Consider the following 70,048-nt stretch of genomic DNA (forward strand, 5'->3'; position numbering starts at 1 on the left):
TTGTATGTTGATTATCCACCATGGGTGCACGGATTCCCCGCAGTTTCTGCCTAAGTATGTGCTCACATGCATTCTAAGATTATAAGGTTCGACAAATCTCCAATGCAACGCGTACACCATACCCGGACCCCATAGCTTCGTATGAATGTATGGAGTATGTTATGGAGTGAATGTATTGTGTTGATGTAGGTTTATTTTGGAAGAACGAGTCAATCAGGTGGGCTAGTTTACTTACAGGTATTCCGGCATCCGTGTATACACCTGGACAGCTGGCAACTGACTGAACATTCTTATTATATAGTCAATCATATGAGAAACACATCTTACCTGTCGGCAACTTATGGGATTCGAACCCAAAAGTTTTCTTGCCGATACCGGGAATCGAACCCAGTACACCTGGCATACCAAAGCCAGACTCGCGCTAGCCTATCCGCTAGACCATATCGGCGCTAAATTCATCATTTTACAATGTTTTCTGCAAAAAAAAAAACTTTTCCTACAACAAACGGAGAGTAAGGGCCAAAAATGCTTCGTGTGACACTTTTGCGTAGAATAAGATCACATACCGATGCTAGTTCTAGTTTTCTATCATTTTAAAAGCTTGTATAGCTTTTATTTTTCCCAAAAAAATTGCGAAAATGCGTTCCTCCTTGTTTATGAAAATGCATAGTTCAGTATCGATCCTGTAAGTAGTGCCAACCGAAAAGTGTTAGTGAAAATTTCTCCGAATAAATCACTCAAAGCTCCTCCTCAACCCTCTATTTTTGTATTCTTTTCGGTGAATAACATTATATTCAACAGTTTAAACCAATTTTAAGAGAATTTTTTTATATAATTGGCATTTTTCATAGAATTTTCAGTAATGAGACATTCTTGCGTAGAAATATCAACATAGAGACAACCACCTTGACGAAAATTTCGTATAAGTTCAGAACGAAGTAACAAAAGAGATCGTTTCCAGCAAAAAAGCGAAAATGACCTAGAAGTCACATGGGACAGTTTTGCTTGGAACGGCAATATTAAACTTTAAAAATCCTAAGCTTCAAAGCCTGGAATTACTGTTTAGAAATAACATAGATACCTACTGAAGTTTGATCCAGATTGGATAGGTACTGAATAAAGGAGCTACATAAAAGCAGTCTGCTCGGTTCGAAGCGCATGCCATTTTTCGGGAATTCCTCAATGCGAAGGCATCATTTCTATGCTTAATACATTGCTTTTAATAATAATATTAATATTTATCTTAACCGATTTCGATTTTAATAAAAATCTGCACTTTCATTCAAATTATTTGCTGTTTGATATTATTCTAAACTTTCCAGATTTTTGTCCTGAACATACCAGGGCCCGCAAAATCCGGGCATTTTTACCAAAAATCCTGGCAAAATCCGGGCACAAATTTTGAAATAAAAAATCAGACAATTTTTTTCTAAAAATTCAAGAGAAAAGGTGAACCACAAACACATGAAATTTATATTTTTATCTATGCTCATCAGTGGTGTTTAAATTTAATTCTTCAATTCCAAAAAAATGCTTGCAAGTTTATTTCGATGAAACTACCTAGAAAAATATTGTTATCTTAATGTGTATCTTTTTTACGTCATACATAATTGGAGGTCAGGTCAAGTTTCGAATAGTGGCTAAGCAATGAGTATTCTTTCAGGCTTGATTTTTTGTTCACTCTCTGGAGCCACGCTTTTCACGAGCTTGCTTCCATCTATTCCATCCAACAAATATACACAATATTGAACATCGTGAACTTTAGCTGAATCTTACGAACAACTAATTTCATACCACGGACATTCTGGACGAATAAAACAAACGACCTTTAAATGATAAATTGAGTGTATATATTTTCGTGCTTTCCTCACATTACTATTCGACTAGTACAGAACTGAATTAGTTTATCCTACTAATGACCTTCTCTAACAATATCTAATAAATGTCTATAAAAATTCAATCAACATTTCTGTACACACTTAATAACAACATGATGGCTGTTCAGTTAATTGACGTGTAAGTCGGTGCTTGGTACATTCCTTGGAATACTCGTACCAATCTAAAAGAAAAAAAAAGTTATTGAAATATATTAATTTATGTTATCGTAAAACATTTTGTTTTCTCTCACATCATAAGACACAAACAGGTGAAGTACAGTGTTGCACTGATGAGATTGAATGCTCCCGGGTACCACGAAATGGTCCGTTTGTAGACGAACGTATAAACCGGAGCCGAAACCAGCGGCGTCAGCGATTCTATCGAAGTGGTTAGCGAGAATATTTTTCCGATTTCGTTCGGTGGTGCTGTGTTCGATATGACGGCCCTTCCCATTGGCCCAGCAATTCCTTTCAGCATCGACACGACAATTGCTGTTTGGGATGGAAGTTTTGTTAAGCTCATGCCGTAATCATTATTATGGAATACGGAAGGGAAGAATGCCACGACGTGGTAAATTCCTGGCAAAAAAAAAAAAAAAAAATTATTATGGAATTCTTACCCATGTAAAGATGCCACGGAGCATAGGCCACAGCTCTAATTCCACTGTCGATGGCATAGCTGGCGAATCCGATGGCAGTCAGAATACTTTCCGTCGTTCCAAACACCTTCTTGATGCCGTACATTCCGATAAAGTTTCCGGCCACCATGAACACGATCAAGGTGGAATCGTAAAAAGAATATTCCTTTACCGTCCAATCAAATCGCTCCCGAAGAAACAGAAAATACACTGTTCCGGTACCCTCTGAAATAAAAATAAATGTTAGTATTTTTAATTCAACAATAAAATATGCTGAAAACAGCCATACCCAATGCAAAAATACTGGCTCCCAGGGCCGTTATCACGAGCCAAATGATAACCCTATCGAAGTTCGGCCGGGGTTTGAAGCAAGTGTGAAACAGATCGCTAACCAGCTCGAAACGGAAAATCTCCCTGATTTTGGAGGTCGAATTGTCCAGTTCGTTCGGACGAATGCTCTCTTCGATGTAGAACGCGATGTAGAGTATACCCAGAAGCACGCAAACGGCTGCAGTCACAAAGACGATCGTAGCATTGAACCATCGCAGGATGTAGCTACTGCTCAGCACACCCAGCAGCAAGCCGATAAAGATCGATGCTTCCAGGACACCCATTCTGAAAAAGATGAGGAGAAAATCGATTACGATTGAATTTTAAAATAATCAGCACCGATATTTGAGGCGGATCCTTAAAACGATAATCAGGGCCAAAGAAATAACTGTTTCATAAAGAAAAATGGGAACCAACATGCATCATATTTTATGAACTGTGTCAAAGTTCCAAGTATTCCATAAAGCTTTCTATTGACCATATCGGCCCATATTTCTTTTAATAAACCACATTAAGGGGTAAGACTTGTTTTCAACATGTTCAAACATTTTCAATATCGTATAATAAAAAAATATAAAATAAACTTTGTAGGATAAGATTGTTTGAAAAAAAAAATCTAGTGTATAACACAAAAAGTAAGAAAGATCAACCCCCCAACTTATCAAAAAACTTCCAGTATGACAAAGAGAAGTGAAAAACTTTTGAAAATTTTACAAAATGTACAAAATTGGAAAAAAGACAATTTACAAAACAAACGATTGACTTTTGAAACAATTGCAAACTTTATTAACAGATTTGTTAATGTTTATTCACCAGTGATGCGAATGTCATCCAAAAGACAGTCGGGATCGTAACAGTCACATAACATTTTCGTATGACATTCGAAAAGATCTCATTGACATTGACGGTCACCCAAAAAAATGTTACACGACTGGAGAAAATATTATTCAGCTTTGCAATGACAATCGCTCAGAAAAATGTCATCGAATTATTCATCTCGATAACATTTTTGACTTGTAACAGTCGAAAATTCTGTTGGTCCTCTGACTGTCGGAATGACATTTTTGAATTTTAGATTGCGTGACTGTCATAAATTTTTAAAAAAAAAATCATGATTTTGACGCCGAAACCGGAATCCGAAAAATCAAATTGATCAGATTTCAACTTGCAACACATGTATAGAAAGCTCTTGATTTGTAGATGATAGGAATTGATAGGTGAAGTGGTTTGGGGCCATCTGGCCCTGGTCACGGCCAATCTGAATGGTTCCGGAATCCGAAAAACCAAAATGATCAGATTTTAACTTGCGACACATAAAAAGTAAGCTCTTGATCTGTTCATGATGGGAAAAATACAAGCTTTACATCAGCGGCATCAAACTAGGGAACAATTGATGCCTATTTTTCAATAACTGTTTTTGGAAGATTTTGGCGTCCTGAATTCGAATCATTTGCCAGATTTTGTCTATCAGCTCTTGTTCCATTGATAATGTGTGTCGAAACTTTGAAATTGATAGAACTCCGACGGCTTGAACGAACTCTTTGAGTCCAGAGCATTGATCTCGACTTTAAATCTAGAAGAAAAAATTTCTACTCTAAGTTGCTTTGAATTTTTCTCATTTTCAATGTATTTTTTTTAAATTCATTTATTTTTTAGAGCCACAAAGATGGTAAAACGACAATAATCGAAACAAAAAAAAAAATTTTTTTTAAAATGTATCGATTTTTGGATTTTAACAAAAACATTATCCTGGTTATTTACTGTACAAATATGTCCACATTTACATGACTAAAACCCTTAACCCCTTTTCGTGAAAAAGCGTGAAAATTTGGGAACCTCCACCCCAACCTAAGTTTTCCACGTGGTGTGTGGATGGCCTCTTCTTAGAAAAAGTTGCAAGCACTTTGATTTGACTTCTCACCTGAGTCCCCGAACCACTTCTTCTATCAATAGGCGATAGAAGCGCTGACGAATTTGAGTGATGGTTTTGCATTAGTGGAAGTGGGATGCAGCTATAATTTCACCCAACTTTTGACAGTTCTAAATGGGTTTTCTTAAGGAGAGAAAGAATAACTTTTCGATTCCATCGCCCATTCTCATCAAACCAGCAAACCATGGAAACCAGCAAACATTCTCCTTCTTGCTGATTTTTTCAGCACATGATCTTTATTGATGAAAAACCAGCAGTCGATCTGTCAAACTCGAATTTGTTTTTGTTTTTGCTAGTTATTTTTCGTTGCGCGCGAAAAGTGTTTGTTCATTTTTCGTGTATGCAATGGTGGAGACATCGAATTTCATTTTCTTCTATATTCCAGCGATGAATTCAAAGGTAAATTTTAGAAGAGATAAACTATTTCATAAAGAAACTAATAATTTTATTATTATTTCAGATAATGCATGATGTCCAAAACTTGGCCAAAAATGTCAGAGATGATTTTATTTGGTTTTGAAAATTTCAATAAACGAAGCTCAAGAAAAATGAACAAACCAATTTCTAATTATAAATATGAATGCCATGAGGGTTGATTATTGATATTTAAATTTAAAATCTTATTTAGAATCCCAAAAAATCCGGTTGATTTTTTTAAAGCTGATTTCCAGCAATTCAGATAACTGGTTCCCAGCAATTGAGATTGCTACAAAGTCAGCGAGACAAAAACCAGCAAAATTTTGCTCGTTTTTGTCCCGCTGAAATTTTTTATGGAAAAAGAATTTTTTGCACATTAAATCATCCAAAAAATTCAAATAAGCTTGAAAAGATGTTGGTCTTGTTTTAACCATTCTTAACCTTCCAAAGCTGTTCGGGTCAATATGACCCGAAGAGCAAATTTTAATCATCATAATCGTCATTCCAATATACTGAAGAACTGAGATTTTTGAGAGACTAAGTATTTTCTATGAAAATGATAATCAAATTAACGAGAAATAACTTGAATTTGAGTTTTAAAAATCGGTTCATTAAAATATAAGATTCAGTAATGCAAAGAAAAAGTTGAATGTCGTTTCTAAGTATGTTTTTTTATATACCGGAAAATCCGAAATAGCGGTCAAAACTTACATTGGAACTTTACATATTTATACATCGTTGAAAAGATTTATTCTCAAAAATTCCAAAAAAAAACAAAAGAACACTTAAATATAACAAAGCTGTCAAAAGTTATAAATATTGAAAAAATAAAATTGTTTTCCTGGACTTATTTCATTCGGAACCAATTTCTGAAAACCTGAGAAACTAGAGTAAATTACCTACACAATGAATCTCAAATCGACAAAATCGGTCAACATTTGCGGCCAGGGGATCGCCAAAAATCTACAGCTAAAATTTCCTCTGAGCGGAAAATCTGCGAACGGCTTTGGAGGGTTAAGGTTAATTTTTTATTTTCTTTTAACATGAAAAAAGTTATTATTATTTAAAAATAAAAAAATCTGAATCCACTGAAAAGTATTTCAAAATGGCAGACTTTGCTTGCTAGAGCTTTCAATAATTCCATAGTATGGAATCCATACAGTGTTTTTACACAGGTTATGTAAATCAATAATTCAATCAATCCAAGCCAATCAATTGGCTGTGTGGTGGCGGCTTATAGAATACTACCACTGGGATACTGGTCCACGTCGTAAAAGGCGACTTATCCAGTACTTCCCATATGCGTCATTCTTCATATGCGACTATCACATTGGGAGGGGGGAACCTTGGCTTGGTTTCTTCAGGGAGGATTCACCAATTGTGCTTATTGCTATTAATGCGCATGCACGAGTTGTATTCTCCTAAATTTTGTAAACACCCGCTTCAAGGTGGTTCTGTGCCTGCGGGCCCCAAAGTGGGGGTAGGAGGGTGTTTAATAATCCTATCTTAAGCAGAACGTTGTTAAGGTCTGCACTATAGCCAGGCACTGGTGCAAAGGGCCGTATTTTTCCTGGTAACTCGTGGGATTCAGATTATACACACGATTTCAAAATTTTCATCCTGTATGGGATACCCCGCTTCATGCGTCGATAGGAAGGTGCAGAGGTTCTTGTGTGTGATGGAAATATGTGTGGAATTCTTTGATAGAAATGCTTTCTATTAAGGTTGCACAGATAAATCTGCAGCACAAAAGAACCGCTACACTTAACTTAGGTCGTTTAATCCTTAATGGAACTGCATCAATCGCCTTGGTCCAAGAACCCTATTTCCGAAATGGAACTTTTTACTTAGGGAATTTGCTCAAACCAAACTTTACTGTGTTCAGTGTAATTGGAATGACTAATGCCCGAATAATGCCTCGTGCATGTATATTGATAAACAATTCTTTAAATGCAACAAGTATACCCAATCTAACAACAAGAGATATTTGCGTCGTTCAGGTTTCGCTGCCTGATAGAAAATACGTCTACTGTTCAGCATACTTACCATATGAACAATCATCCCCTACGGATGATTTAAAAAATGTCATTTCATTCTGTGAATCACAAAATACACCTCTTGTAATAGGCTGTGATGCCAATGCTCATCATTTTGTATGGGGTAGCTCAGATATCAATCTGAGAGGCTCAAATTTAATGGAATATTTGCACTGATTTAGAAATTCTAAATGTAGGAAATAAACCAACTTTTGTTAAGTGTGACAGAGAAGAAGTGATTGACATCACACTTTGTTCTAGAACAATTTCTCAGGAAATTTCAAATTGGCATGTGCCTAACGAAGAATCGATTTCTGACCACAGGTTTATCTATTTTGAACACTCAGGTGAGTTTTTAGAAACAATTACATTCAGAAACCCAAGAACAACTAATTGGGACCTATATTTGGAGCATATTGCTATTAAATTTCATGGATATACACCTGAAATTACTACTCCTTCTGAGTTGGATGAAGTGGTTGCAAAAACCACCGAAATTATTATTTTTTTTTTTTTTAATTGAGCAGGGAAAAGCCCCCGGGAGTTGGTTACTTTCAAGACCATTCTCCCGAAGGCATAAAACCTCCTCACTTTTTATTCATTTTTTTTATAGTTATTTTGTTTGCATAATACAATTGTAAAGTTTAACAATATTTCTTTTCTTCACTTTTCATAATTTTAATTTTTCAGTTTTTGGGTGATGGTAAGCGGCATGTGGCGGTTGTGGAGGGTGGCGGCGGTGGTGGTTGTGGCGGAGGTGGCTGGTGGAGAGGGCGAGATAAAAATGGTTTGCGGCAATTAGTGACAGTAATCTTCCAAGTGAGGAACTTGACATTTTCTGAGCCTCCAGTGAGATTACTCTCTGTTAAGGAGGCTTTGGAGAATTGGTTGATCTGTAGCTGGTACAGCGATCGAGTTTGTTTTTAAAACTTTACACTAGAAAGTTAGGTAAATTAGTCCTCAGGTGGACTGTAACTTGTCGTTTGAAACTGGCTCTATTTTTAATGAGTTTAAGGTGTAGTGGTAGACTGTTGTATATCATTTTGCTAAAATACTCAGGAGATCTCTTCATATGCTCGGTGTTCGCCCTTATTTGTGTTAGATTTCCTCTCGAACGTGTTGGAAACCTATGATCCTGATACAAAAGTTGTTTGTTGTGGTGGAACAGCGGATTGTGCAGCAGGTTGTGGATCTGTACGACACTCTGAAGTTCTCTTAGTGCGGCTATAGGTAGAATAGACGGCGATGCATCTTGGAACAAGCTAAGCGTGCCGAAAAGTCTGGATTTTTTATAGACCGCCTTGAGGCATCTATTTTGCATAGCTTGTAGTGATCTTATATTGGTTTTTCTTGCGGCTCCCCAAATGGAAACCATGTATTGCAATTTAGATTGCACAAATGCATGATACAGGCAAATAAGATTTTTGGTAGGAACAAATCTCGATATCTTCCACATTATGCTGTGTATAGCACTAAGTTCCTTCCGTAATCCTTCTATATGGACATCCCATTTGATAAGCTCGTCAAAGATTAGCCCGAGGTACTTGAAACTTTGGACCTTTTCAATCACCGTTTGGCCAACTTGGAGGTGGCTATGACAGTCGATTGGTCGATTTGTTGATTTGAAGATGATGTATTTAGTTTTTTCAAGGTTCAGAGACAGTAGGTTGGCATCGAAGTATCCTTGTAGGGTAACGAGATCCTCTGACATCTGAGATATTATTCTGCTAACATCAGTGTGTTCATACGACAATGAAGTGTCGTCAGCAAAAAGTCTAGGTTTACCATTCAACTGAAGTTTGTTTAAATCGTTTACGTACAGGATGAACAGGAGGGGCCCCAAATTGCTGCCTTGAGGAACTCCAACAGGTAGGTTTCCTAGATCGCTTGTCGTGCGGTTGATTTGCACAAACTGTCTCCTATTCGTGAGATAGCTTGCAAAGAGAGAATTTGCTACACCCCTGATTCCATGCGCATCCAGTTTCTTGAGCAGTATCGAATGGTCAATCGTATCGAACGCCTTCTTTAAATCAAGGAACAATACTCCCATGAATTTTCGATGATCAAGGGCAGTGTGAATATCGTCGACCAGTTCGGTCGCTGCGGTTAATGTGCTTGAGCCTTCCCGGAACCCGTATTGATAGCTATACAACAAATTGTGTTGTTTCAGGTATTGCGTAACACGAGCTGCAAGAAGTTGTTCCAAGATCTTGCTAAAAACCGATAAAACCGATATTGGACGGTAGTTACTACAGCTCGTCTTTTTCCCCGCTTTGAAAATTGGAACGACACGTGCAGTTTTAAGAAAATCTGGGAATTCCCCGGTCCGAACACATTCGTTGAACAGGTCTCTCATTAACGGTGCTAGGATACTGTGATGAGCTTTGACAAATTGCGTGGTGATTCCATCTGGTCCCGGACTTTTTGAGGAATCAAGTTTGTTTATGAGGACAATAAGTTCTTGTTCGGTTGCTGGTCGTAAGTAGATACTGCTGTGGTGGTTGACTGCTGAAGTGTGATTTGTGTGAGCATTTCTTGGGATTGTAGCCGCTAGTTGAGTTCCAATATTACAGAAAAAATTATTGAACGCATTAGCTATGGGTTTAGATTCTGATTTAATAACTCCATCTAATTCTAGTTTAACTGCTTCGCCTTGTGACTCATTTCGCCCTACCAAATCGTTCAAATGTTTCCACATCGTTTTTTGATTTGATTTGTTGAACAGTTTGTGGAAATATTCTTGCTTCGCTTTTGCTTTGGAACGTTGAAGTTTTTTTGAGACGTGCAACAGAAGGTCCTTTAAGCCTTCGTTAGCAGGAAATTTTCTACATCGGGTAAGAGCACGATCTTTAATTTGCATCAGTTTCCACACATCGAACGACATCCACGGGCAGTATCCTCTAACTTTTGCTTTAATAGATACTGTTCTCGAGTACCTATTTTTCAGAACATTATATAAGTCTATCGTTTTGTTAAGTTTTTCCGAGGGATTAAGCGCTTGTAATTCATCAAATTCAACTCGAAAAGCGGCATTCAGTTGTTCGTGCTGGGTGATTACTTTTTCCAGTTTTCGGTGCATTAGAGTTTTTTTCAAATTTATCGTTGTAAGAATCAAACTATGATCACTAATTTCAAGCGGAAGTGTTTCATTCAAAGTTTGCTCTACAATAGAATCCGAGCAAACAACATGGTCTAGTATGTTGCTACTGGCTGGACGAGTTATGTGCGTGTTGGTCACACAACAACCGTAACATTTCAGAAGGTCTACATACCGCTGAACATTGGGGCAAGTTGCATGATTTATTGGGATGTTGATGTCTCCAACCATTAGGAACTTTGAGGTGGGCTTAAGGGATGCAAGCACAGAGTCAAGTTTGTCGAACAATAGCTGTGAGTTTTGAGAAGGTGGTCGGTAAACAGCGTGGATATCGATAGGTGAACCTCCAGGTTCAAGGCGCAAGTGAATAAAATGAAAACCTTCAAAATGCGTGTTTTCAACTTCCGAAACGACAAGTGTTTCTTTAACCAGAACAGCGAGACCTCCACTACTAGAATCAGGGCGGCAGGAAACGAAACTACGATATCCATTTATACAGGCGAAGTGTTTTCTATCTTCTTTCAACCAGGTTTCTCCCAACACTAAGATATCAACAGTTGCTGGGAATTTTTCAAGGAACATCCTAATGAAATCCAATTTGTTCGGATCATTGAGGCCTCTGATATTAAGTTGTAGTACTCTTAAAAAATGTTGATTATTTTTATTTCGGCTATTATTATTCAAAGAATCCATTGAGTCATGCAATATATTTCGATTTTTATTATCCATTATTGACTTAAGATCTAGGTATCAGCGTAAACGGTTTAATACAATAATCAATTGCCTCCTGCTCCAGTGTTAACCCGTTTTGGTGATGACATTTCCGGCATAGTGGCGTTGGATGCTTCCAAATCAATCGAATGATTCAAAGAACGTTTCTTGGTAGACCTAGCAAGGTTACGAATATCATTTCTGCTTCCAATCTGCTCAATTTTACCCCCTTCATGTCGTCTGAATAGAATTTTACCATCTCGACCAGGCCAAACAAATTTGATTCCAAGCTCATCCTGCAAATTCTTTGTTTCCGTCAGCAACTCTTTTCCAAGATTAGTTAAATCATCTCGGATTGAAACTTTATTGGATGATCCCGTAAAAGCTTTGTCGATTTGCGCCGCTTTCAAGACTCCATGTTCACGCTTTTTTTGAAAGAGTAGCTCCTTGGTAGTAACGCTTTCGAAAGAAAGTAGGATTGGTGTGGTTCTGTTGGTAGGATATTTGCTTACTAGTCGTCTGGCCTCGGTAATTTCACCATCTTTCAGGGGACAACCTATAGCTGCAGCCATTTTGTGAACGGTATTCAATGTGTTTTCGTTTGCACTTGTCGGAAGCCCGACCACCACTGCATTTTTCTCTAGAGAAGTTCTATTTGCCTTGTCTAACTCCATTTCTAGCTTTTCTACCTTGTTCGACAAATCGCTATGTTTTTGCTGCCAAATACTAACAGTGTTTTTCAATTCTTCATTGTCTAACTGCATTTCCCTTATAGCCTTACTAACTGATTTAAAGTTTCCTCTAAGCTCTTCAAACTTGCTGGATAAGAATTCTTGTGATTCCTCGATGTGCCTGTTTGTTTCAACCAAGTTGTCTACGACAGCACGGGTTTTCAAAAGCTCATCTCGTACCTCACTGCGAACCGATGACTGATCTTCCTTGATAGCTCGAACATATTCTGTTAATTTCCTGATGTCATCACTTACCGAATCGGTACGGTTTACCGCTTGATTCACGCGGGCAAACATTTCAATGCATTCCGGGGAGCAGAAAAACGGATTTTTTTTGGTTTTTGCTATACTGTTACCAAAAATTTTTTTGCACCGAAAATGAACCGATCTGCGACAGTGCACACACTCAATCACTTTAGTTGTATCCTGGGCTACATTCTCGCAGATAAAACAAAAAATATTTTTTTCATCATCCATATTATTAAATTTTGGCTGGTAAACGGTGGATAATGTGCAACACGAGACCCCATAGTGGTCATATCACCTCTTATTCACAACTCCTATCTCTACCTCCCCGCGGTGCCGGCTGGGGTGCGAGTAACCTAAGCGGAGATCGGGTACCCAACCCCGGTGGATGCTTTGGTCGCATGCAGACTGAGAAGGTGGCCGCACGCGTCTGTTCCCCAGGTCAGGGGCGGCGTGCAACAACAACCGAGCGTCTGTTCTCCAGGTCAGGGGCGGCTCAAACAGCGTCTGTCTTGCAGCAAGCGGCTGAATTTATGAAATGCGGCTCCCGCCAGCTAAGTCCAAGATGGCAGCCCCATCGCGGGATAGGGACTTTAGGCTAACAACCTACTGCTCCCGATTCATAACTTGTTACGGAATCCGAAAGAAATGACCGATCTGAAACTTTGGCGACGACTTTTAGCATGAAAACACGGACACGAATTGGAACTTGGAATGTTTTAACCCTTGCCCAACAAGGCAAACTGGAACAACTTGCTAGAGAGGCTAGCCGCCTCAAGCTTGAAATTCTGGGACTGAGCGAAGTCCGTTGGCCTAATACTGGAGAACACAAGACACAATCCGGGCAAGTCCTGCTTTACTCTGGCATACGAGGAGAACATGCTACTCGGGAACAAGGAGTTGGTTTCCTGTTAAGCCCGCAGGCCTACGCGGCCCTCATTAGATGGGAACCGATAAACGAAAGAATAATCGTAGCCAGATTTAGAACACGGGTTAGAAACCTTACAATGGTCCAGTGTTATGCGCCAACTGACGTTGCCGATTTGCAGGAGAAAGAGCAGTTTTACAGTCAACTGAACAGCGTGGTAGAGAGAATTCATAAGGGTGACATTCAAATCCATTTGGGCGACTTCAACGCAAAGATTGGCTCCGACAATCAAGACCTTGAGCGCATCATGGGGCGCCATGGCCTAGGACAGATGAGCGAAAACGGAGAGCTGTTTGTAGAATTTTGTGGCAATAACAACATGGTGATCGGTGGATCGCTCTTCCCCCATCGACCAGCACATAAGGTCACTTGGGTATCCCGAGATGGCCGAACAGAAAATCAAATTGACCACATCTGCATCAGCCGAAAATGGAGAAGGAGCCTTCTTGATGTCCGCAACAAGCGAAGCGCAGACATTGCATCTGACCATCACCTCGTCCTCGGCGAGATACGACTGAGAGTTGCGCGTGTCCAACGGCGCGAGGAGAAAGTCGGGTGTCGATACGACGTCCGCCGGTTGGAGAATCCAGAGATGAAAAGGGCATACGTTGAACAGCTAGAATCCCGAGCCTCGCAGCTGCCGACAGACGGAACAGTCGAAGAACAGTGGTGTGGAATCAAGAATGCCTTTATCACGACGAGCCATGGTACTCTCGGTAAAGTTTGTGGAAGAAGAAGTGAATGGATGTCGGATGAAACTTGGAGGATGGTCGATGATCGGAGAAAGGCGAAAGTCGGAATTGAGCAGGCATGTACCGGGTCAGCCAAAGCAGCCGCCCGCTTACGATATGCGGAGCTGGAAAAGGCAGTTAAACGAGCTTGTAGACGAGACAAGAGAGCCTGGACAAACTCCCTAGCCGAAGAGGGGGAAAGAGCCGCCGCCAATGGAGATATCCGATTACTTTATGACATTTCTCGCCGCCTAAGTGGTGCAAGGACTAATGCAAGAATGCCGCTGAAAGACCGAGCAGGTCAGTTATTGACCGATCGAACAGATCAGCTCAAACGATGGACTGAGCACTTCGAACAACTCTTCCGAGTCACGAATAGCGATGGCCAACAGAACCCGCAGCTTGAAGTGCCAACAGTAAGTCGCATAAATGGCGTCAACTCGGAAGCGCCCTCGCTGGCTGAAATAGAAACGGCAATCAAAAACATGAAATCCAACAAAGCACCTGGGATCGATTGCATCCCTGCTGAAATGCTGAAAGCCGACCCTGCCCTGTCAGCACAAATGTTGCACCGTCTTTTCGCTGACATCTGGGATACTGCAACATTCCCGGCCGACTGGATGCAGGGTATTCTCGTAAAGGTCCCGAAGAAAGGAGACCTGACAGAGTGCGGTAACTGGCGAGGCATAACGTTGATCTGTACAACCCTCAAAGTACTCTGCAAAGTGATCCTGAACAGGATCCAGGAGAAAATCGACGCTACACTCCGACGGCAACAAGCTGGATTCCGATCCGGACGATCATGTGTGGACCACATCACAACGCTACGAATCATACTGGAACAAATCAACGAATTCCAGGACTCTCTTCTGCTGGTGTTCGTTGATTTCGAAAAAGCATTCGACCGACTTAATCATGAAAACATCTGGGCGGCTCTAAGGCGACGAGGGGTCCCAGAGAAACTAGTCCATCTCATCGAAGCACAATACGAGGCATTTTCGTGCAAGGTCTTGCACGATGGTGTCTTGTCCGAACCAATCCCGGTAACTGCTGGAGTGAGACAAGGATGTATCTTATCACCGCTACTTTTCCTCATCGTAATGGATGAGATTCTGACTGGATCGATCGACTGTGCACCGAACCGAGGATTGCCGTGGAATCCTTTAACAATGGAGCAACTGAACGACCTTGACCTGGCTGACGATATTGTTTTGCTCGCCCAAACACAACCGGACATGCAGAGCAAACTCGACGACCTCACCGATAGTTCCAAGGCAGCAGGTCTCAAAGTCAATGTCGGAAAGACCAAGTCGATGGAGATCAACACAGGAAATCCCTCCAGTTTCATGGTAGCTGGGCAACAAGTTGAGAAAGTGGAGTGCTTCCAGTATCTTGGTAGCCAGATAACGCCTGATGGTGGTACCAGGAAAGACATCGAAACCCGGATCAGAAAGGCCCGATTTGCGTTTGCGAGTCTCCGAAACATCTGGCGGTCACGCCAGATCTCTCTACGAACAAAAATCCGAATCTTCAACTCAAACGTCAAATCCGTATTGCTGTACGGGTGCGAAACTTGGTGCACATATGCGGTAACGACGCGAAAACTGCAAGTATTTGTAAACCGCTGCCTGCGGAACATCATCCGCGCTTGGTGGCCTGGCAACTGGATCTCGAATGAGGAATTACATCGCCGATGTCATCAAAGGGCGCTAGAAATCGAGATTCGGGAACGTAAGTGGAGATGGATTGGGCACACGCTGCGAAAAGATGAAAACGAGATTTGCAGAGAGGCGCTTGACTGGAATCCAGAAGGTCATCGAAGAAGAGGCAGACCCAGAAACTCGTGGCGGCGAAGCCTAGCCGCTGAAATCCGAACTGTCGACGATAATCTTGACTGGGACCAGGTGAAGTCGCTGGCTCCGGATCGTCAGCAGTGGAGGTCTTTTACCACGGCCCTATGCACCGGAGGATCGGCGCGGGATCATTAAGTAAGTAAGTAAGTATATTATTAAATTGATTGACGTTGTGCGAAAACTTTTAGCCTGCAGTGTAGAATTTCCGAAACCAAAACAGTCGAATATATCAGCTACTGGGAACGGTCAACAGCGAAGAGTGAGCAGTGAGCGACAACGACGCGTCGCGACGGCGGGAATGGATCAGTTGTTTACAGCAATAATAACAAAAAGGAGACGGAAAAAGAAAAAATTTTCTCCGCTATACTGCACCGATATTCCAGTATTTTTGCGACGGAATGGTCCTGTGTGGGTTCTCCGGCCGGATGAAGGGTCTCTGCTTCCACCAATGGACAGGATTCGGACGACTTGCACTATTTCAGGTGAGTTTTTCTGACTTTTTTAATGCTGGTTTAGAGGAGCGATAAAAACAAACGTCGATGCGCTGAACTCGGTTTGTCATTTTAAATTCTTATGAAGAAGCGTGTCCCTTACGAACGTTGAAATTCAATAAAAACAGTACACCATGGTGGAACTCAAATCTCAGTAAATTACGAAAAAACTGCAGACGCTCTTGGAACCGAAGGCGCACGGAAGGTTTTGATGCTTTCAAGTTGGCTCGCAGAGCTTACCGGAAAGCAACAAGAGCTGCCGAACGCTCAAGTTGGCAGAGCTACTGCACAAACATTTCAAGCTTGCACGAAGCAAGTAGGTTAAATAAAGTCTTAGCCAAATCAAAAGATTATCAGGTTTCATACCTTAAAACCCCTAGTGGTGATTATACATCAAACGACGAAGAAACATTAAGTTGTCTATTCAATACTCACTTTCCAGGATGTGTTGATCAAGATTCATCGATAGAGCCTGAGTTCTTTTCTGGAAGTCTAGATTCCTTGCATTTTGCTCAGAAAATAGTTACTACAGAATCGATCAAATGGGCAATCGATGGTTTTGCTCAATACAAATCTCCTGGAAGTGACGGTTTATTTCCAGTTTTGCTTCAAAAAGGTTTCGATCATTTCAAACACATATTAAGAAAAATAATGATAAGCAGTTTTGCTCATGGATATATTCCTAAACTTTGGCGGCAGATGGCCGTGAAATTCATCCCTAAAGGGGGACGATCATCATACGACGAAGCCAAAAGCTTTCGTCCTATTAGTCTAAGTTCATTTCTATTTAAAGCACTTGAACGTTTAATTGATCATCATATCAGGCAAGAATGCCTTGTCCAACATCCGCTTAATGCGACACAACATGCATACCAAACAGGAAAATCAACATTAACTCTTCTGCACAACGTAGTACATAATATTGAAAATAGTTTTTCACAGAAAGAATCATGTCTAGGAGCATTTCTAGACATAGAAGGAGCATTTGATAATGTCTCGTTTACATCAATAATGGATGCGGCACTACTTCATGAAGTGCTTAGTGTTATAACTAACTGGATTAGCGCAATGCTAAGTAACAGGAATCTTCATTCGTCTTTAAGACAGGCTTCAATAACAAAAGTTAGCACACGTGGTTGCCCACAGGGAGGTGTACTATCACCTCTTTTGTGGAACCTAGTTGCAGACGGCTTGTTGAGAAAACTCAATGACCGTGGAATACCAACCTATGGATTCGCAGATGATTATCTTCTGCTGGTAAGAGGTTTGTGCATAAGCACATTATTTGATATAATGCAACAAGCTCTGCGCTCTGTTGAACGATGGTGTTCTCATGTAGAACTTTCAGTTAATCCTCTAAAAACTAATATTGTTTTATTTACTAAAAAACGTATCACCCGCGGGGTGCGACCTCTGCTGTTTTATGGTTCCGAAATCACCGTGTCTGATCAAGTTAAATATTTGGGTGTCATTCTTGATTCCAAATTAAACTGGTCTGATCACATGGAATTCAGAGTCAAAAAAGCATGCATGGCCTTCGGACAATGCCGACGTGCAATCGGAAAAAACTGGGGACTCAAACCCAAACATATTCACTGGATTTACTCCACAATAGTAAGACCAATTCTGGCCTATGGGTGTCTGGTGTGGTGGCAGAAAGGAGAAGTTGCAACAGTTCGGACTAAACTAAATCACCTTCAAAGAATGTGTCTTTTGGGGATGTCCGGATCGTTCACAACAACTCCTACTGCAGCACTAGAGGCTCTGTTTTCTATCAAACCTCTACACTTGTTCCTAAAACAGGAAGCCTTCTCATGTGCTTTTCGTCTACAGGCAGTTGGTCTCTGGCTGTCAGGAAATATCGAAAGATCATCGATTCATACAAATGTGTGGCCTGAATCAGTTAGATTAAACAAGTTTAATTTAGCGCCAAACGATTTAACACTCTCGAGTAGTTTTCCCTACATGGGGTTTAAAGTCAAATTTCCTTCTCCTCAAGAATGGTTATCAGGTTTCGTAGAGGACCAAATGTCCTCTCATATTGTATTCTATACTGACGGTTCATTATCAAACGACCGTGCAGGTGCAGGAATTTACTGTCACGAGTTGAACATAGAATATGCTCAACCTCTAGGAAAATATTGTACAGTCTTTCAGGCTGAGCTATATGCTATTATGTATGGAGTGCAAATTGCACTTCAAAAGAAGATTATGTTCAGAACAATTTACTTCTGTTCAGATAGCCAAGCAGCTATCAAATCACTCAGTGCTTCCAGTTCTAGATCAAAACTGGTAATCGCATGCCGGAAAGCAATCGAAGAACTTGCTGAAGGCAATGGATTAAACCTTCTATGGGTACCCGGACATAAGGGAATTGCGAATGCGCCGACGAACTCGCTAGAGCTGGGTCGGAAAAGGAATTTTACGGACCAGAGCCAGCTGTCCCAATATCACCATGTTGGTTCAGTAACCAAATTCAAACTTGGTCCTCTAACCAGCATGAACGATACTGGGAAGAGTTGGACACTTGTCGTCAAACTAAATTATTTTTAGAAAAACCATCTCCAATCATATCGAGTTACTTATTAACTTTAAATAAATCTCATTGCAGCATCTTGATCAGAGCACTCTCCGGTCATTGTAAACTCAACTATCACATGCACAACATTCAGCGTGCTGAATCTCCAGTATGTGGTAGTTGTGAATCAGATGTGGAAGATCCCTTCCATCTTATATGTAACTGTCCCTCATTTGCCAGACTACGTTTTCGTACTCTGGGATCTTACGCTTTAAGCGAATCTGAGTTTAAGAAATTAAACTTAAAAAACATTCTATCATTCTTTACCGAATGTAGAAAAGAGCTTTAATGCTAATAATCCCTAGTGGAAAGGCTTTATGCCATCTTAAATAGATTGAATTTATTTCTTCCTTTTATAGGTTTTCAGGTTTCTCAGGTAAATGATGAAATCATGGATAAAAAAAGGCTAGGCACAATTTTCCCGTATGTTTGGATAAGGTGCCGCTATTAAGCCTACCCCCATTCTGATACCTGATACTGAAATCAATAAATTCCCTAGCTATGCAAAGCAGTTTTTGAAATTTTTTTATTCTCATCCTTCTGTTACACAGCTTTTAAATAAGCAGTCAAAAATGCTCAAATAAAAAAAAATCTGAAAAAAATTGTATAACATCAAATATCTTTTCTGGGGTACGAGTTCGGTTTGTGCTTGGTTCACATGAATTGTACTGCAAGAAAAAAAGGAATATTTTTCATCCAAAGTAATATTTTTTGGAACCTTCAGTACATCTTTGGCGATTTTTGAATGAAAAATTTATTTTCCCATAAAAATTTCCATACAAATATAAATATGTACCTCTAAATGCCATATATTTTAAGCAAAAATAATTTTCAATTTTTTTGAGAAAAAGTTTTCTGAAATGTATGTTGTGGGCTCACTTGATCCCTCGAGTCGAAAATGATATATTTTTTTCTGAATGGATGTTGATCATTGCTAAGCACAAAATTATTGATATTTTTCCAATAACTTATATTTATCCAATAATTTCCTGATAAAAAGGATTGAGTCCTTGAGTGCTTTTATTTGAAAATAAGGATTGCGCCTTTAAGTATGCTATGAATATAGGGTATTAGACAAACTTTTAGAATTCTTTTGACTGACATATATAAACTGTGAATTGATAACTAATATGGCCGAAAAGGTAAATAGAACTTTAATGTTTAGATTTTGCATGATTTTTGCCAAAGCTAAGGGCACCCTGATTAAAGGATTAAATCTCTTTTAGTAAAGGATCAAGTCTCCTTTAACTTTCAAAATATCACAAATTTTTTAGTCCCACGAAAACGCATTTAGTTCATCTACGAATTCATGATCTATTGTGGTATTACCCCGCGTTCCAATTTTTACTTTGTTATGCTACTTGACACACTTAACATACACGCAAAATAATTTGGAAATTAATTTTACGGGATTTTTCACGTAAACTGCACTTTTGTGCCGTCACATCGATTCTGTGTGTGGCTTGTAGTGAATACTTTATTTCCACATGACAGACGCATGAATTTCACGTAAAGTAAGATTGAAATCCGTTTTGTACAGTTTTCTTAAGAGGGTCTTATAAGAAAATGAACAGTCGTTATGCAAACAACTGATTTTTTTCATTCTAGCCAGTGTCAAAAGGAGTGTCAGTAGATATATTTCAGTAGTTCAATTAGTTTGATCATGTTTGCAGGTTTCTGAACTATAAATATTGAAAAAAGGCAAGCATGGTTGAAATATTCAAAAAAGTAACTACACGTAAGTATAAGATAACAGGAAAGAATAAAATTATATTGATAGACCTTTTGTTTGTATTTTCAGATACAGTTTGGTTCAAATTCCGAAGACTAGTGGAAAGCATCGACCCAGGGATTAACAGCAGATGGGCGGAAGTAGTCACGGCCAAGGAAAAATGTTTTTATTATTATTCAAAGTGTAAAGTGAGTATAAGTAATTAAAAAGTGAATAATTAGTGAGAAATTTTTATAACAAACATAATAAACAATGTTAAATAAATTATGCTAAACCATTATTTTTAATTCGAATTGCCTTCCGAATAATAATAACACTAACACAAAGAAAAAGACACGAGAAAGCTTACTCAAATGGTGTTTCAATAGCTGTTAAATTCATATGACGTTATTTTAGAAATCAAATCGCGTCGAACGTACGAAAAATTCACATAAATTGTAGGTGATGTTCATAAAGCACAAATTTTTATTAGGGGAGCGTTTACTTGATTTATTTGTACAAGTTACGCGAAAATCAATTGGATAAAATTATGTAGTTTTCCACGTAGCGACTACGTGCAGATTATTTTGGGTGTAGTGCATTGGTTGAAGTTGCAGTTGTTCGCCGGCAGCACTACGAGCACACACATTTCTGGGTAGGATCTCCAAGTGCAATCTAAGCAAGGCTGCAATAATATACAATCCTTGTGGAGCACATTTCTCAGATTTAAGCTTTTTTGTCATATTTAAGCTTTTTTCTCAGATTAAAGTTTCATCTCCTATGCTCTCAAGGTAATAAAAGCTTTAATCTAAGGGAAAAAAAAGCTTAAAAACGAGATTCACTAACACTTTGCAAATAGATGTTGGTCACACGATACATGAAGAAATCCAGTATCGTTGCAGCCTCGTGAATCTAAATTCCCTTGAAAAGATCCATCCACATGCATATGCTGCATCATTGAGGCGTACAATTCCAAGGTATACCCGGCTTGCATTTCACTAATGCTAAAACTGCCAACCTCCATCAAACTATGTGTCCAAGGTTGCCAAAAGAAATGACGAAATGAAATTCTGACTTTCTGTGATTTTACCCAAAAATTCTTTGATGGATTTCTGTGATCGTTTTTCCTTTAATTTCAATCAAAAGTCATGTCAAATTGCGTCTTTTTACATTTTACTTAAGAAAAATCAATTAACATTAACAATATTATCATACTTTTCAACTCAAAGATAATTATCCAAAATTTATATCGACATAAAAAAATTTAATTTTGAAAAAAAAAACGTCCTAAATTTAAAAATGTTGTGCCAGCTGTGAATATTTCCAAAATTCTGTTTTCTGTGACACGGATTCTGTGATGAAAATTGGCTCAAAATTCTTTGAAATTATAGATTTTTCTGTGGTTTCGGCAACCTTGCTATGTGTGCCAGGTTATTCCATAACTAGAATTCGATCTCATGATCGTTGGCTTAGTCTCAGGGTGGCTAGCGAACCGGGAAAACCGGGAACACCGGGAAAAACTTTGGAATTTCAATGCGTCACCGGGAAACCGGGAAAAACCGGGAATTTCATCACCTCACCGGGAAAATGGTCATGTTTGAAAATTTTTCATGGATTTTTAAAAATATTTCTAAATTAATTTCGAAACGTTAGAGTAGTTTTTAACAGTCTCGACATTGATTTACCTTATAAATGCTTATTTTTGTTCATTAGTAAACAAACGGAGTTTAAATTGCTTTTTTAACTAATTGCGGTGCAAATATGAGATACAATTTTTTTTCGCTCTCCGCAAATGTGCTACACTCACAAGCATAACTCAAATGTTACATATTTGATAATGACACTATAATCGCCAAAACTAAATAATTTTGGTAATTCAATGATACCAATTTTGTACAATTTATTTTGGTTTCTGAAAAATATATAAAGTGTCGAATTTCTGTATTTCTCGTCACTGATTTTTTCGCGGTCTTTAATGTGTTACCTACCTACTTAATAACCTTCTATGTTATCTAATTTCCGACTACCAGTTTTAGTTTTCGACGTCATAAACATGTTTCATAAAATTATTATCACCAGAAAAATATATATTGTTTTTAATGCTGTTGTTGTGTGTTAGGTTTGAATTGGCCTGAGGAAAAAAGCCTTATATCGCAAGTGTTTTGTTTTTTATTTTCCTACGTTAAACTTTTGCTCAAAGTTTTCTACGCTGGAATATACGTCTTATGTAAAAATTGTGTCAAAAACAAGCTTCTATCAAAATTGAATGTCTTTACCCTGAAACAAAATAATATCTTAAGGATACGGTACACCTCAGGTGAAATGAAAATGAAAAATCTTAATTCGACAATTACTCAAAAAATCGACATAAGTTGGTTGTAACATGGTGGAATCGATGGGGAATAGTTAAAAGATGAATTTTGAACAGGTTTTTACTGTTCAAAACCTCTCCAAAATGTTTAAATTTCGATTCCCCCTATTTTCACCGCGGGAATTTTCTCATATTGTGGGAATCAAAATTAAAACATTTTTAATAAGTTTTAAACTCTGAGACTGGTTCAAAATTTATGTTTTAACTATTCCCCATCGATTCCATCGTGTTACAAAGCCAGTATTTGTCGCTTTTTAAAGTTGTTCATAAAATAAGATTTTTCATGACCATTTTCTCCTGAGGTGTACCGCGACCTTAACATTCGATTAAAATTTAGCTCTGTCTTATTCACGATTTTCTACATTTTCACGAATCTTTAATTCAAATACCTAGGGCACTACTCAAGTTATTTATGTTTTGTATACACTAAAACTATTTTTTCCTAAACATGTGTTTCCTAAACATTTCTACAAAAAAATATAACTGCACTTTTAAAATAACTAATTTTTTTTCCTGCAAACTGAAGATTTTAAGTTTTGTAAGATAAATCCCTATTCAAGTTGATCAGCTGATTTTATTTTATTTTATTACAACTCTAAACAAATTCTATAAAAATTGAAATTTTTACAGTGGCTCAAAAGAACCACATTATAATTTCAAGATCAAATTAACCGGACTTGATTTTCCAAAATTGTTGAAATTTGCCCAATTTACACGAAAAGACCACGAATTAAAAGACATCAATGTGAATGTTATGATTTCTTGCCGATAAACAAGTTTTGGGAAACAATTATTAAAAATTTGGGGGCCCTACATTGTTTTTTTCACTATGATTTTATATTAAAAAATGAGTATAATAAATATCAAGAAAATCATCTTTTTCAACCGGGAAAAAACTTGGGAAAAACCGGGAAAAACTTTGGAATTTCAAAACGAAAAAATGCTAGCAACCCTGGCTTAGAAGACAAGGATGCTATCCTCTTGGCCACGATCTGCTGGCGGGTTTATCACATGCTTTAACTTCTCTGTGATTTAACTTAGTTTTTCAGTAAAATAACTGTATGGTATTCATAATGAACGTAAACACTATCAGTCATTTTTCGGGGTTTCTTTTGTTGATTTTGTTCGGTGATGTTTTTTTAAAAAAAAAATCGCTAGTTTTACGTTTCGGTCTACTCTATTCGACCATCCTCAGAAACTATATTTATTACAAATAAATTTTGAAAGAAAAAAATTTTAAGTTACAATTTTACAAATCTGATTAAAATAATTATTAAAACACAAATTGGGAAACACTCACAAAAAGCAATTTTTCCGCCTGCTAGGGCCGTCTCTCTGCTCTAACTGGGCGTCTATCTATTGCTGCTGCTGCTGCTAGTTGTCATCGGGGCGTCTTATTTTTTAAATTTTCAACGCGCTCTCTTTCGTTCTCCTCTCGCAGTTTAGTCCAGAGCCCGTTGTATGCACTGGATACTCCTTTGGTGTCGATCTGGAGATTGACCGCCTGGTTTCCCCGTAGTTTGATGTGTAGTTTCTCTGCTATCAATCGGTGGGATTTGTGGCAAATTCTCTCCAGAATTCGCGTTTTGTCAAAATTAAATTTGTGATCAGCGTCGTCTTGAAGCGCATGTTGCGCTAGGCCAGTTTGCGTATTCTTCAAACGGATGTTATTCTCATGTTGCTTCGTTCTTTTCTCCAGGGTTTGAGAAGTTTGACCAACATATTCTTTCCCACATGAGCATTGAATCGAATAAACAACATTCGTTTGTTGCATTTTGGGGATGGGATCTTTAAGTTTTGTGAATATGGTCGATTTGACTTTATCACATGGCTTAAAGGCGGCGATCACATCATGCTTGCGTAGTATTTTTGCCACTCTCTCGCTCAGGCCAGGAACATATGGGATGGATGCCATCTTCGGGGGTGCTGATTCGACGACGCTGCTGGATTCGAGCGTGTTGTACATAGAGTGGGTCCTTTTTTTCAATATTTGGTGTACCATTTCTGGTGGATAGTTATTATTATGCAGGATATTTTTCACTGAGTTGATGCTAGTGTTTCTAGTTTCGACATCCGACAGTTTTAGGGCTCGATCGATTAACGCATAAGCCGTGTTTTGTTTATGGGTGAATGGGCTTTCGGAATAAAAATCCAAATATCGCCCGTCGGGTTGTTTCGTGAACCATTTTTTCTTTATTTTGTTGTTTGTTCTCGTTAGTGTCATATCAAGAAAGCGGATGGTTTGCTGTTCTTCTTTCTCAAGTGTGAATTTGAGCGTTCCATGAGCTTTATTGAATTCATCAAAAATCACATCAACCTCAGCTTCTTTTGCAACAACAAAACAGTCATCCACATATCGTTTGTAGACAGTCAAAAAAATATTTTGCTGTGTTAAGTTATCGATGCATTTTTGTTCGAGTCTCTCCATGCAGATCGAAGCAATACACCCAGATATGGAAGAGCCCATAGGTACCCCGTGTATTTGTTTATAAAAGTTGTTGTTGTATTTGAAGAACGAAGAATTCAAAACAACACTAAGCGCATGCTGGATAGAGGCTAGGGAAAGGGTTGTATATTTACGCAATCGGTGCCATTGGTCCTCGATGAAGTCATACGCACTCGCTGCTGGTACGTTCGTGTACAGTGAGACTACATCCAGCGAAAACATCACACAGCCTTCGGGGATTTCAACCTTTGAGATCTCATCTGCAAACACGAAGCTGTTCTTTACGTGATATTCTGTTTTGCCTACGATGTTGTTGAGAATTCCTGTTAGGTATCGTGCCATGCTGTATGTTGCCGATCCGATTGTGGATACCACCGGTCGGAGGGGGCGATCGGGTTTGTGTATTTTTGGCAAACCGTAGATTCTTGGTGGGTGACAGTGAAAGGTTTGTAATTTGGTCTTGGTAAAATAATCTATGTGTTGGTCTCGGTGCCACTGCTCCACAATTGTGTTGATTTGTTTCAGTATTTTTGTTGTGGGATCACTATTTATTGGTTGGTATGTGGTAGTGTCCGAGACCAGCAAAGACATTTTTTGGCGGTATTCTTGAGCCGTTAGTATCACTGTTTTGTTACCTTTGTCAGCTTTGGTGATGTAAATGTCGTTGTTGGTTTTGAGATACGCGCGGCTTTTTACAATATCTCTTTTGATCCACTCCGTTTCTTTCGATCTCGGTTGGTGTTGGTAATTTAGGTGGTTTAAAACAGCTGTTGCCACCTCTGCTCGTATGTCTTCTGCTTGTGGTTTTTTTGCGATTGCGCTCTCAACGTCGAAAATTTAAAAAATAAGACGCCCCGATGACAACTAGCAGCAGCAGCAGCAATAGATAGACGCCCAGTTAGAGCAGAGAGACGGCCCTAGCAGGCGGAAAAATTGCTTTTTGTGAGTGTTTCCCAATTTGTGTTTTAATAATTATTTTAATCAGATTTGTAAAATTGTAACTTAAAATTTTTTTCTTTCAAAATTTATTTGTAATAAATATAGTTTCTGAGGATGGTCGAATAGAGTAGACCGAAACGTAAAACTAGCGATTTTTTTTTTTAAAAAAACATCACCGAACAAAATCAACAAAAGAAACCCCGAAAAATTATATCCAGCGGTGATCGAAATCGTCGTGAACACTATCAGTCAGTAATTTTTTTAAAAATATATACATTCATTTTATAAAACAAATAAGCTTATTTTGATTTATGATTTGATACAGAATTTTTAACCATAAATAAAGCCGTTTAAAGCATCAAAGTTTGATTACATATATAGAAACATAGAAATTAGTTCCAGCGTTACAAAAAGCATTCCAATATTTATCAAAATGGCAAACAAAATTTGATTTGATAATTTGAAATTTTCAGTACGGGAAAAATTGCGCTCAAAAATTCATGAAGATCCTATCTGAGAGCTATGAATTCTTTTGATTAAAGATGTTGGATATGAAAAACCAAGACTTACTTGACAGCACGATTCTTCTCTGAAGTGACATCGGTAATGTAGCAGAAAACTCCCGTAATCAGAGCACAATTGCCCCCAGACAGCGATGCCGGAATAAAGGCCAACGTATAATACCACGGATTGATGGTAAAACGGGTCGATAGGAAGCAAATAACCGCCACCGACGAATACGTCAAAAAGGACCCGATGAACGTCGAAAGCAGAATCGGCTTGCGGCCATACTTGTCGGACCACGGCCCAATGAACATGCTGCACAGGGCCGGTATGATGGAATCTATCAACGATCTGGCCATCAAAATGTTAGCCGTGTAGGGCTGCACTTCTCGTTCCAGCTCCTGGATTTCGACGGTTTCATTCTCGGTTCCCAGCTGGAGACAATCGGTTTCGTTGAATCCCAGTGTCACTGTACACGTTTGATAAACCACCTGGTTCGTAAATACGGCGGCTGAAATTGAAAAATCACCGAAAACACTCGATTAGTTGCGTGGAAAAATCTAAATAATTATTCAAACTTACAGGAAACATTCCACGCATAAAACAGTAAAAGTATAGCTGGTTCAAGGATGAAAAATCGGTACTTTTTCTCAAATTTGTTTTGATCTGCATTAGGCGCGTTCGGAAAACTATCCAGATGCGTACTAGTTTCACCTTCATCCATCCTGCGTGAAGATTATTCTTATCACTAGCCACTGAGCTAGTGATAGTACAGGTTTTGGTCCGGCTGGAGAAAGACCTAATGATACTGGTGATGAGAAAAGACAGTATTAAATAATCAGTTAGTTTCACAGCTGATTTTCTTATCATAAACTTACCAAGCTTTTTTTTTGTACAAAGTAGGTAATACGCAGCTCGAGTGGTTCAAAGTAGGGTTCGCCGGTTCGCACTATCAACAACGTTGGAGAGCAAGGTGCTCATTATAAAACTATTAGATTAGTCGCGGATGCCGGCTGTGGTGTTGTCTGGAATGTAAAGGGTAATCAATGTTATATTTTGTATCACTAATTCTAGTAAGTACTGATGTTTTTATGGATTACAATTGTCGAATGTGAATAAGGAATTCAGAAAAATCCTACAAGTTAAATTTTCATTTTTTTTTTTGGTTTATGTATAAAATTCTTAAAGCGTTCAGTACTTAAAATCTTTTAAAATTACATGCACATTGTCGCTCGCTTGTTCATGAGTAATTGCATGAGCATTTCAAAATGCAGATTTTCTTCGTAGTCTAGTTGGGCAAATGCGATTACTTCAATTTGTACCCCGCGCAATCCAGGTAATAGATATAAAATTTTCAATAAAAAAATTTGGACAATATCATCACAAATTTGAACGAAATCTAGGAATTAAAAAAAAAGGACGAGTGGAAGAAATTAACATTAATTTAATTTAAGCATTATTTTTTTTTAACAAAACTCATCATCGTTTTTTTTATATTAATTTTAACGATATTCTTTAAGCAAAAATTTAGTTTTCAGACGAATATACAGGGCTAGAAGTTGGTCAATTTTTAGTAACTTTGTAACTTTTTTCAAACTGGTCACTCACGAGTTACTTTTTTTTTCGAAATTTGGTCACTAAAGCCACTATTTTTTAATGATTTCCTTAGCTTATTTTTTTTTTAATTTTTTCTTCTTTCCTTTCCTTTCGGGTCCTTCAGGAATTCACACTACCTAAATTGGGAGAATGGCTCGGATTCAGTAAATGATGAATGAAATGTTTTGTTTTGTTTTCATTATTGTTTTGTTTTGCTTGACTGCTTGTTCTGTTGTGCGCTTACACTTAAACATATTTTGAATGAAAATTTGAATTTAAACAAAAATCGTTTTTCACCTTTACATTTTTTTTGTTTATTTGTGACACTTTACCAAAGTTTTGGCATTCGTGTCAAGAAGAAAAGTATTATTAATAAATTTATAACGTAAAATATTTCCTCAAGGGACACTCTTACAACATGTTTAACCAAGATTTGAAGTGTTATGACTTTTAAAGCTTGAATTTGTTCGAATACAATTCTTAACTTAATTTACAAAAAATAATATCAAAATCTGCCCTTAATCACATGGCAGGTAAATTCCATGCTATTATAGCTCTTGTTTGTATTGAATGGAAGGTAAACTTGTGAAAAGTGACTCAATTGAATCGAAAATATCCGATATTTCATTTCAAAGTTTAATTTCATCTAGACATTTTGGATTCATTTGAAAGATTGGTAGATATACATAAACATCAATTTAAGATTTCAAAACCAATTTGATGTTTTCGATAACTTGCAGTTATTTCTGTACCTTTTTTTGAGGTTAACTGATATATTTTCTACAATATTCCAAGAAATTTCTGAGGTGTTTCTTGGATCTGATTTTTTTTGAATTGTCGTGATAAAACATGTGTGAATATTTTTTAAAAAATCTTTCTTTTTGAATCTCATTTTTTTCTCTAGTAAATCTTTCTAATGATCGATATGTGAATCATGCAATAAAGTCTGCAGTGAATCTCTTTGGAAATGTTTCATTTTTGAAGGAAATTTCTCTTTGAGTAAGTTTTAAATTTGAAAAAAATTATTCAACTAAGTCTTGTAAAATGTTTAGCATTTTCTGTGTTATTTGAATCTTAAGACAATTTTTCGCTAAGCTTCTTTGAATCGTTGTCAATTTTCTGTCAACATTTTGTCGTTTATCTATTTTCAATCTTCTATCATCATTTTGTCACTTTTTCATGAGGACCTTCTTATTTTCAATTTCATGAAATGAAATTTCTGTAAATGTTAATCTTAACTTAATTTGAATTACACTGCCGGCCAAAAGTTTGGGATCACCCACTAAAAAACATGCTAATTTTGATCGTTCATATCTCAGCCGTCTTAGGACATATTGCAAATCTTCTGATCTTTTTTGGAAGATAATGAGCAATAGCTATTTCGGAGGTATTTTGCCCAGAAATAATGTTTTAGTTTTGCACCTAAAACTTAACCTAAAGTTAGAATATTTTTAGAAAATCGCACTCAATATTCAAAGCCGATCATCTCGGGATAGGGTGGACCAAATTTCAAAATTTGAATTGCATTAGAATCCTTATTCTATACTTCTTAAAACACAATTAAAAAATTTTGTGCAAAAATTTAAGAATGTACTTTTAATTAATAAAATAGACACTTAAGTTATCGTCCAAAAGTTTGGGATCACCCCTCTAGTATGGTGTATCGGCCAAAAGTTTGGGATCATTGTTTTAAAAACATGCAAATTTAACTCATTCATATCTTTCTCATCTAACATCGTATTGCAGATCTGAAGGGTGCATTTGAAAGCTTAGGAATTTTTGTTTTTTCATAAATTCATTAAAAAATTATATTTCAAATTCATTACCATAAAAAATTCAGAATCATAAGTGTGAATTAAAAAAAAAAACAATGAATTTCAGTTAAATTTTTTATAGTTATCACTTTAAAATTTAATTTTTGTATGAATTTATAAAAAAACGACAATTCTTAAGCTTTCAAATGTACCCTTCAGATCTGCAATACTATGTTAGATGAGAAAGATATGAACGCCCCAAACGGCCCAAAATTTTGGCCAATACACCATACTAGAGGGGTGATCCCAAACTTTTGGACGATAACTTAATTGTCTATTTTATTAATTAAAAGTACATTTATAAATTTTTGCACAAAATTTTTTGATTGTGTTTTGAGAAGTATAGAGTAAGGATTCTAATGCAACTCAAATTTTGTCCACCCTATCGCGCGATAATCGACTTTGAATATTGAGTGCGATTTTTTGAAAACGTTCTAACTTTAGGTTAAGTTTTAGGTGCAAAACTAAAACATTATTTCTGGGAAAAATACCTCCGAAATAGCTATTGCTTATTATCTTTCAAATGAGATCGGAAGATTTACAATATGTCCTAAGACGGCTGAGATATGGACGATCAAAATTTGCATGTTTTTTAGCGGGTGATCCCAAACTTTTGGCCGGCAGTGTATATTCTTTAAACTTTTCGTTGAACATGTGCTGGTTTTTCATTTGAATTAGTAGATATCTCACATATAACAATTTTGTTTAAAATTTTAGGTTCCTGTTAATTTTTTTTCGAATTTGGAATTTTTTTCAATACAGTTTTAGATTTTTTCAACTGTTTTATTGACATTGAAATAATTTTGAGTTTGGATATATACACTATAGAGTAAAGTTTCAAAATTATTGGATTATTTTTTCAATGAAAATGAATAAACTCGAAGTTCTTGTTTTCCTTAGTTGTTGTCCTCTTTTGTTCAATGTATTGCTTTTCTATTAGTGAGACCAAGAGTCTTTCAAAAAATGTTTTTCAATTAACAGAATTGTCTTTGAAGCGTTTTATTTTAGCTTTAAAGTCATATTCTAGTTAGTTTTCGTCTTGACCTGGTCATTTTCCCCTAATTTCACTTCAAAGTTACTATTTTGCCCTACTTTTTTACCGCATGGTCGCTTCTAGCCGTGATATAAGATTAATGGACTTCTCAACTATAGAAATGATTTTTTAAAAACCTTCTTGAAACTCTCGTAGCTGGGGTGGTCACGTTAGGGTGGTCCGTTTTTTCCAACTTTTTTGAAACCTAGCTCCCATTCCTCTCCAATCAATCATTTATGATTGATCAATCAACCCTGCAAAATTTGTGCCCATTCGAATAACTCTAAGGCGACCCTCAAAGATCTTCAAATTTGTATGTAGCTTCCTATAGAAAAATTTAAAAAATTTCAAACACAAACATCATAATTCATTCTAATAATTCATTGTTGGTGGGAAAACTATAGTTCATAACAAAAATATTCTCATAAGCTTATGATCTTAGTTTTGTCTTGTTATTTAACATACAAAAAAAAATTTCATCAATCATCAATAATTCACTCAATCGTAATCAATTTGCAAATCATAGCTTGTAGGAAATCATGGTCCACCTATATTTTCGTGTTCTTATAAACATTCAAAGCTAAAAATACATTTTTCCTATCTGTAAACTTTTCTTATACCAAATGAAAAGTTATGAAAAAATGTTGTATCAATTTTATTAAATACGATAGAGAAATCTATAATTCCTGTAGAAGAAATTTTGCCAAAACTTTCACGAGCCAGGTTTTTGAAACTATTCGATCATAAACAACTCTCTTATTTAATTTCTTCACCAGAAAATGCTTGCAAATAACCAAATGAATTATGAAATTACTATTTTAGGTCAACTCGTAAACTTTGCATGACTTTTGGTCATTTGGATTTGGTGGACCACAATTCCCTGCCATTTTTCAAAATCCAAAATAAAATCTTTTTAAAAAAGTCTGAACTGGGGAAAGCATTTAATTTAAAATAAGTAAAAATACTAAATTTTACGTTAAAATTTGAAAACCATACCATTTATCATATTATCTTGTATAATAATATATTTTCATGTTATCTTATATAATAAAAAAGTTATGAAGCAAAGAAAAAAAGTGACCCACGATACTCCACTTTCCCCAACAATCCAACAATATTCAAAAATCTGTGAAATCTTTGTATTTTTCCAAAATTCTGTGATTCGGTGATGAAAATTTGCTCGAAATTCTGTGAAATAATGGATTTTTCTGTGATCATGGAAACCTTGGCAGGTAGTAACCTTTAATAGAAAAAATACAGTTCTGCAGTACAGCTAGATATTTCAGATAACTGTTTACTTTACATTTCATTAGTAAAAATTTTTGCAAAATCAAACATATCAATATTTACAATATTACAGCAGATATATTTTATGTTTTCGATCGTGGTGAGATCCGAAATTATGGGAAGTGTTATTTTCACTGCGTCGGAGAAATTTTTAAATTTATTTATTTATTTTATATTTAAGTGGTTGAATTGATTCAAAACTTTCAAAAAAATTTAAATAGCGTATTTCTAAATGTTTCAATCATGAAAAGTGATCGTCAGGAAAGGAATATTTAAATAAAGTAGTATCGAGAGCCATATTGGTTTTTTTTGGTGACGTCACAAAAACGAATGTATCGAAAATTTATATGCGAATGGCACAAATTTCAAATAAAAAATCACGTTCAAGAACGAAAATGAATTCCAATTTCATTTTGATTGTGTTGTATAACCTCTATTTCACTATGTTATCAAATTGTTTTTTTTTTGTTTTTTTTTTTCATTTGAATAATGAATGTCATCTTGAAGTTAAAACGTGCAAAAAAGAAAAAAAAATCAGCTTCAAAAAGGTCTAGCTGGTAGTTATTGAGTGTTCAACTGATTGTCATGATTTTTATCCAACCAGTTTACCATATTCAATTCTTATGTATGTAGAACAATTAACATCAAATAATGATTGTTGACTCGATTTACTAAAATGCCAATAAATAATTGTGGTTTTGTATAAAAGTTTGTTTTTTGATAACTTTATTGTAATAAGGATCTTAAACTGCACTGACTTGATCATTTTCATTGAAGACTTTGAACTAATTTTAAAGTTTTGCAAATTTCAGTAGGGAAAATCCACCATTTTTTCGAACTTCGATGGGTGATTTTATATAACATTACGCGAAAATCCAACTATTTTCGTACCTTTCTTGAAGAGCAAGAATCCTGCTAGAAAAAAGTGTTTTAAAAGTGGAAAATTTCGACTGGAAAAAATCTGCGATAGAAGGGAAAACGCACTTAATGCATTTATTAGTGAGTTTGAAGTAGGGAAGTGAGCTTTCAAAGAAATTTTTTGGTTCCGTTATTCGTAAGTACAAAAGTTTGTCTAATAAGTTCTTTTATGTTTACCATCAAATCTCTGGAAAGGGTAAGTTCCAAAAATTGCATGCATTTTATAATAACGTTCTTTCTTTAAATTTTTCTTTCCTAGAGCGAGCAATGGCGTTATATCCATAGTCAATGACCAGGATGGGAAGCGAAGAAATTTTATATTAATATGTGCTAAAATTTGGTATTTCTTTGTAAAATAACCCCATTTCCACCCACATAAGAAATATTTATCGAGGATCGGAGTCCAGGAGAACACCACTTACTAGCATTTGTGCCTCGCTCGTTCTTTTTTCCGTTTACATTAGATGAAATATTTCCAGTTCGTATTTTCGTTTGATGATGATTTAAAATCGGATGAACATTGTATTTATAGATGATTGAAAAATAAACAACATTATGTTATGTTCGAACTTCGGTTCAAATGTTTAAAACACGATTCATTTAAGATAGCACGTTTACTCTACCTGAAGATTGTGACTAACAAGTGAAAATTTTATTTGTCTCCCTAAGCAACTCAAAGTCAAGGCATACTTGATACAATTCGCTGCCTCGGTAGCACACTAGTCGTCCTAAAATTTCTTATTTGTTACGAATCATGTGCAAGAATTGAGAATTGAACAAGGATTGGTCGATCTTGGATCGATCTTTGCGAGATCGATCTTTTGAACTCAAATTTCCGATTTTTGGATCGATTCTTTAGTCTTGGAAAGATCGATTAAATCGGCTTTTTTCGCTCCAATCTTCCGATCTTTTGAAGTTTTTTTTTATTTATTTCGGAAATTTTCAGAATCAGTTTCGTACAGAATTTTGATACCTGGCACCATCCAAAAGAGTGCTTTCTCTTACTGATGCATGCTTCAAATAGAATCAAGGCCAACATAAAAGACAAGATTTTTATCTTTATATCAAACATGCATTCTAGATTGCCCGGATTTTTCAATAAAATTTTGGAGATAAGGCCGGACCCCAGATGCTCGGATATTATGAATAAATGCCCGGATTTTCTTGGTTTTATTCATAATTTTCGGAAAAAGGAACAAAAATATCTAACAAACGGTTTTGTGAAAGTTTAAATCATTTTAATAAATCAATTATTTTTTCGTATGCCTTAAACATTTGATGAACATTGCATATTTTTCGAAAAAAAAAAATTTCAAATAATTTTTTCCACTTTTTACTTACATTTTCGGATTATTGTCTGGCATTTGCTTAGATTTGCCTGGTTTTTGAAATGAAATTTTTTTTAATCAATTGCCTGATTTATGCCAAATTTTCAGATTGATTGCCTGTAATTTCCCGGCCCTGCTTTGTGCGAAAATAATTCTGGAATGCTTACTTTATATTTGTCTAAACTCTTGAGGAAACGTGAACTTTTTTCGAATGCTCAAGTATTTAATCGAAAGTTCCAAAGAAATGGCACTTGAAAGCTCACTCAGATTTTAATTAAGTATTCATAGCAATCTACTCAGGTCAAGAATAAAGTTCTTATCGAAATTTCAAGTATGATAGTTGAAGCTCGATAGAAGGCTGCTCAGCGTTGTGAATGAGACCACAATAAAAAATATTTATAGGAAAATAAAGCAAATAATTACATTTCTCAAAATAAATTATAACATTTCTAAAAATAATATTTTTATTTTGCCTTTTTTCTTAATGAAATTAAAAAAAATTGGACACTTGAAAAATTGGACTTTACCCTTCCAGATGATAGCTGAATACGTTATCTTTGTATCATGACCTGTGGCTAAACTTATGGTGTTTAAAAACACACTAACTTGAAATGGTTCAATTGTATTTATCATTCAAGTTACAACATTTATACGTATTCCTTTCTAACGCACTTACAATTTGAACTTGTTAGTATGTTGTATGGAGAAAAGCATATATTTTTTTCAATGTTCTTAAAACTCAACAAAAGTTGTGAAAAGTTGAATATTCTGATGTTGAACTTTAAAACAAGTATTTTTATTGCTTACTAGCTGATCCCGCACGAACTTCGTTTCGCTTTTAACTTTAAAGCGGATAATTTTGTATTTGGTTGGTAATTGGGACGCATTTTCACGGAAAAATAGCTTAACATATTAAAAAAAAAATAAGAAATTGATTGACCGTCGAAAAGAACACTCGTGTACAAATTTTTGTCTTTTTCGGATGCATAACAACGTAATTCTGTCTAAAATATATTAAAGGTAATTGAACGACCCCTTTTCTGTCGTCTGATTAAAAATTTGAATTCATAAATCAATCGTCCGTTATGTAAAACACCCGTGAATGATTTTTTCTCTGGATTTCACGCATAATAAAACAATTATTGCTGTTTAAAACATTAAAAAGTAAATGTGGACGACCCCTTTTTTCTGTCGTTTAAAAGAAAGTTTGTTATCAGGAATCGATTCCTCGTCCTGCAAAACTCTCGTGTTTGAATTTTTGTCTCGATATGATGCCTAACAACGTAGTTTTTGCAAAAAAAAAATCGAAAATATTATGGACGACCCCTTTTACTGGTTCCTTGACAATTTTTGAGACGTGAATTCAATTACATGTGCTGTGAAACTCCCATTTGCACATTTTCATTATAATCCGATGCATAAACAAGACAATGGAGCTCATTCTGAGAGTAACGTAACGTGATGTGCTAAATTTCACATCGTTGTGCCGACTCCAGAAACCACTCTAGGCTAGAAGTTTCAGCTCAAATGTCCTGAGAGCGATTTTTGGGGCTCATTCATACTAACGTTTCTTCTGTGAAACATTTCCTGGAGTCAGGATAATGGAGTGAAATTTTGTGAGTCGCGTGACTCGACTCGCAGAATAACCCCCAATATAGCAAAACAGTGAACAGATATATGGACGACCATTTTTGCCGAACCCTGACTCAAGATTTGAAACCTGAAACAATTGAACGTCCCTCAAAATTTCTATGTGGGAATTTTCATCTTAATACAATACATAATAACGTCAATACCGCAAAAACATTGAACAGTTTATATGGAAGACCCCTTTCGCAGAATTCTGAATTAAAATTAGACTCCTGAAATCAATTACTCTTTCCCTGAAACTCCCACCTATAAAGTTTCCATCTTTATCCAATGTACATATTTAAGCCAAAATAGTGTTAATGTGGACGACCCCTTTGGCCGACCCTAGACCCTGAATTTGAAATCTGGAATCGATTGATCGTTCTTACAAATACTCTTGTGCAAATTTTCATCAAAATAACGCCAATATCGCAAAAACATTGAACAGTCGATATGAACGACACGTTTTGCCGACCCGTTCTACAAAATTTGATAACTGGAATCGATTGTCGATGCCGATCCCTGACACAAAATTGAATACCTGGAAATTCCAGGCTGGAATCAATTCCCCATCTCTCATAATCCCCATGTGCAAATTTTTATCTCAATCCGATGTATGATAACGTCAATATCGCTGAAACAACATTTGTGTTGTATGGACGACCCCATTCAAATGGGGTCATCCGAAAATCTAAAAACATTTTTTATCATTCCTGGTCCTAATGAGTACCCAAGCCGAATTTCAGCTCTTTAAATCTTAAGGCGGCTGAGCCTATTGAAGACATAAATTTTTTTAACACTTTTTTTTTGTATATACCATCATGTCACCATCTACCGCCCAGTTAAGCGGTTTTTCAACTTCAAACATGTGTAATAAAAAAACGACGGCAGATTTTTATTCGCTTTCTTTTGCAATACATCTCAAAACTGCTCTAGTTTCATTAAAAAATTTAGTGGAATGCGAAAAATGTACGCTTTTCAAAATAATTAACTAAACTTTGGGGTGTTCCACTGGCCCTATTACCGCCCACTCGACTTTTTCGGGTATCGATATTGTTTTCTTAAGGAAAAACTATCTAACAACACGGAAACTGTTCTTTTTAGTGTTTTCCATGTAGCGAGCTGTCAAAACCATATTTTGGATCTTGAGAGAATACATTTTGTGAAATTTTTCCCGCAAATTTTGTACAAATTTTAACAAAGTGCGTTGACTGACAAAATGACGATTCCCAGCAAACAGCCTCAAGTAACCGGTTACTTTCAGCGATGAAACATCATTTTCTAACATTATCCAACTAAATGCTTCTTACAATTTACTCATTTGACACAATACTTGCGTTAAAAACAAAGAAATTGTGCGTGACCGGTCATTAGGAACCCACACATTTTTTTATACACCGCCCATCACTGAACGCTTGAAAAAACAACAACTATTGAAAAAATCGAAAATTTTCCGATGCAAATCTATTCTACGAAAATAAAACTATCGTTTCTAGTCGATTTTAGGTCAAATAGGTACTATCTAGTAAACAAAAACCCTTTTTGCCCTAGAAGTACAGTAATGCTTAGTTCGCTAACAGGCGTCGAATTCAAAAATTTGACCGGAAACCAAAAACCAAACATTTTATTCCTGGCTATAGTTAGCATAATTAAGTGATGTTTTTTCAGTGAAATGGTCGAACAATGATGCCGACACAGAACACAGGTCTTATTTTTGAAGAAAACATCCCAGTTTTTTAAAAATACAAACAAAAGTGTGATTTTGGGCGGTAAATGATGTCTGGGCGGTGAATGGTGACATGATGGTAACTGTAATCTTAAGAAAATTCGAAAAAATATATCCACATGTCCAACAACCTATGGACCAAGGTTGCCGAAATCACAGAAAAATCTGTAATATCACAGAATTTTGAGCAAATTTTCATCACAGAATCTGTGTCACAGAACACAGAATTTTGAAATTTTCACAGATTTCACAGAATTTTTAAATTTTGAATGGATTTCCGAAATTGTAATTTTTTTGAACACTTTTAAATTAAGATTTCTTACTTTAAATAAGAAAAGTATAATAAGATTGGTAATGGTAATTGATTTTGCCCATCTAAAATGTGAAAAAGACCCAATTTATCATGAATTTTCTTTGAAATTCAAGGAAATAGCACCACAGAAATCCATCACAGAATTTTTGGGTAAAATCACAGAAAAGCAGAATTATTTTTCTCATAAACACAGAATTTTTTTCGGCAACCTTGCTATGGACATCAACTTTCTTAAGCACCAAGCATTTTCTTTTTTCGAGCTATTGATTACAGATCTACAGCTTTTTCCGAATCTTTTCGATTGTTTTCTTTGACCTTGAATAACATGAAAACGAGTGATTTTAGCTAAATATTGTCTGAGTATCATATTTGGGTTACGTCACAAGGTTTTTAAACCTATAAGGGTACGCCAGAAAAAAAGTTACAAGCCTACAAACTTCCTTAAATGTCATATTGACACTGTAAGATGATTTGGGTAAAATGTACCTCATTATGATTAATGAAAGTTTTCCTGGAAAATTACAGAATCAGGCTTATTTCCAAAAATCAGGATGGGCATAAAAAATAAAGCAAATCCTTAAAAATCAGGCGCATTGGCAACCCTGGTAGGAAGAAGAACGCGAGAGAAGAGAGGAGAGTCGTCGGCCAATAAAGATATAAAAACTCGCGCTGCCTCTCGTATGCAGGGTTGCCAATCTTTTTTTTTTTTTTAATCAGAGAATTGGCGCAATGAAAATCAGGCAAAAGCAGGCTACGATAAAGTAACGGAAATTTCGATAAAAGTGATGACCTTTTTTTTGGTCACCGCTCCTCATTTTCTTTCTAATATGTGTTGTGATGCTACTTGGTTGAAGAATTCTACTAAATCATAGGATCAAAGCAATCGAAAGCTTCCCTTTAACTCCCTTTTTTTAAAAAAAGAATTCTAGGGAATCTTTCGATTGCTTTGATTCTGCCACATTTCCACTTTTTCAATTCAGCAATGGTACCTAATCCAGTTCCTTACTACGCATTTTTCATCACATTCGCAAAAATCAGGCAAAATCAGGCATATTTTCAAAAATCGGGCAAATTCAATGGCTTATCAGGTGTTAGGCAGAGCCTCGAAAAATCAGGCAATACCGGAAAATTTAGGCACATTTGCATCGGCTCATATGTCGTCAATCGAAATCGAACCAAGATGGAACTGTAGTTTAAACAGAAAGTTTAAATAGTAAATAACAACGAGAAAATTAAAGTAGCGTATACAGTGGACTGAGTCGATTTGAGGTCATTTTTAAATTTCTCAAACCCTGGGGTCTTAAAAGCTTCGTCTTGGTCCAAAACTTATGTAACGTTTACATGAGTAAATTTGAACTTTTAGGTTTGTATGGGAAAATTGAATATTTTGTACTGAAAAATCAACATCATTTTTGTCTCTCCTGTGGAACCGAACAAGCTTGGGGTTTTTGTGCCAATTTATAAATTTCCTAAAGGAAATTTTCCGTTGAACAACTTTGTCCAAGACCATAACTTCGTATCTTATTAGGCAAACAAGTTATTAGCTGTTTAACAGGGGTACGTCTTTTTGAATTGATAAAATAAATTCAAATGACATCACTGCTGGAGCTTCGCAAAGTATTGCATGAAAAGTAGTCATGCAATACCTCGCTAGGCACACAGCAGTAATGACAATTGAATTTATTGTTCATCGATGCGAAATGACATATCCCTGTTAAACAGCTAATAACTTTCTTGTCTAATAAGATACGAAGTTACGGTCTTCGACAAAATTGTTCAGCGGAAAATTTCTAAATTGGCACAAAAATCATAAGCTGGCTCGGTTCCACAGAAGAAACAAAAATGATGTTGATTTTTCAGTACAAAATATTCAATTTTCCCATACAAACCTAAAAGTTCAAATTTACTCATGTAAACGTTAATTTAAAATTCTGCAAAAAATCATGGATGAGTTTTGGACCAAAACGAAGCTTTTTAAACCCCAGGGTTTGAGAAATTCAAAAAATGACTCCAAATCGACTCAGTCTAGTATACAGTTTAAGTGAGTTAGTCTTGTCTGGTGCTTTGCTCCGACGCCTTGCTCCCAGGTCCAACTGCCACAGTCGACCACAGGCGATCAGGGTTGCGTGGTTGTCTCTCGAAATCCATTCCCACGACTCCCACGAGGAGAGCGAATAAACATCGCCAATCAGTGGTAGTTTCCCAAGCGCTCACAGTGACCCGGCCTTGGTCAGACAGACAGTCTGCAGACCTGCCTTCACTGTTTGGCAACCACCAGGGGTTATCAAAGCCTAGTCCCAGAAGGGGAAGGGCAAACAGTGGTTGTATGCCAAGACCACCTAGACCAGTGGTTTTCAAAGTGGTCCCTACCGCCCCCTTGGGGGCGTTGAGATCTTCCAGGGGAGCGGTGAGCTCAATATTGAAATTTGGGGGGCGTTGGAAAGGCTCAAGGGAGCGGTGAGGTCGTAATTCACGAATCATAAAACACCGTAGATTTGAAGATTAGACTTAAAATAACAGCGAGTAAGTTCGATACAAAAAATGAAATAACTTTACAAAACTAGGCATCAGGTTGAAGACTAAAACATCTATGATTTCACAGAGATGCAATAATTTTTTTTTTCCAGTATCTCAATAATTATTTTTAAATGTAACTAAAAGGTTTTTCTTTATATTGTCACTGATTTTGTAAACGCTCTACAAGTTGATCTTGTTTGGTAAGATTATATTGGGTTTTACTAAAACAAGAATAATTTTAGATGACAATGCTTGATAATCTTTAAAATGTTTTATCTCAAAAAATCAGTCACACAGAAAATACCTTCAAAAAAATCTGTATTCAAAGGTGTCATCTGTGATTTAGTGATAGACATTTTTGAAAGAAAATATGTAAGAATTATTTTAGATAAGAGAATTTTTATTTTTAGTTCTTATTTGTTCATCTCTATTTCTATCGATTAAAAAAATCAATTGTGCCATCTGGCATGGATAAACTTTTAATCTTTTCGGTTATTACAAACACCGCCTGGATTTAGTTATTAGAATCGAATTTAAACTTTAAGACCCCTGAATGCTGCATAACTGTGAACAGGACTCAAATTCAGATATCAAGAAATAATACTATTCTTACGTTATTTTACCGGCTTGACAGTATTTAATTTGTATTCAATAATGCAATTAAGTCTTCAACACTAATGCAAATTAATGTTGAAAAGAAAATATTGTTTAACAAAATTTTAGATACATGATTTGATATCAAATTAATTAATCAGTTTAAGTAAGTGTCCAGGAATCTTTATATAGAATTAAGTGTTTACCGGAGGTTTGAAGCAATATGAGGCCTTTGTAGCCAAATGGTTATAAGTAAAGGTTGCCAAACTACTCGGTATTATCCGGGTTGGCCCGGATATTTAGTTTTCTTAGTTTTTTACTCGACAAAAGTCCGGTCCGGCCTTCTTGCCCAGATTTCATTGAAAAAAGCCCGGATTTTGCCCGGAGTTATTCACTTCATTTGCCAAAACAAACAAAATAAAAACAAATTGTGTTGTTAAAATTTTTATTTATGCGTCCAAAAAGAAATTTTCTTGAGCAAATTTTATGGAAATAATCATGAAAAGTTTTTTGAATGCCTAAATAAAATACGGTTGAAAACTGCTGATAAATTATGACGGAAATATTTTTTCTTGATTTTTTGTACTGATACTCCTGGGTTTTGACAAAATTTGCTAGGATATTACCCGGGTTTTGGTCGACAAATTTTGAAATTAAAAATCAATGATCCAGATTTTTATTTGTTTTTAATAGAATGTTTGAAAATTTGCCCAAGGGGGCGTTGAGCTTGAAAATTTTGCCAAAGGGGGCGGTGTGTGAGAAAAGTTTGAAAACCACTGACCTAGACCAACCCCCTATCCTCACAATACAGTTCTATGGCTTTTCATAACCACAACAACGGCACGGAACGCTTTCCAGATGACCAAAATGTGAAACGAATATTCCAAAGAAGTTGGATCCGTAGGTGTTCAGCGTTCATGGCAAATATATGGATGAAGGTGCAAATTTTCATTAGAAACGAAGAGAAACGATCTGTATTCCATTTTCAAAGGTGATGGAAAGTATAAGAGAAAGATGAGATATCAAAGAAAGAAAGAAAGAACGTAAGCCGTAAATATCGAAAAATATACAACGGCTCACCGACGGGACTTAAACCCGCACTTTAAGTTTCAGTAAGAAGGCGCGTTATCCAACTACACCACGGGGAACGTGACGAAACCGGCTCCAGCATGCGTACATGTCGAGTTCCATCGGTCAACTGCTTAATCTTCTATCGATACACTCCAAGTATATCTTGCCCGATAAATTAAGTAACAAACATTTATTATGGTGATTAATCTCTTCATAAAATGAAAAAAAACTTTGGCTAAAAAAATCAAAATAAACACGACATCATAGCAGTGGTAGTTCACTTTCAGACTAGCGACCGTACCGTTTTTACAACCAAACCCCGGTTGTAATGAAAGCGATGATAACAAACTGAGAAGGCTACACATCGATAGATGCGTTTCTGAGATAAAGGGAGTTTATCTGAGTGATCACATATCATACCTTTGTTCGTTCACACTGCAAGTTTCCCGCTTGTGGGGCGAACCACGCTTGGCCTACTAATGTGTGGTGGTAGATGCAACTCATTTGTGTCTACCACTTCAAAGTAGTTGGCCCGTGCCGAACCAAAATTTGATATGTGATGGTGATGCTTCTAAATAAATTTTACCCGCTTATTTTCACCATCTTTCATTCTTTTAACTTTCTATCCATCTATGAAATTTCATAATCTTAAGATGTCCCTACTAAAAAGGACATCACTTTTCACCGATAAAGCCGATAAATTAAGTAGGGGAGATGGGGGCATAATGACCACCTTAAGGAAAACGGATATTTAACCATAGAAAATAGCTATAATATGGAGGTTACATTATTGTTTCGTGTTCAGACACTTGAAAAGCCTATTCCCTAACGGGCTGAAACGTGAAAAACTAAATGAAAACGTTAAAAAATGCATTTTAAAAATTTTTGCCAAAAGCTGAAAACCAGCCACTGTGGAGGCATAATGAGAACCCCCCCTGAGGCAGTATGAGCACCATTAATCAGAGCAAGATGTGCGTTTTTGCCGGGGAATCTAGCAGCGAATTCAATTCGATGAAGTCAGGTGAGTCGTAGATTCATCAAACAAAGATATAACAAAATAATCTAGATCTGTTTGTAGAATACAAACAATTCACGCACGGTCATACATTAAGTGCTTTGTTCGGAGGATGATGCTACTAGCCGTATAATGTAACAATAAAAAAATCGATCATGAATTGTGAATGGACAAAAATCACCTCGAACAGAAATCTAACTCTAGTTTTTTGATTGCCTCTCCGACACCTTACCAATAGGCTAAATCGTCGGATGAAAACTAGTCAAGGTGTGGCGCTATAAATCAATTTTAATTCGCTGCTAGATTCTACGGCAGAAAATGCTCATTATGCCTCGATAATATGGTGCTCTATATGCCCCTAGTCAACAAATTTAAGTAAAAACGTGTTTTAAAATTGATAAAAGTGAAAAATCAAAAATTTTATGATGGTAAAAATTGAGAAACAATGTGTACATCATGTTGCAGTGCGTACATTATAGATCAAGGTTATTTGAAGATCATAAGAGCTTATTTCGTGGTGCTCAAAAATTATAATATTTTCGTAACTTGAGAACCAAGCTAGTTTTTTTTTAAATATCTCTGGAAAGATGATAAGGAGATTCCTTTTTTTGTGAAAAATTAATACTATAGGAAGTACGAAACAAATCCTCATGAAAATTTATTTAAGAAAATACGCACTTTCGTAGAAAAGCGTAGTTCTCATTATGCCTCGGGTGCTCGTTATGCCCTCATCTCCCCTAACGATATTATTTTTTAGCACTTTTAGCAACATTATTGAGATGAGAATACCCTGTTGTAGTGGAAACGGACTTCCATCGAAAAAATGCTGAACTTTATGTTGTATTCTGTATCACATTGAATTTCTCATTATTATTTAAGCTCATATTACATGTGTATATCAGATTATAGGTTTCGATTTAAATCTAGACGCATATTATAATACACAACTGCGCTATTACTCTTTTTTTCGTATTAGCTACAGCGATAAATACGATTCGCTTAAAAATGTTTTGTAGTAAACAACTTTATCTCATTCTCGGAAAACAATGTGGTAAAAATGTTTATGGAATAAGAACATTTGTCCATTCTCTCATATTTTTAAACTCCAAACAAAGGTTGAAGATCAACGCCCACAAATTGAATTTATTATTATTACCTATTATGATCATACATTGTTTGACGCTAAGATTTGGAGTTTGACTCACCACATTGCAGTTTATATCACTCTTATGTATAGCGCAACTTACTGTATGACTCAAGTCAACAATCCTTGCAAATTTGAGAAGTATAACTATTACAGTTTGAGCCCAATCCGAACATGGTTCTGGACAACAAAACTACTAATTTAATGCTTCTAACTTCGCCACTTGATAACGGAAGAAAGTTTCACTTTGTTCACAGATGTCGTACAAAATCACTATAAGAAACCCCTCAAAGTTGTCTTCACCTGCTTTGTGAATCTTTCTTAACAACAAAGCGTGTACACATTCACTTCCAACATTGGCGTATCGTATATCATACCAACACGATAGAGCGGCTCACTCACAAGTTTTGAATGATTGTGCAAAATGCATAGAGAAAACATGATACTAGAGGATAGCGAAGTCTATCCCACAGAACGAATGCCCTATCCCGACTCGGATTTCGACGAAGACAATCAAACGTCAACGGCTGTTATCAACAAACTAACCCGTCATCCGCAGACTCGACCTTGGACAAACTCACTCCTAAAGTTCTACAATCATCGGCATTATTCGGAATGTGTTTTCATTCTAGCTACCGTTTAATATGAGAGAAAAATTATTCCGCCTCGACCACACAAAAAAACGAAATCAAAACAAAAACAAACAAATGCAGCGAGCGAGCAAATTTAGAAGCTAGGGAGGTGTAAACACAAAAGTTCGACCGACGTTTGACAGACTCTGTCCGATACTGCGGCTGCCTTCGGGATGTTTCTCTGTTCAAGACTACCCTTTCACCAATACGTGAAAACAATGCAACAAAACAAACTGGACCTAATTTACTTCCCTAGGCGATGCGACGTTTTATGTCGCGCGACATGGAACGCCACGCTGATATGCGACACGGTAGGGGTTGAAACAAATGTGTAACCGTTTTCTTTTTTGGATTGAGTTAATCGAATTAAAAAGAACGAAATCTGATTCATCTACCGTTCATAAAAACTAATCGAATCTTAACCCTCTACAACCCAATTATTTTTTCGCAGAAAAATTCACAGAAGCTTAGTTTTATGATTACATACAACGGTTGTTCAAAGGAAAAATTTATAGATAACCATTTTTTTGGGATAGTTTACCCAAATTGCATAATTCCAGGGGCGAAGGAAATTGAATTTGAAATCTGTATCTGAAATCTGAAAGAAAAATCTGAATCTGCAATCTGAATTTGAAACTGTATCTGAACTCTGAACTCGAACTTGAAATCTGAATCTGCAATCTTAAATCTGAATCTGAGATCTAATTATGAAATCAGAATCTAATTCTAAATCTAAAATCTGAAAATGAATTTGAAATTTCTAAACCAAAAATTATAATCTGAATCTGAAATCTGAATCTGAAATCTGAATGTGAAATCTGAATGTGAAATCTGAATCTGAATCTGAGATCTGAATCTGAAATCTGAATCTGAAATCTGAATCTGAAATCTGAATCTGAAATCTGAAATCTGAATCTGAAATCTGAATCTGAAATCTGAATCTGAAATCTGAATCTGAAATCTGAATCTGAAATCTGAATCTGAAATCTGAATCTGAAATCTGAATCTGAAATCTGAATCTGAAATCTGAATCTGAAATCTGAATCTGAAATCTGAATTTGAATTCTAAATCTGAAATCCGAATCAGAAATCTTTATCTGAAATCTGAATCTGAAATCTGAATCTGAAATCTGAATCTGAAATCTGAATCTGAAATCTGAATTTGAAACCTGAATCTGAAATCTGAATCTGAAATCTGAAATCTTTATCTGATATCTGAATCTGAACCAGAATCTGAAATCTGTTATCTTCAATCTGTAATCTGAAATCTGAATCTGAAATCTGAATCTGAAATCTGAATCTGAAATCTGAATCTGAAATCTGAATCTGAAATCTGAATCTGAAATCTGAATCTGAAATCTGAATCTGAAATCTGAATCTGAAATCTGAATCTGAAATCTGAATCTGAAATCTGAATCTGAAATCTGAATCTGAAATCTGAATCTGAATCTGAAATCTGAATCTGAAATCTGAATCTGAAATCTGAATCTGAAATCTGAATCTGAAATCTGAATCTGAAATCTGAATCTGAAATCTGAATCTGAAATCTGAATCTGAAATCTGAATCTGAAATCTGAATCTGAAATCTGAATCTGAAATCTGAATCTGAAATCTGAATCTGAAATCTGAATCTGAAATCTGAATCTGAAATCTGAATCTCTGAATCTGAAATCGGAGTCTGAAATCTGAATCTGAAATCTTAATCTGAAATCTAAATCTGAAATCTGAATATGAAATCTGAATATGAAATCTGAATTTGAAATCTGAATCTGAAATCTGAATCTGAAATCTGAATCTGAAATCTGAATCTGAAATCAGAATCTGAAATCTGAATCTGAAATCTGAATCTGAAATCTGAATCTGAAATCTGAATCTGAAATCTGAATCTGAAATCTGAATCTGAAATCTGAATCTGAAATCTGAATCTGAAATCTGAATCTGAAATCTGAATCTGAAATCTGAATCTGAAATCTGAATCTGAAATCTGAATCTCTGAATCTGAAATCGGAGTCTGAAATCTGAATCTGAAATCTTAATCTGAAATCTAAATCTGAAATCTGAATATGAAATCTGAATCTGAAATCTGAATCTGAAATCTGAATCTCTGAATCTGAAATCGGAGTCTGAAATCTGAATCTGAAATCTTAATCTGAAATCTAAATCTGAAATCTGAATATGAAATCTGAATATGAAATCTGAATTTGAAATCTGAATCTGAAATCTGAATCTGAAATCTGAATCTGAAATCAGAATCTGAAATCAGAATCTGAAATCAGAATCTGAAATCTGAATCTGAAATCTGAATCTGAAATCTGAATCTGAAATCTGAATCTGAAATCTGAATCTGAAATCTGAATCTGAAATCTGAATCTGAAATCTGAATCTGAAATCTGAATCTGAAATCTGAATCTGAAATCTGAATCTGAAATCTGAATCTGAAATCTGAATCTGAAATCTGAATCTGAAATCTGAATCTCTGAATCTGAAATCTGAATCTGAAATCTGAATCTGAAATCTGAATCTGAAATCTGAATCTGAAATCTGAATCTGAAATCTGAATCTGAAATCTGAATCTGAAATCTGAATCTCTGAATCTGAAATCGGAGTCTGAAATCTGAATCTGAAATCTTAATCTGAAATCTAAATCTGAAATCTGAATATGAAATCTGAATATGAAATCTGAATTTGAAATCTGAATCTGAAATCTGAATCTGAAATCTGAATCTGAAATCTGAATCTGAAATCAGAATCTGAAATCTGAATCTGAAATCTGAATCTGAAATCTGAATCTGAAATCTGAATCTGAAATCTGAATCTGAAATCTGAATCTGAAATCTGAATCTGAAATCTGAATCTGAAATCTGAATCTGAAATCTGAATCTGAAATCTGAATCTGAAATCTGAATCTGAAATCTGAATCTGAAATCTGAATCTGAAATCTGAATCTCTGAATCTGAAATCGGAGTCTGAAATCTGAATCTGAAATCTTAATCTGAAATCTAAATCTGAAATCTGAATATGAAATCTGAATCTGAAATCTGAATCTGAAATCTGAATCTCTGAATCTGAAATCGGAGTCTGAAATCTGAATCTGAAATCTTAATCTGAAATCTAAATCTGAAATCTGAATATGAAATCTGAATATGAAATCTGAATTTGAAATCTGAATCTGAAATCTGAATCTGAAATCTGAATCTGAAATCAGAATCTGAAATCAGAATCTGAAATCAGAATCTGAAATCTGAATCTGAAATCTGAATCTGAAATCTGAATCTGAAATCTGAATCTGAAATCTGAATCTGAAATCTGAATCTGAAATCTGAATCTGAAATCTGAATCTGAAATCTGAATCTGAAATCTGAATCTGAAATCTGAATCTGAAATCTGAATCTGAAATCTGAATCTGAAATCTGAATCTGAAATCTGAATCTGAAATCTGAATCTGAAATCTGAATCTGAAATCTGAATCTCTGAATCTGAAATCTGAATCTGAAATCTGAATCTGAAATCTGAATCTGAAATCTGAATCTGAAATCTGAATCTGAAATCAGAATCTGAAATCTGAATCTGAAATCTGAATCTGAAATCTGAATCTGAAATCTGAATCTGAAATCAGAATCGAAATCTGAATCTGAAATCTGAATCTGAAATCTGAAATCTGAATCTGAAATCTGAATCTGAAATCTGAATTTGAAATCTGAATCTGAAATCTGAATCTGGAATCTGAATCTGAAATCTGAAATCTGAATCTGAAATCTGAATCTGAATGTGAAATCTGAATCTGAAATCTGAATCTGAACTCTGAAACTGAAATTTAAATCTTAAATGTAAAATCTGAAATCTGAATCTGAAATCTGAATTTGAAATCTGAATCAGAAATCTAAATCTCAAATCTGAGTCTGCAATCTGAAATTTGAACCTGAAATCTGAATCTGAAATCTGAATCTGAAATCAGAATTTGAAATCTGAATTTGAAATCTGAATCTGCAATCTGAAATTTGAATCTGAAATCTGAATATGAAATCTGAATTTGAATTCTGAATCTAAATCTGAAATCGGAATCTGAATTTGAAATCAGAAACTGAAATTTAAATACGAATCTAAATCTGAATTCTGAATCTGAATCTGAAAGCAAACCCAAAATTTGAATCTGAAATCTAAATCTTAAATATGAATCTGAAATCTGAATCTGAAATTTGAATCTGAAATCTAATTCTTAAATCGAAATCTGAAATCTGTTTCTGGAATTTGATTCGTAAATCTGAATCTGAAATCTGGAATCTGAATTTGAAATCTGAATCTGTATTCTAAAATCTCATATGTGAAATCTTGAATCTGTATCTGAAATCTGAATATGAAATCTGAAATCTCAATTGTAAAATTTAAAATCTGAGCTTGAATTTGAAAACTGAAATCTGAAATCAGAATCTGAAATCTCAATTTGAAATCTGAAATTTCAATCTGAAATCTGAATCTGAATCTTTAATCTGATTATGATTCTAAATCTGAAATCTTAATCTGAAATCTGAATCTTAAATATGAATCTGAAATCTGAATCTGAATCTGGAATCTGAAATCTTAATTCAGAGGATGAATGACCACGAAGGTTAAAATCCTATTTAAATAAATAAAAATAGAAAAGAGTAGAATCTTAATTCTCAATTTTCAGTGTAGTATAGTCTGAATTCTGATTTTTATTATTTTATCTGAAATCTAAAAATTTGATTCTTAAATAGGAATCTGAATTCTCAATTTGTATCTGAAAAGCTTAATCAAAACTTAAAATCTGAAACCCTCATCTTACATCTGCGATCTTCAATCTAAAATTCGAAATTCAAAAACCTTATCTGAATAAAAATTATGATTATGTTATTCAAAGGTTGAATTGGAACAAACAATTCCTTTTCGCAAAGAAAAAAATATCGCGGGGGGGTTTTTACATTTGGTTATATAATTCTTTTTATTGGAAAATTCATCTAGGTAGGTACTTTTGATTAAATTAATTCGACCAATTGATTATTCTATAACACAGATTTTTCTCAAAACACTCAATAACGTTGAATAACAGGGATCACACAATATCAGTTAACGGTGGTGCTTAGCAAAACTTCGATCTTAGCTGATCAGTCAATGGATTCGTGACTAGTAGGGGATCTCTGCATCGATTGGAGGACACAAACGACCCTGGAAATTAAAAAAAAAAAAGAATCAAATGAAATTTCCTGATAACCTTAAGAATATGTCTAAGAACTCACATCGTCAGGCAATAACAGCCGACAAAAATGGCCGCACTGACCCACCCAAAGGCACCCGGATAGACGACGAGGGTCGCTTTGTAGATCACAGTGTAAAGCGGGGCCGCTCCCAGGGGCATCAACGTCTCGAAGCTGGACAAGAAGGCAAAAATTTTGCCAACGTCTTCCGGGGCAGCCGTATTGGAGATGTAGGCACGGGTCATCGGATCCGCTACGCCTCGCAGAAGGCAGATGGCACTGGCTGCGTGGGAAACAAATTGGGTAATTAGAAGTCAAGTCTTTATTCAAGTAATTATTTTCATACCAAAGTACAGGTGCCAAGATTTGAAGGCAACGGCAATGGCAATGCTATTCAAGAAATAGGAAAAATAACCGATGGCAGCGATTCCTGACTCGCTGAAACCTAGCCTCTTTTGCAGATAGTAAGTGCCCAAGAGATTCCCGAAGATTATGAAAATGGTTTCCGCAGATATGTAGAATGAGTATTTCCGGACGGACCAATTGAAGTGCTTCCGCAGAAACAGGAAGAATACTGTGGCATCCTCTGAAAAAAATGTCCATAAATTACAAATCCGAACAATCCATTTTAAATTTAACTCACCGGCAGCGAAAATGTTTCCACCCATTACGACTACCCCTAGCAAAATAATAGTTCGATTGAAATTTGGGCGATAGCTCAACGTCGTTTTCAAGGTGTCCAAGATCAGCTGAGGACGGAACAAATAAGCCAGCTTGGAGCAGCACCATCGCTCCCGGCGGACGTTGCTAATCGGAACACTCTCTCGGATTATCAGCAGGATGTAGAGCACGGACAGGAGCACGGCACAGGTGGCCACGCAGAATACGGTTGTGGCGTCGGACCATTTCAGGATGTAACTACTGCTGAGACTTCCGACTAGGATTCCTCCGTAGAGCACCGCTTCCAGAACGGCCATTCTAAATTGATTTAAAAAAAGAAATATTTAAAAAAAAGATGTTGTCGAGAATGTGGTAATTTTTTTAAATATAAAACTGCAGAAATAAATAAATGTTTTCAGTTATATGGCATTCTACGTCTTTAACGTATCTTCTAACATAAGAAATTATTCATATTGACCCTCTAAAACCCATTTTATTTTCAATGAAAAATACACAGAAGCTAAGTTTTATGATTACAAACAACTATTGTTCTATGAAAAATTTAGCCGCTGTGGAAAAGTTTTCAACATTTTTTTTCCAAAAATTGAATAACTACAGGGGCTAGATAACTTTCCTATCAGTAGGTACTTTTTTGGTTGTATTGTTTACACACTTAAGACTGCTTCATAGCTGTATTGTTATATAATTATTATCAAATTTTAAATTTGAATTTTTGGCTTTTTACGGTCTTGGATCTCAATCAAACAACTTATTTTTCGAAATACCCGACGTTTCGACCATTTTTTGTGGTCTTTCTCAAGGGAACTGGAAGTTTATTTGAGTAATTAGTTTTGAGCATTGTTAGTGGACTATACTAAAGTGTGTAAACTCACTTATCTGTCTGCTGTTATTGTCAATATCGTTTTTTTCCAACGGCTAGGTGTCCAGTACTTGCAGCTCTGTGGGGGTATTGTTGTTTTTTATACATTTGAATCAATATTTATAAATTTATCATCTTACAATTTTAACCGGAAAGAAAAGATTATTTTTCATCCGATTTTCTATGGTCGCACTTTAACGAACTTTTTGAACTATGGATGTTGTGTTATGTGGATTGTATGGGTATGGTTTGTGGTTGAGCTTTCTGAGTTGGTAAGTGGAATTTGAATTGGTTTAATGTGTGAGTTTAGAGTATTCTTTATGCTATTGCTATTGCTGGTTGGTTGTTTTGGTTTTACGGATTGTAATATGCCTGTGTATGTTGCACTTAGTCTAGCTGTATCTGTCCTGTAGTTTACGGTATTTTCTGTGTTGGTGATATGACACATCTCCAATACACGCAATGTTGATGTGTATTGCGCTCTATCTACGATTTTGGCTCTGTTGTGGTCGAATCGATGTTGCGTGTTTATAACATGATCCGTCATAGCTGTGGTATCTCCTAATTTCTTTTTTATTTCGGCGGTGTTGGTGACTCCGGTGTCCAATACTTTTTCATACCGGTTGATATCGGACTTGTGACCATACATCCTCTTTGTGAGTGTATTGGTGCTCATTCCGATGTACACCTTCTCGCAGTCACGGCATGGGATACTGTAGATGATATTTGACTGTTGGCCCGGCAGAATGGGATCTTTGACGATCGGAAAAAGTTTTCTGACGTTGTTGATCGTTTTTTGGGCGAATTTAATGTTTACAAATTCTTTTTTCAGGTCTCTGATGATTTTGATGGTAAGCGAAGGTATGTATGTTAAAGTGCGGTAGGTGAAATCGGTGGATGTTCCGGATTGTGTGGGCTGAGTGATTGTGTTTGCGGATGCTGGTTCAATAATTATGCTGGAATGCTGCTGGCTGGTGGACGGTGGTGATTGCTGATTTTGGCTGATTGGTGTTATTTGACGATTATGCTGCTGGTGTATGGATGAATTTGGTTGGAGCTGTTGTTGTTCTTGAGTGGCTGATGAAGATTGGAGATTATGCTGCTGTTGTTGGATGTCTATTGATGATTGGTGGCTCGGATGTTGTTCGGTTGAAGTTGATTGATTGTTCGGTTTGTTTGTTGTGTCTGTTGATGGTTGCTGGTTCTGGTTTTGATTTTCTGGCGATGATTGGTGGAGAGGTTGTTGATGGGTTTCTGATGATGATGATGTGTGGTATGATTCTTGATGTTTAGCTGGTGGTAACGTAGGATCTTTTTCGGTTGATGATTGCTGGTTTTGTTTTATGGAAGTTGTTGCTGGTAGGTGTTTATGCTGCGATTGGGTGGTTGTTGATGATGATAGTAGGAGATGTTGTTCGATGGTTTCTGTTTCGATCCGTTCGTTTGCGATGTTTTGTGGGCTATTTTCTAGATGATTAGGGTTTGATGTGACTATGGTTGAACGTGATTTAAGATGATTAAGCATTCTATTAATGAGGCTGGATGGGTAATCATTCGCTCGTAGGTGTTGGAATATGGTCTGCTTGCATTGTTGGTGTGTCTGGTTAGTGGTCAGTTGAACGACCCGTTTCATAAAATTGTATGCTACGTTCAACTTCATGTTGGTGGGGTGGTGGGAGTGGAAATTTAATAGTCTGCCTGATGCAATTGGCTTAGCATACCACTGCGTTGATATTGTTTGATCTGTATTTCGGGTAATCAGTGTGTCCAGATATGGTAATTGGTTTTGCGATTCTTGTTCTATTGTGAATTGTAGCATTGGGTGGTAGGCGTTGAATGCTTCTAATGTTTCTTGCGTTTTATCTCCTGGTAATGCTATTATCAAGTCGCCGACAAACTTTCGTATGTATGGTATTTGAAAGTCTAACTTTCCAGTCACGGTTGTTATCAGCGTGTCGACTACTAATTCCGCCAATATAGGTGATAAGCAACTGCCCATTGCTGTTCCTTCGGTTTGAATATAATATATGTTCCTAAACTGGAAGTATGAACTTTCGAGGCAAAATTCAACTATCTCTAGAAACAGGTCCAAATTGATGTTGGTGCAGTGTTTTATGTTGTCCCATTCTTCTATGAGATTTTTGATGACCAAGTGTCTTGGAATGTTGGTGAATAAGGATACAACATCAAAGGATACCATGACATAACCTTTAGGTAGCTGTATCGTGTTAATTTCCTCGGAAAATTGCGCATAAACAGAACATACCACTACGACCTGTAGTACCAAACATAACATCCCCCACTTATGCTCTCTCAAAATATCTGGCTCAGATTCTGAAAGGCGGCATAAAAAGTCCATATAGCATTAAAGACAGCTTTCAATTTTCCGAGGAAATTAACACGATACAGCTACCTAAAGGTTATGTCATGGTATCCTTTGATGTTGTATCCTTATTCACCAACATTCCAAGACACTTGGTCATCAAAAATCTCATAGAAGAATGGGACAACATAAAACACTGCACCAACATCAATTTGGACCTGTTTCTAGAGATGGTTGAAGGTGTACATCGGAATGAGCACCAATACACTCACAAAGAGGATGTATGGTCACAAGTCCGATATCAACCGGTATGAAAAAGTATTGGACACCGGAGTCACCAACACCGCCGAAATAAAAAAGAAATTAGGAGATACCACAGCTATGACGGATCATGTTATAAACACGCAACATCGATTCGACCACAACAGAGCCAAAATCGTAGATAGAGCGCAATACACATCAACATTGCGTGTATTGGAGATGTGTCATATCACCAACACAGAAAATACCGTAAACTACAGGACAGATACAGCTAGACTAAGTGCAACATACACAGGCATATTACAATCCGTAAAACCAAAACAACCAACCAGCAATAGCAATAGCATAAAGAATACTCTAAACTCACACATTAAACCAATTCAAATTCCACTTACCAACTCAGAAAGCTCAACCACAAACCATACCCATACAATCCACATAACACAACATCCATAGTTCAAAAAGTTCGTTAAAGTGCGACCATAGAAAATCGGATGAAAAATAATCTTTTCTTTCCGGTTAAAATTGTAAGATGATAAATTTATAAATATTGATTCAAATGTATAAAAAACAACAATACCCCCACAGAGCTGCAAGTACTGGACACCTAGCCGTTGGAAAAAAACGATATTGACAATAACAGCAGACAGATAAGTGAGTTTACACACTTTAGTATAGTCCACTAACAATGCTCAAAACTAATTACTCAAATAAACTTCCAGTTCCCTTGAGAAAGACCACAAAAAATGGTCGAAACGTCGGGTATTTCGAAAAATAAGTTGTTTGATTGAGATCCAAGACCGTAAAAAGCCAAAAATTCAAATTTAAAACCATTTTCCCGGTCGAAAACATAAAATTATTATCAAATTTGTTCCCCAAATAATCGAGATTTTTCAACTTATACTACAAGTAAACAATATTTGGGGATTGGCTGTCAATTTTTTCAACACCGCCTTCAGACAGGGTTTATATTTCATCTCCTCTACCTAACCTGGGATCATTTTTTTATTCTTAAAAATTCAATACAGAGTGGTTGTAACTCTTAAATCTTATTGTTATAAAGTTTATAGATAAAACAAACACAAGAACCAAGGATTTTTGAGGCCACAAAAGTGAAATTTTTTCGAAAAAATACGTTTCCCGATTTTAGTTTTTAACTTCTCTTAGCTGCATTTCTTGGGTTTTAGAAGGTTAGAATAATTTTCTCAATTTCAATGACAAATTGCACCGTGTTGTAAACAAGACGAAAAAATTACCTAAATCACAATTATTTAAAAACTAAATGTTTATTTATCTTAGGCTTACCAGATTCTTTCAAAAAAAAGCGGGACTTTTCACGAAAAAAGCGGGACATTTTAGAAACTCTTCAAAACCTTTTTTATGATATCCCATGTTTATTCAGTTTAATTCGTCCATTCATTCATTGTTTGATTGAAAATAGTTTATTTTCACTCGGTAGTCCTGTACTTTTTTATCCGGAAATTGTTTTTTTCTTAACTTTACAAAGATTTTTTTGGGATTCCGGAGAAACATCTGGAGCTACAATCATTTGAAAGCAACATAAAGAATATTTTCTTTAAAAGAAAAATATTAACCTCGCTAGAACGTGACCAAAGCACTATGGGGCAGTTCCATACAATGAGGCGGCAAAAAGTGTGATTAGGTGTTTTGGACTATTTTGTTATTTTTAAAAAAATTGTATGAAAATTACTATTTTACTTAACATAAAATAAATTCTAACCAAAATTTTGTATAAATAACTTTTAAAGTACGATGCTTGGTGTTATTTTTGACCCTACTTTTCATTTCTTTTGAAAACCGGGTTTTGGACTGATTGATCATGAAATGATGAATAACATCAAGACATTTCATGACACTCAAGAGAAAAATATGTGAAATGATTGATCAATCATGAGAAACATTTTTTTTGACAAACCAACATAAACTTTGTTTAATTTATACTCATTAATGGGTAAAAATTACCCATTTGCATGATATTTTCAGTTTTATTTGACTATAACTCAAAAAACGGTGCTTTAAGGTGCCTGGAATCTCTTTCATTGTATTTTTTGGACTTTAAAATAGATCTTTAAAGTGAAAAGAGTATGGGGGAATGCGGGGATTTTTTTTGGCAAGGCTTTAAAGTTTTTGACTTTTGAAAAAAATAATTATTTACTCATTTTTATCATAGATCAATTAAGTGTGTACAAATTTTGAATGGTTCAAATTATAGCCTTTAATTTAAGCTTTTATATGGTGCACTTTGAATTTAAGAAAAAAATGTTTTCCATAGAAATATATGTGATTTAAATTTGTTTCTTCATCATATAAATTTTTCAATTTTTCAAAGTCTGATGTCTGTGGTGCGTTCAGTATTCAAGATAATGAGTTGAAAAACTGGGAATATCTTAGTTAAATATTAAGTTATTGACTAGTAAAAATAAAAAAGTTAAGTTATTGACTAGTAAAAATAAAAAAGCGATCCGATAAAGTTCAGTTTTTGACTTTTTGCCGCCTCAAACCCCATAGTGCAAAGAAGGCTTGACTAAACCAGATTTTTAAGGTGATGCTAAGAAAATGTTTATCAGATTGCCCGGTTTTATTAGGAGCCTGGTTGCCCGGGTTTCGTATAAAAAAAACCTGCATTTTGCCCAGATTTATTCACTTTATTTCGGAAAAAGAACAAAAAAAAACTTAGATTGAGCTATTATCAATTTTTATTTTTGCGTTCTTTTTGAGCAAGTTTTGTATGAATAATCATGAAAAGTTTTTGGGAAGCCTAAAATACGACTAAAAATCTGCTGATGTGTTTTTAAGAAAAAAATATTTTCAAGTGTTTTCTTTTTGTTGATTAATAATCCCGAGATGTTGATTAAATATGCCGGATGTGCCCAGATTTTAGGTTAAAAATTAAAAAAAGAAAAATACATTAGTAACAAAGATTTTTTTATTTGTCCCAGAATCAAAGTAATTTTCCTTTGTTTGGCCACTAAACAAAGGAAAATTTCTTTGTCCTTTTTCGCTGCGTGCAGATTCTCTCGTTTCGGATATGTCTGGAAAATATTTCAGCGTCCTTAAATGCTTAGAACTAAACAAGTTATTTTATCTTGTCTTTTATAAACTTTGAAAAAAAAATGCTGCTTATTTTGAGAACGGAAAAGATGAAAAGAATATTATATTTGAATGATTTTCTGTGTTCAACCAATGAGTTTAAATTCAGGCTAAATTTAGGTTTTTCCAGTGTAAGTCAGTAAAACATCATAAAGGTGTTATTGAATTTTACAGCCTTATCGGTGAATGTCATTCTTCTCAAATAAAAAAGTTTCTAGTTTTGAAAATCATAGATAAATAAAAGAAGATTAGAAAAAAATGACAGGAGTTGAAAATGATCGAGGAGAGATTTTTTAAGAAGCGTTTTCACAAGCTCGGAACAAATATTTTGAAGTGGTAGAATCGGAGAAGGTTGAGTCTACGACAAAAGTGTTTTTAGAAAAAAGCGGGACATTTTGAGTAAAAAGCGGGACGGCGGGACCTTTTCTAAAAAAGCGGGACATGTCCCGCTTTTGCGGGATGGCTGGCAACCCCTAATTTCTACGCCACTAAATTCTTCTTTGAGCCCTAGGGTAAGTGGTTTTTAGATACTAGTGGCTCCTGAGATATTTCTCTGGAGCCATTGTAGATCCAATAAATTTGACTGGATTGCATCCATTACATTACTTGTTTTTTTAAAGCGATTTGCTATTTTTTTTATTTTATGGCTGACTCGAATGTAGCACGATAAGCAGTGAAAATCGGTCAAAACAAAGTCACAAAACACGGTTATCCTGTGAAATTCCTTAAATAGAGATATTACCGCATCTTGTATAGAGTCTTTCTGTGATGTGATTAGTGGCATTTTTTGAACACCAATTAAACGTATTCTATGTGCAATGATGGATAGGGAAAGCTAGAGAGCTCTTGGTAAAGATGGTTTCATTATGTCTAAGCATAATTTTGAAACAACCCAGATCATTTCGGATAACGTTTGAACAGGTAATCCTCCAACTCCAGTTTTCATAATTTTCGTGAAAATGAGAAAACTTTTCCTGCAAAAGTGCAAACATATCGTGCACAGATAGTGTACTATCCAAAACATTTCGCTGAACCAGTTGGCGATGAAAGAAGTAAGCATTGGAGCAGTTCGAAATGCGATGCAAAAGTATGGAAAGGAAGGCAGCTTCGTGGACAAAAAAAATCTGGTCGGAAACAAGGTCCGGTGGACAAAACTTTGGACCGGAAAGTCAAGAGTGCTTACGCCATTGCTTGCTCAGTTCGGGATGTGGCCAAAAAAAATGGGATCCCCTCTCAGTACCGTCCATCATGCCAAGGTAAGATTAGGTCTGTAACCGGTTGGTTAAATATGTTTAGCGGAAACCGGCTGTACGCCATTCCTCCACAAATCTTCACGCTGTGTGTTTGGGGAAAGGGTGGTGTGGCACGGAAAAATATCTTTGTAGACAATGAAGCCACATTAGACCTATGCTTAAAACACTTACAATTCTTAGGTTTCTTATTGAAACTTTTGAACATTCCTAAAGAGGTCAAACTTTCAAGAAAATTAGATCAGGTTCTTTAAAGAAAAGGTTCATATTATATCGATTTTTTATTGTTTGATTTGTTTGTATGATTTTGAAAAATATGTATATAAATCTTGAGCTTTTCAGAGATTTGATAGAAAGTTTGATAATTTGGCCAATATTTCAGTTCAACTTGCAATATTTTCAAATAATTTAATTGAAAATGGTACAAACTAGTGATAAGCATACGTCAAAGCTGAAATTTTGGCGAAAAATTGAATATGGTTAAATTTTGTTCATATGCTATTTATAACAGATCAGTAAGCACTTCTATTCTCACTGTAAGATTATGGTTAGATCGTAGATTTGATGTTTCAATGTTTGACTAAATCATAAAATCGTTTCCTATAAGATTTTAATTGCCGTTTATTTATGATTCGAACTTTTAGAGTGCATGCGAAATGAAATTCTAGAGAGAAATTCATTTATATAGAATATTGAAGATAGGTGGGTAGACAGGCATTTATGCGCCAATAGAAGAAAGCTTAATAGGTGTTAAAATTTTAGGCTAGAGGGCATGTTGATGAAAAGCTCCCATGAATTGTAACGTGCATGAGAAACTGAGAATCAGTGTGCGTAAAAAAACACGCTCTCAAACCACATGGGAATTCTGCCCGCCCCGGTTGAATATCGCATGACTGAATCAACCTAAGGTAGAGAGCGAACCCCTCTTGAGGACTGTTGGGATACCATCAAGACAGTCATTAACAACGTTGCGGAGAACGTCAACGGGCATGTGGAACGAACACGACAGAACGACTGGTTCGACGAGGGTGATGGACGAAAAGAATGCCGCAAAGCACTCGTCGAAACGTGGAAAATCACCGACAGCGGAAGAGGAAGTGAGTACGAATTTTCCAGGAGAAAAAGCACCGCCTAGAGGAGGAGTTGGAGCAGCTGCACAGAAACACGAAAGTTCTATAAGAAACTCAACGCCACCCGCAAAGGCTTCGAGGCGCAAGCCGAAATGTGCCGGGATACGGACGGAGGCATCCAATCGTGAGGTGGAAGCAGATCAAGACGGTGGGGAAAGATACATCGCCGGGGTAGCAAACGACGAGGTGGAGCCACTCCCAACGATAAGTGAAGTTAAGAAAGCTATTCGCAGCTGAACTCATCAAAATGGGTCCGCTGGTTATCTATACCTGGTAATAATCCGGGTCTGGGACATAGAACAGCTATTGCAGGAGTGGAAGGAGGGGGTAATATGCCCCATCTACAAGAAGGACGACAAATTGGACTGTAAGGACTATCGAACGATCACTATCCTAAATGCCGCCTACAAAATGTTGCACCGAATCCTACTCCGCCGCCTAACGCCACGAGCAAACAGATTCATGGGAAGTCATCAGGCCGGCTTCATGGAGGGACGGTCAAAATTGGACCAGATCTTCACATCACGTTCAAATCCTCCGTGAACCGTGAACACCATCTTATCATCGACTTCGAAGCCGCATACAACTCGATCGACCGTGACGAGCTATGGAGAACGACTTCTCCGAGAAGCTAACCAGACTAATCAAGGTGACGATGGATGGACGATGGAGAGACCAGTTGGACCAGTTGGAGACATGGATATTGCTCGAGGAGGACTTGCGTACACTCGGATTATCTGAGTGACGAGTGTTAAGAGCCATCTTGAGCGACGTGAAATAGAACGGAGTGTGGAGGCGAAGGATGAACCACGAGCTCGCGCCTGTCTACGGCGAACCCAGTATTCAGAAGGTGGTGAAGGCTGACCGGATACGCTGGACAGGACATATTGCGAAAATGCCGGACGACTGTTAGTTGAACAGGTGTCCGCTACGAATCCGGTAGGAACGAGACGAGCAGGGGCGCAACGAGTACGGTGGTTGACCAAGTGGAGCGATATCCATTTCAAAGCGCGAGAAGTTCCCGAGGAAGGGGGGAATAAATGAAGTTCGGAGTTTTTTATGGAAATTTCGAAAGTATTATCAAATATCTGAAAAAGCAAAAATTTTGAAATTTTTGATAAAGAATTACTTGATGTATAGGATTTGGGCAATTACATAGTTTGCAATTTTCTTGCATAGAAGCTTACGTCCAATTTATAAGTTTTTTGCATTACTTTTTATTATCCCCCCCTTCGCTATGTTCCAACTCCGAATGACAAAAAAAGGATTTGAAATTCTTTCCGGCCTAGAATTTTTATCTTTTGTTTAATTCGGTAAAAACTTGGTTGTTCAGGGAATTTGGTGAAAAATCGTTAAAAATTGTCATGTTGTATAGTGAATTTCCTTCCTTTTCTCAATTTTTATAAACATTATTTGAAAATTGCTTGAGATGTATCGAATTTTATATTGATTTTGTATGGAAACCTTCGGTTTAAAAAAAGAAGGAGCTAGCCAATTACCTTGTTTCGCCTAAAAAAGCTTGTGTTTCAAATACCGTAAAACGGGGTAACTTTGATCACCGGGGTAAATTTGACCAACAATAAACTTTTCCACATTATCATCAATGACTCAGTGTATACTTTGAATTTTCGGAAACTGTTTTCTATGTTTGAAAGCTCATTAATTGAGAATAAAATAGGCAAAATTTGGTTTGTATTTGATGTTTTTTCTGTTAGTAGAAAATCTTATTTCGAAATCTTAAAATATCTAATTTTCCAAGCCTCGCAAACAAACAGCTCTCCTGATGGTACCAAAAAGCATTTAGAAGCAAACGGGTTGATTAATGTGAAAGAACAACTTTTCTTCTTTGTATATGAACAGTTGCAGTGCTATTTTTATGATCATTTAAAGATAATTTTTGATATTTAAAAAATAAGGACATTTCCAAGAGTAAGCCCTTATTTTACAAAAGGATAGGAACCCTATCAAATCGTTAACTTTGAAGAAAAAATTAAAATAGAAATAGTGGGAGGGCCTAGGAGAATGTGTGAAGGTAAAATATCATTTTTATTTTGAAGTTCAAACTATTTAGCAATTATAATTATTTTGGCCCCTAAATGTAGGCAGCGTCATAGTTATTTTTTCGATTATAAATATTTTTAAAATAAAACTTTAAAAATCAAGGTTAAACTGATAAACTAGCATTTGTAAATATTATGAAGGTGTTTTGTATCCTTTATGATCAAGAAAACTCGTTAAAACCGTAAGAATAGAGACTGATCAATGTCACCCCAAAGCATCAAATTCTGAACAGAGACGAAAACGATTTTTAAATCAAATTTAAAGTAGTCTTATAAATTTCAGCATCCATGTATTACATTCATAGGAGTCTAGTACTGGTTTTAAAAATACAAAACATGCCACATTCCCCTTAACAGAAAAAATAATCGAAATATATTGAAAAAAGTGATCAATATTACCCCGGATTACGGTACCTACAATGTTATATGATTTTAATCGCCGTAATTTGTATGATTATAATTTTAATGGCATGTGCGGCGGAATGAAAACTAGAGAGAATTTATTTTATAGAATTTGAAAGAAAGGTGGATAGACAGGCATTAGTGTTGCTACGTTTTTGCTCGTTTGAAGTGTGCGTAAAAACACGCTCTCAAACCATTGGGCTCGCTATACATGGGAATTCTCTTTCTGGGTTTCTCATGTATAGTTAGCTAATGCAGAGCAGCCGACCGTGGCCTAGAGGATAGCGTTCAAGTCTTCTAAGCCAGAGGTCATGAGATCGAGTCTGGGTTACGGCATACATAGTACTCTTTCTGTGGGTTGGTGGTGTTAGCATAAGTAACATGCTAGCCATTATATCCTTGAAAGATGTACGCTTTAGTTTTAAGTAGAATTTAGATCTCTTCAAAGAAACATGAAGTTTCACTGAGATCCTATGTGTGTGTGTTCGTTTAAAAAAAAAAAAGGCGGGAGCAATTCATGGGAGCTTTTCATCAACATGCCCTCTAGCCTAAAATTTCAACACCTATCAAGCTTTCTCCTATTGGCGCACTAATGCCTGTCTATCCACCTTTCTTTCGAATTCTATAAAATAAATTCTCTCTAGTTTTCATTCCGCCGCACATGCCATTAAAATTATAATAATACCTACAATGATAATCGCTTGAAATTTGATCGTTTCGTGCCGTATTTTAGATTGATTTTGTTTGGGAGTCTCCGTATATAAAGTAGAAGAAATCATTCAGTAAAACAAATAATTGTTTCATGTGAATTCAATTTCTTTAGTATATAAAAACTGTGTGAGTTCTGTTGATTTTCCTATGAATTTTGTATGAGAGTCCCTCGTTTCAAACTTGAGTCGGGTCATTCTGCATAAAAAATCATCTTATTGTATCGAATCATGGTCATGTACCACTGTTTATGAAAATCAACTTAAAGTTGTTCGAATTGTGTCAGTTTTATCAGGAACGAACTATTGAAATTTGTGATATACGACAACTTTTTTTTAGCATTTCATAAACCGAAATTTTTTAATAACATACATAGGTACTTTAATTCATGGAACTCTAGCTACATATTTGTGTTACTGTTACTATACGATTTTTCAACTCAATGATTATTAATTGAACAATGTTCAACCAAATTATCTCCGTTTTAGTTCTATGACTCATAGTGTCATACAGATGTTGCTAAACCGATCGAACATTGCTCAACAGATGCAAATTAAGCGCGTACCTATTATCAGCATCCTTCAATCAACTGAATCAGGGGGTAATCATAAACAAAAATTACTCACTTATTTCCACGTTCATGTTCCTCGGTGACGTCCGAAATGTAGCAGTACACGGACGTCAGAATGGTGCTCAACGCTCCAGAAATGGCCGTCGGAACGAAGGCTATCACGTAGAACCACGGATCCAGCAGGTATCGATCGGACAGGAAACTGATCAGTGAAATCAACCCAAATGATAAGGCTAGCCCAGAGAAAGTCACCAATAAAACCGGCTTTCGACCGAACTTGTCGGACCATGGGCCAATCGAAAGATTCAACACCGCTGGCAGGACTGAATCCATCAAGGCTTGGACCATAATTATGTTGGCCGAATAGGGTTGAACCCGTTCCTCGAGAGCTTTGATTTCCGGAGATTCATGTTCCTTGCCCAGTAAGGCACATTCGGTCTGGTTAATTCCCAACGAAACCGTACAAGCTTGGTAAATAATCTGATCCGTTAGTACTGCCGCTAGAATATTAGAAGATACAAAGTCATTATCATCGCGACACTCAAAAGTGTTGCAAAGGCATAATGGTTGATACTTACTTGAAACATACCAGGCATAATAAATCAAGAAAACAGGAGGTTCCAAGATGAAAAAGCGCTTTCTTGGCACTGTGGTGGTGGATCCATCATGCTGGCCTACGACCGCATCCACTAATGGTTCTTCCTCGTGTAGTCGTCTGATGATACTGGAGGAATCCGTTTTATTTTGCATAGTAGAACGAACGACGTGAATTGCTAACTCATTCTGTAGGGAAGGAAGTCACAGACTGGCATCCAATGTGTACATTTCGTTTAGTTTGAGTTGTCACATACTCGGGTGCTACTATCAGTCCGTCGCGACGTCATACAAATACAGATAACTGCAAGCGGCGACGGCGCGTGTATACTACCGGTAGTATCATTCCTAGATTACCTACTGCTACTAGTACTAATCTGTTTAGTATACAAAACAGAAAAGACGCATGCCAGTGGGGTACTCAGGCACTAGTAGATACTACAAATAATCATAACGAAATGCAAAATTTAAAGAGAAGATTTAAATTTCAGATTCAGATATATAAAAATATAGAAATAAAGAAGACAGAATTCTATTGTGACTACTTTTTTCTGTTCGATGAATTGGGTAGAACAGATCGTTCGTTAAGAGGATAAGAGCAACTGTCAGATTTAGGGAACCAGCAATGTATTGTACAGGATTGAATGAAGTTCTTTTTCATCTGAGCTACCAACCCAAACAGACCTCTTTAATTGTGATCCTGCAATCCCCGAGAATCCACACGTAACTAATTCCACCAAGATGACGAAGTGTTTCAAATAGACAAAAAAAAAGAAAAAAAAAACAAAACTTATTACACAGTACACCGGGTAACTGTGGGCGGTTTTTCGTATAGTGCAACTTTAAAAAATCATTGAAAAATCAGCAATGGATCGATTTAAAAAAAATACGTTCAATGTGATGCAGAACATGTTGTTGTTCACAAACGCTGAAGAGATCATCTTGATAGAAGCAAAGCGAGAAAAGTTATCACGTAAATTATTAGGGACTGCTGGTGTCTTCACTTACCCTGTTTTATGGAGATTTTCCCGTTGATTTCTCGGGAAATTTTCACCAAATTTGTGCTTCCTTGGTTGAATACGTTACTTTATTGCTCGAACCGTCCAAAATTTTGAAAAAAGTACCATGGCTGATATGAATAAAGCTCTAGTAGGGGAGATGGGGGCATAATGGCCACCTTAAGGAAAACGGTTATTTAACCATAGAAAATAGCCATAATATGGAGGTTACATTATTGTTTCGTGTTCAGACACTTGAAAAGCCTATTCCCTAACGGGCTGAAACGTGAAAAACTAGATGAAAACGTTAAAAAATACATTTTAAAATATTTTGCCAAAAGCTGAAAACCAGCCACTGTGGAGGCATAATGAGAACCCCCCCTGAGGCAGTATGAGCACCATTAATCAGAGCAAGATGTGCGTTTTTGCCGGGAAATCTAGCAGCGAATTCAATTCGATGAAGTCAGGTGAGTCGTAGATTCATCAAACAAAGCAATAACAAAATAATCTAGGTCTGTTTGTAGAATACAAACAATTCACGCACGCTCATACATTAAGTGCTTTGTTCGGAGGATGATGCTGCTAGCCGTATAATGTAACAATAAAAAAATCGATCATGAATTGTGAATGGAAAAAAATCACCTCGAACAGAAATCTAACTCTAGTCTTTTGATTACCTCTCCGACACCTTACCAATAGGCTAAATTGTCGGATGAAAACTAGTCAAGGTGTGGCGCTATAAATCAATTTTAATTCGCTGCTAGATTCTACGGCAGAAAATGCTCATTATGCCTCGATAATATGGTGCTCTATATGCCCCTAGTCAACAAATTTAAGTAAAAACGTGTTTTAAAATTGATAAAAGTGAAAAATCAAAAATTTTATGATGGTAAAAATTGAGAAACAATGTGTACATCATGTTGCAGTGCGTACATTATAGATCAAGGTTATTTTAAGATCATAAGAGCTTATTTCGTGGTGCTCAAAAATTATAATATTTTCGTAACTTGAGAACCAAGCTAGTTTTTTTTAAATATCTCTGTAAAAATGATAAGGAGATTCCTTTTTTTGTGAAAAATTAATACTATAGGAAGTACGAAACAAATCCCCATGAAAATTTATTTAAGAAAATACGCACTTTCGTAGAAAAGCGTAGTTCTCATTATGCCTCGGGTGCTCGTTATGCCCTCATCTCCCCTACCTACATTTCAAGCCTTGCGTTTTATAAGACAATTTGCGGTTAAAATACAATCTTTGAACCGCATTAACATTTTTGTTTTAAGTCCAATCGTGTTGCAGTCTTTCTTTAAAACATTTGTCATAATTAAGGCTTTAAGAAATTTATTCATTAAAAGCAATCGGCCGGTGAAAAAAAAGTTAATAATGAAAAACCAGCATTTTTTTATTCTCTTTAGCGAAATACCATAAATTTTTTTTAATGCTTGAGACTCAAACAACCCCTCCCCATGGTCAGATCTTGCAGAAATTTGGCATGTGACCTTCTGGTAAGCTTATGATCCATCTAAGCTTGGAGCGTTTGAGATTTATCATGTTTAATTCTTCATAGCATAGCATAGCATAGCATAGCATAGGGTGACTACACACATCTTGCATTGGCTGATACACGAGGTACAACTGATAATCAAGAGCAACGCAAGATGCCAAAATGAGTATCTGGATTCAATATTCATTCCAAGTGCTGCTCTTGAAGATCAGTGTGGTACCATGATGCACACCGTGACAAGTCAATGTAATCATAGAAGGGATTATCTGAAACAGCAAAAATAACTCTTTAGGTGCAGAGAACTCATACGACCCATAAAGCTGTTTCAGAAAGGAATAGAAGGGATGTTTTAGTGGGAAATCCTACATGGCAAATAGGATTGACAAAATATGTTTAAATATAATCAAAATAAAATGAAACAATCTCACCATAGTCCATTGATAGGCGATGAGGAAAGGAGGCAGCGTGGGTTGATTTTTATTTGATGGTCCTGTTGCACTAATGATGATAATCCTTGCACCTTCCAGTCACTGTTGTTTGATAATCCAGCAAGTGCTTATGGATGATTTTTCGGGATTTGAGTGCTTCTTTTCTTCTGCTGATTTTTTTAACGCAATCGTTACTGGTATCCTTACACAGATTTCGAAAAAGAAGCTTCTAAACAGATAACAATCACAATATATTCACGAAAACAAACGAGAAAATTTCGAGGTCGGAAAAAAACACATCCGTCCTCTAGCAGTGCTTGCTTTGATCCCAGATTTATCATGTTTAATTCTTCATATACTAATATTAGTACACTGCGGTTCGATAAATTACTCAAAAATGCAAAAATTACTCATTTAGGAAGGTAACCGCACAGAGAACAGACGGACAAGCTCGAACAAAAAATCTTCAAAAAAGTGTGTAAAATTTCAAATGCTGACATTCAGAAAATACCTTGAAAATTGACTTGAAACAATGTCATCTATTGCGCCGTTCAAAAGTTAAAATTAAAAATTTTAAGTGTCAAGTTTTCGAAAGGCGTAATCGTATATGAATTCATTAATAATTAAAATAATGCCGCTCTAAAATAAACGGGTTCAATTTATTGCTAGATAAATACAATAAGAGTTACTTCTGACTAGACTGAATTTCACTTCCTTTTTTATTTACTGACTTTTTTCGGGGAGGGAAACAACTTTTTTTTTTTTAATTTACATAACGTTTCGAGTTATTTTTCTTCACCCATCATCAGATGTCCCCCAGAGTAACCCGAAACGTTACGTAAACCTAAAAGTTAAAAAAAGTTGGTTCACTCACCGAAAAAATTCAATAAGTAAAGACCGTATAAAAAGTAACGGTAATAAACTTTTATTCATTCCTTTATTTTGGCACTACTAAGGCAGTTGAAATAACTTAAGTTTTAAATAAGTTTTGCACTTTTTGAATGATTATCTTCAGAGGACGAATCGGCTATATCCAGTCAATTAGGATGATCAGTCATACCCATCAGAACTGATTCTAGACATCTCAAAATGGGTTACTTTCAAGTATCACTTTTGCATCCCATTGTCCCAAATTTAGAACTTCTAGCTTGAAGGAAATAGCGATTAACTTATAAGATATTTTTCCATCATGCAACCGGACGAAAGTGTTACGAAACTTTAACAGCAATTTTTTTTAAACATGCCAAACAGTTCCTACGACCTGTTCAACACTGACTAAAATTTAGTTTTTTATCAGTTTGGTTTTGACAGTTCTCTTTGGTGTGTTTGGAGACATCTGGTGGCTCAGATAAAAAACAAAAACTGAATCAAAACGATTGTAGGACATTTTACACAAGTTTCGTGAACACAAAAATGACAAAAATGACAAAAATGACAAGTACGTCCGTTCTCTGTGGTAACCATAACTTCTTCAATTTTCAATCGATTTTGATAAATAGTCATTTGAAATCTTTGTTTTGAATTGACATTAAAGGTCCATAGAAAGTCAGATTTTTAAAAGGTTACAAACTGTCGATAAAAAGAAATTCTTTAAAAAACTCGTTCGTTTTTAAATATTTTTTCTACCATAAATTCACTAAAACATATCAACAATACTGTTGTCCAAACGCAAATATGGTGTCCAGATGATCGATAGAAAAAATTTTCACCTTCAATATGCAAAAAAGAGATTTTAAATTAATAAAACCCTCTATAAATAAAAAATATAGAATAGAATAGATTTTAAATTAATGTTATGCAGTGCAAGGCATTTATAAGTACAAGTACTTTTTTATATTTCCAAAATTTTATATTTGGAGCATAACTTAAAAACTGTTCTAGTGAGATTTTTTTAATTTCATTTTCGGATTCAGTGCCCGATTTTACGAAAAAATGTTTTTCAGTTTGCTTAGTTTAAAAATTCTGTATACTAGTGTTATTATACAGAGATTATTATATAAAGATTATGATATAGAGATTATTAAATAGAGATTAATATATAGAGATTACTTTTTTTTTTGTTTCGATTATAGTCGTTTTACCATCTTTATGGCATTCGCGACTTTATCAACGTTGCAGCTGGCGGATCGTTATTGAAAAACTTATCCGGTACAACTGTGTTCGATGTTTACTCTTGGGCTCGAACTCGCGGACATCGGATAGAGATTACATGATATTTTTGATGCTCATGTTTTTAAATCTGATCTGGAAGAATTCAGCAGTCTCCTGTTTCGCTATGCTGTAGCTGTTCTTTAAAAAAAGATCGCACAGAGTGTGGAAACCGCAACGCTGACCCTCAAAGTACTCTGCAAAGTGATATAGACGCTGCAATCCAACGGCAACAAGTTGGATTACGATCGGGACGATCATGTGTGGACCACATCACAACGCTTCGAATAACACTGGAATATGTCGAGGAATTCCAGGACTCTCTTCTGCTGTTGTTTGATTTCTAAAAAGCAGTCAATCTACCTGAACATCTGAACGACTCTAAGGAGACAGCCCCAGAGAAACTAATCCATATCATTGAAGCACAGCACGAGGTACAAGGTTCTGCACGACAGTGTCTTGTCTGATCCAATCCCGATAACTGCTGAAGTCAGACAAGGATGTTTTTTATCACCGTTGCTTTTTCTCATCGTAATGGATGAGATCTTCACTGGATCGATTGACTGTAGACCAAACTGAAGATTGCCGTGGAATCCTTCAACTACGGAGCAGCTACACGACCTTT

General features: G+C 36.1%; 2 protein-coding genes across 5 annotated transcripts; both read right to left on the reverse strand.

The window, feature by feature from the left end:
* Positions 1–1,835: 1,835 nt before the first annotated feature.
* LOC129756521 (tetracycline resistance protein, class C-like) lies at positions 1,836–45,326 on the reverse strand. 3 transcript variants are annotated; one of them, XM_055753432.1, is made up of 8 exons: positions 45,097–45,326; positions 27,444–27,590; positions 27,148–27,373; positions 26,632–27,076; positions 2,805–3,130; positions 2,498–2,740; positions 2,129–2,369; positions 1,836–2,059 (listed from the first exon to the last, which is right to left on the reverse strand). In XM_055753432.1, exons 3-8 carry the CDS (start codon positions 27,287–27,289, stop codon positions 2,002–2,004), a joined length of 1,455 nt encoding a protein of 484 aa, XP_055609407.1. In that variant the 5' UTR covers positions 27,290–27,373; positions 27,444–27,590; positions 45,097–45,326; the 3' UTR covers positions 1,836–2,001. The 3 variants fall into 3 exon arrangements, with proteins under 3 accessions (XP_055609407.1, XP_055609409.1, XP_055609408.1); XM_055753434.1 differs by having other exon boundaries at positions 44,854–45,326; XM_055753433.1 differs by having other exon boundaries at positions 44,654–45,326.
* A 4,789-nt stretch (positions 45,327–50,115) lies between these two features.
* Positions 50,116–64,592, reverse strand: LOC129757687 (proton-coupled folate transporter-like). Of its 2 annotated transcripts, XM_055754971.1 has the most exons (6): positions 64,330–64,587; positions 63,807–64,251; positions 51,039–51,373; positions 50,742–50,981; positions 50,438–50,678; positions 50,116–50,366 (listed from the first exon to the last, which is right to left on the reverse strand). In XM_055754971.1, exons 1-6 carry the CDS (start codon positions 64,499–64,501, stop codon positions 50,306–50,308), a joined length of 1,494 nt encoding a protein of 497 aa, XP_055610946.1. In that variant the 5' UTR covers positions 64,502–64,587; the 3' UTR covers positions 50,116–50,305. The 2 variants fall into 2 exon arrangements, with proteins under 2 accessions (XP_055610946.1, XP_055610945.1); XM_055754970.1 differs by having other exon boundaries at positions 50,742–51,373; positions 64,330–64,592.
* Positions 64,593–70,048: the final 5,456 nt, after the last annotated feature.

The sequence above is a fragment of the Uranotaenia lowii genome, chromosome 3, assembly GCF_029784155.1.
Source record: "Uranotaenia lowii strain MFRU-FL chromosome 3, ASM2978415v1, whole genome shotgun sequence".
Taxonomy (NCBI): Eukaryota; Metazoa; Arthropoda; class Insecta; order Diptera; family Culicidae; genus Uranotaenia; species Uranotaenia lowii.

Coding starts and splice junctions, on each gene's coding strand:
- LOC129756521 (XM_055753432.1), bottom strand. CDS start 27,289: ATGGATGAAGGTGAAACTAGTACGCATCTGGATAGTTTTCCGAACGCG. Junction 3,131..26,631: donor GAGAAGAATCGTGCTGTCAA/GTAAGTCTTGGT, acceptor CATCTTTTTCAG/AATGGGTGTCCTGGAAGCAT. Junction 2,060..2,128: donor ACCTGTTTGTGTCTTATGAT/GTGAGAGAAAAC, acceptor TTTTTCTTTTAG/ATTGGTACGAGTATTCCAAG.
- LOC129757687 (XM_055754970.1), bottom strand. CDS start 64,501: ATGCAAAATAAAACGGATTCCTCCAGTATCATCAGACGACTACACGAG. Junction 51,374..63,806: donor GAACATGAACGTGGAAATAA/GTGAGTAATTTT, acceptor AAATCAATTTAG/AATGGCCGTTCTGGAAGCGG. Junction 50,367..50,437: donor GGCTGTTATTGCCTGACGAT/GTGAGTTCTTAG, acceptor TTTAATTTCCAG/GGTCGTTTGTGTCCTCCAAT.